Source organism: Diadema antillarum, unplaced genomic scaffold, assembly GCF_040938485.1.
Source record: "Diadema antillarum isolate AM-2024a unplaced genomic scaffold, OU_Dant_1.0 seq00000041_RagTag, whole genome shotgun sequence".
Lineage (NCBI taxonomy): Eukaryota > Metazoa > Echinodermata > Echinoidea > Diadematoida > Diadematidae > Diadema > Diadema antillarum.
Genome location: NW_027271153.1, coordinates 2443856 through 2504803, shown reverse-complemented (window position 1 = coordinate 2504803; position 60948 = coordinate 2443856). Strand labels below are relative to the sequence as shown.

General features: G+C 38.4%; 1 protein-coding gene across 1 annotated transcript; it reads left to right on the top strand.

Moving 5' to 3' along the window:
* Positions 1 to 525: 525 nt before the first annotated feature.
* On the top strand, positions 526 to 36909 carry LOC139725456 (uncharacterized). Its single transcript, XM_071636531.1, has 7 exons — positions 526 to 965; positions 9480 to 9729; positions 27451 to 27507; positions 28499 to 28690; positions 31036 to 31191; positions 34980 to 35016; positions 36068 to 36909. Exons 2-7 carry the CDS (start codon positions 9481 to 9483, stop codon positions 36907 to 36909), a joined length of 1533 nt encoding a protein of 510 aa, XP_071492632.1. The 5' UTR covers positions 526 to 965; position 9480.
* Positions 36910 to 60948: the final 24039 nt, after the last annotated feature.

Genomic DNA, 60948 nt, shown 5'->3' with positions numbered 1-60948 from the left:
GGCTTCTGATTTAATGGAAATGTAGGGGTCTTTTTTTTCATTTTTTTAAACTCAGGTTTGAATTCTGTTATAAACAACGTCATTGCCAAATAATGATCAATTGATCTAAACGAAAGAAAAACAGTGACGAAATTGTTGAAATTGCACCCAAATGTAGCTGGAAGGTAACTTTTTTTAAAGGACAATTGAAATCTTGGCATCTCCGGAATACCGTAAAAATGTTTACCACTGTTTCAGCTCCTATCAGAAAACTAGACAAGATTGCACACACCGATACTCCTTTCACATTTTTTTCTAGTATGCATTGATTCTGCAATAAATGATAACGTTCTGTGTCATAACTACCCCCGGGAATGACACATTGTTCATCGTGATATTGAAATACATTTTCTGTTACGGAGATGTCATCCTTGTCAAAAATGTAGGGCATATCATTTCCACAGGGAATTTCAAGCTTTATTTTTCATTAATATTGTTTGAAAGGTCGCTTTACCACTTGAGAAGGTTGCATTCGCAGAGTTAAGATTATTTGGCCTCAACCATCAACGAACACATCCATGGTCCTGCATTTCACTTCTTTGTTACCTTCAGATCTGGCGTTGAGTCTGACGCAAGCGTTTCGGCAAAATCAGTACAAATTGAGTACAAATTGCAGCACCGAAATAAAACAAAAACACAACTATAAACAAACAAAGGAAGATTTTACTCCAGAGAATTGATCTTATTGCTCGTCATTAAACTGTTTTGTTTGGTTCATCCTGACATGAATACCATTTTTTTATGTATGTAATTTTACTCACCACAGCACGACAATGCTTCCACTGGCGCCATAATTTTGAAAGGAAAAACGACAATCCAACAACTGCAAGATTGCCTCGCTCGATGATCATCTATATCAGAGATATTCCCTCTCATCTGCTGTTGACTATTCTCCTTGAATTCGTCGAGCAATCATCCTGATGCAGGTGGGGTTAACCTGTGCACACATTTATTTATTTATTTTTTTTTTGTGGTCGAAATCATGATTCATTTCGCGTATGTTTCCTGCCGAAGTACAAATTATCACTTATTGGAATTGCGCAGGCGACATGTATGAAACATTAGGCGTTCATACTACTACTACTACTGATAAAAAAAAGAACAAAAACAGCCACATGAAGTCTGAATACAGAGAAAGTTAATATCACGTTGCGAATTTCAGTGTGCTGTTCGATGTATTGAAAACATATTCTACCTGTGACCTGCTTGACATTCATTTATTTGCATTCGAGAGTGCGGAATCCATGCTTTGATTACACTTTATTAACTTTTAACAAATAATATATCTATCTATACACTTATGTATGTATATATCTGTATCTCGAACTGCATACAGAGAGTGTGTACGTGTGTCTGTCTGTGTGTGTGTGTGTGTGTGTGAGAGAGAGAGAGAGATCTGCATTTTTATATAAACTAATTTATCTTGCTATGTATCGACCTGCAAGAGGATGGTTTGAATGGTGACGGTAAGTAAGTCTCCCAGAAGTCTCCCTTCAGGGGGGTGTTTCATAAAGCTGCTCGTAAAGTTACGAGTGACTTACGAGCGACTGGTGATCAGTTCTTGTGCTGAATGATGGAAATTCTGATAGATAAGTATAGCACATCAGAACTGATCACCAGTCGCTCGTAAGTTGTTCGTAACTTTACGAACAGCTTTATGAAACAGGGCCCAGGTGTGATTGTGATTGAACCACTTGACAATATCATTATTATCCATAAAGAAAATAAAATACCCTGACATCATCTGTCATCATATTCTATCGATACGAAGTGAATACTCCGAGATCCTTTAAGAAAATTTTTCATCATTCCACTCGAATTGGCGTGGGCATATGAAGACATTTTGACACCGATGGTAATATGGAAGCGCGCAACCCTTTATGGAGACTTACGACGAGGGGTGCAAAATGTTGAGTGGTAATCAAGAACCAATATACTACGATGTTCATCACCACCTTTTCGTGATATTGAAGCTAGCTCAGGTCAACTTCACTTGATACGGAAAGGGGAGTCGCTCTTATTGACTTCGTAGTCTCGTGTTATACTTCGTCAGTGAGAGTGGTCTAATCTTGTATTGGATGCTATACTGCAAGAAAACACACTCCCAAACGCGCAAACAAACATGAGGATGTAAAATTTAAACAGTAGAATACATACATAATACATACGTACATGCATACACCTTCAAACAGACGCACATTATATTTATGTAGCCTCTGTGTGTATTTTGGTGTTGCCATGTGCTTACTTTAAGTACTGAAATTGGCAATCGAGAGGAAATTCTCGAATTCAACTATTACACTGTCCTCAGTTTAGGACAAACGCTTTTTGGAATGTCACAAACCTTTACTTTTTGTATCAGCATCCATCAAAATAGTCGAAAAGGAAAGCGGAGGATAATAGGAGAATTCCCAACAATACCTGCAAACATTGAAAAAAAAAAGAAACAATGACAACAAAAGGTTTACGACGTATTGGCTGGGAATGTTAACTATGACTTTATTTGACCTTGAACTTCGTCAGGCCATTATCGGAATTGGAGGATTTTTTTTTCATTCTGGCTGAATAGTGATAGAGCAAAGCGTGCCATAGAAACTGACTGCTGAAGATTGCCAGTGAGATGCGGAAAAGATTGGATGAACTACGTATACGCGCTTCTTTAATGAACCGCGGCGTCAAACGCAGCGACTGGTTTAGTGGACCTGATTTTGCGGTACCGATTAGTTCGTAGAATTCACGCCAACACCGAGTTATGTCAAGGGGGGGGGGGGGGGTGGTGGTGAAGAAGTAAACTCTGTCTAATCAGCGAAAATGCGTCTCCTCGAAGGAGATCGCGGACAAACAAGGATTCTGTACAGAAGTGGTGTTGGCTGTTTGGTGACTTTTGTATGTTTGCCCGCGAAAATGTGGAAGTGTGGACAGACGGAATGCTCTAGCTCCTGGCCGCTCTCTGCACAAGCATTCATTCATCAAACACGACATGGGATCCCGGAGGGCGATTTGTCATTGTCAGGGTCTCGAAGTGGCCGAATGTTTGCTAGTAATCTCCTGACAAGGTGCCGGGCATTTTAAGGTGGAAGAATAAAACAAAAACATGAAGGGGGGGGGGGGATCGTTGGGGAGAGAGAATCTATGAATATACAGGCACAAAAGAAAGGCTTGAAGAGATAAAACAATAGCAATAAGAATATTTTTGACTAATGGTAAGTATATATAGGAAGGAGAAGAAAAATGTAGAAGACGAGAAGAAAAGATAAACGATAAAGACAGTATCAGAAAAGAAGAACTGATAAAAGACAAGAGGACTGAGAAAAAGAGAAGTATAAACGAAGGAGAAGACAAAAAGCAATCAGAAGCAAAGTTTGTAAGAGATGGAGTAAGAGAAAGAGCTGAGAAAGAAGTAGGCGAAGGCAAAGCAGAGAAAGAAGAAAGGTCAGGAAATGAATAAGGAGAAAACGAGAAAACACGAGATTCAGTAAAGGAAGTAGGATGAGGATATTGATGAAGAAACACAAGTCGAAGAAGACGATGAAGAAGAAGAAGAGAAGAAGGATGACAAAAAAAAAGAAATGTAAGAAGGAAAATGGCAAGGCAACAGGGTCTCACTATCAATCAGGGGAAGATGAATCCGTTGTTGGACTACCTCTTCAGGACTCCTCGGCAATACATCTCAGGTTTCTGGCTCGCTGACATCGAGTGCTTTTTTGGGAGGTCTCTTGGTCAATATCGTCCCGTCGCAAAGATAAAGTGCATCGTGGTCAGCATGCCCTGACAGGGGCGATATTTGCAGCTCAAACATCTCCAGATCCCTCCTTTCTCTCTCTTTCTCTCTCTCTCTCCCTTTCTCTCTCAAACTCTCTCTTTCTTTATTTGTCACCTCTTTTCTTTCACGTTTTATCTTTTCCTTGTATTGAGGATATGGGTTCTGTGGCAGGGAAAAAGGCCAACGCGATAAGGGGAACTGATTGGAAAGGAGTATACTCGTATAAGTCCTGTGTTTTTGTACCGCGGAGTATGATTATACCCATGGCGCCATCACACAAAGAGAAATATATATAGTGGATTTAATCATCCCCTCTATTTTTTTTTTATTTCCCCCGATGCGCCCGGCAGTCTTTGATGGTAATTTGTTTTTCAAACTTGATCCATATAGAGCACGCACACTGTAGCATATGAATGTAACCACCACCCGTTTGGCACAAGATGATTTAGGTGAGCGTCGCGTACGAAACAGCGTTGTATGAAAGTAAGACGGATTCACACGCGATTGACTTTGTCAGGTATAGAGTAGCAAACAACATATCCAAATCAGGTACATGTATCTCTCTCTTCTCTCTCCCTCTCTCTCTCTCCTTCTCTCTCTCTTTATACATATATATATATATATATATATATATATATATATATATATATATATATATATATATGTATACACATTTTCAAATGACATTTCATTCCCTATTCGCTCATGTATACACCGGTACCTTTTACATCCCGCCGGAATAGCGGCGCTTTACGTATGAAGGCGGAACAGAGTTGAAATTTAACGAGTTTGTTCGGTGTCACTTTGAAGATGAGTCGCAAGAGACTGTGGACTCAATTTAGTTCGTTGGTCTTATACGCCTTCAACCGTGAAAGTGCTCGTGTACGTGACTTGTCAAGCAGAAAGTGGCCAATATGCTTTTGGATTTGTTTTTCCTGTCTGATGCAACGCCCCATGAGCATACTAGATTGCGTTTTGGGAGGACATATACATGTATCTTGTGATGTATTATAACATTTGTTATTCTAAGGTGTGCATAAAGTTGATTACGTGAACTGCAATGAATTTTTAACCTAGATCAGGTTATTAAATCATGCAAGGAGTTTTTAGAGGGATTATAGTGGTTGTCCAGCATAACCACATCAATTGGAATCAGGCTTACACTGTCACTGCGTTATTGTCCAGCTCCTTACATATCTGCGACACTCCCTGGGGTGCATGTCGTATTCACGAGCTCGACACGCACGAGTCATACAGACTACGAGTCATATTGCCCACGAGTCAAACAGCCCACGAGTCATACAAACCACGAATCATATTGCTCACGTGTTATACAGCCCACGAGTTACAAAGCTCACGAGTCACACAGCCCATTAGCTAGACATTAAGTGAACTAGGGCCACGAGGGCCATCAACTAAAATTGGCCAAGGAACTATACGGTGCACGGGCTTGACGCTGGGCAAAAAAGGCCCGTGTGTGCATTACTGTAAAGCATATCAGAAAAGTATACCAGAAGAACATTATGTAGGTAGGTTTTGCGCTTTATAGATTGATAAATTACATAATGAGATTGGTGTATAGGTCATCGGAAGTCCCGGGATTCAATGACATCATCACTTTCTCCAATTTGCATAGTTGTAGTATGTGGTGTAACTGACACTAATCTTTCCTGAAAACATATGAAACTTGTAAACTCCATAATGTTCTTATTTACATAATGCATGTATGATTTTGATAAAACCTTGATTATCAATTTCGTCAGTGTTTAATCTCTTTACAGAATCCAGTGCGAACAAATTTTACTTTGAGAGCAAATTCATGAAAAAAAAATCCCAACAACATACGAGTGAGGGAAATGAAGTGTTGGCATGGATTGAAGAATTTCATTAACGGAAATGATGAATAAGGAATGATGGTAACTTTATACCTGTTCTTCACTGGACCCAAAGAAAAGAAAACCGATATGATGTTGGAACTCAAATGAGGCGTGAAATATGGCGGAGATTCCTTTTTCTCTCTCCTTCACTGATGAGTAAGATTAATTTTCTGACCGAAAAATGTGAAGCACACAAGAACTGGGCCACGGCCCAATAAGTATGGGGGTCTTGGGTGCAGGATTAACCGGGTTTCTAGATCGGTGCGCAAGGAGTGGGCACAGTGATTTGTCAATACTCGTGGCGCGGAATATTAACGGACATCATCCCGTCCCGCAGCGTGCGCAAATAGCCCTGTCTGGACAGCAGATAGTGCGACGGCACCGCGAAACCGTTAGCGTGCTACATACAGCCAGACCATGAATAGCTGGATACTCGTCTGGGGACGTTGTTGGGGTGGGGGTGGGGGGGGGGGGGTGGGGTGGAGGGGTGGGGTGATAGAAAGAGTTGGAAAGAAGAGGAGGAACAGGAGTAGCAGGATGAAGATTGCTATACTAGTAGTAGGAGAAGGTATAGGAGAAGGAGAGGAAAAAGAAGAAGAGGCGATGGATGAGGGTAAGTGATTGATTCATAGAGTTTCACGTCACTGGGCCCGAAACTGTTTTTTTTCCCATACGTCTCAAGTTTTACATTTGATTGAACGTCATCTGAATCCTATTTATAATGTCTCTCCCTTTTTCCCGCTCCTTTTTTTCTCCGTCTTTTTGTTCTGCAGACATATTACTCTTTGATATACATTTTCATGTGACTCGATATTTATATGCAAACATATAACGCACACATATAGCGAGGGTGATAAATGATGCACATGAAAGGCAAAACAGAGATTAGAGGAGGAGATCAAATATTTTGGAGAGGAGACAGAGGATCAGGAAGAGCCTATGAGGACGCCTGCATGTATTTAACCAAGGAGCTTCATGATTTAACACAGAATCCGAATGTGTCTGATTCTCCGAACGTTTCGTAGTGCGATGCGAGTCCTGTACAAACAAACGCCGACTACGGCGTGCAAGGGGGGAAGCCGTGTTGATTACGGGACACTATTGCTACACGTCAAATCAGAAGTCGTGGGGCGTGTATTGTAGTAGAAAGGCTTTACTACGACTCGCCTGTAGACCATGTGATCAGTTTTAGCCATTAAAGGGAAAGTCGACTTTGTTTAACCCTTTGCCTCTGACATAATACTCAAACCCGTGCTCCTTTCAAAGCAGTCAAAATGTTGTTTGGTGTGACAAAAGTATCAGTCTGAGTGGTATTACATGTATAGGCACCCTACACCTTCATTACCTGTGATAGCAGCGTAAATGTAACCCTCATGCTGTGAAAATAGCACCAAAAGAGTAGAATTAGGATTGATCTCAGTAAAGTAGCACTGATAGTAGTGCAAATTTGTGATTTAACCATAAGTCTTGGTTTAAACTCAATTTGAATTTCATTGTGAAATATCTTCGCCTTCGAGCTGAAAAGGGGGGGGGGTGCTATCAAAACAGTTTAACTTTTTTTCTCGTGATACAGACCAAGTAGAATTAATACAAATCAAGTATGTTTTCAAAATTATGAAGAGGAGTAATCAGATTTCCAGTGGTTTACAATAAAGAAGTGGATGTCTTGCCGTTTGTTTAATTCACTTCAGTTTCGTAGAGTTAATGCTCATTTAGATCAACTAACTTGGAGAAACTTTGCTTTAAAAAAAGGAAATGCGAAGCTCAGGAAGCAATATAGGCCTACATAGTAAAACAATTTACTACCGACATTTTGTAACCTCTCTCTGCACACAAGAAAGGTGATTGAATTGATATTAATATTTAAAATTTTGTGTATGCTACTCCATTTTTTTAAACATATGGCATTCCATTGGAAAGTTATGACAATTAATATGATGGAAAATATACGTATACATACAGGCGATTTCTGACAGTAACGGTGAGTAAACGTCACTTAGTAAATGTTGTCCAACAAGGAAGATTTCAAACCAGTCTTAACGTTTGCTCGCAAGAAACCGTATACACTCATCTGATGGACTGATGATGTATTTGCTTGCGTAACAAGATCCTCGACGCCTTTCGACGTTTTAATACGTCAGTTGGTGCAGAACCCCAAGGGTGCAGATTAAGCAGGACATGAAAACATTAGGAAATGAATGCTGATTACGCAAACCTGCCCAAAGCAAAACATCTCATGCCCTGCCAGTTCGACTTTCTTACTCATGTTATTGTAACATTTCTCTTCTGCGTGTGTCCACTTGCCGATCACGATGACATTAATTCGATAGATTGCTGAACACTATCCCGACGTGCTGCTCGCCTCAAGATTTGTTCAGTCCCACATATGTCACTCGATGTGGTTGTCAACGCCTAATATCATGCCTCGTCGATCGAACAGTTGAGCACGCTCTAGTAGAAATGTAATTCGGTTAAGATGTCGTCTCCCCTCGAAAGCTCATTTATATGGTCTGCTTGTATGACATACAGTCCGCCACGTTTGTGTCAGCATTAGGGTTTACCGCACAGAAGAATGTGTTTGCACACGAGACAATAAAACAAATGTAAGGGATCGGATAACATATGAGCAATATCGGTCAAGCAAAAAAAAATGTTCTCACCACCTCGGCGATGTCACTGAACTTTCAGATTCCGAGCTGTTTGTGGTCAAGTGTTCTGTTCGAAACTTTCAACAAAAAAAAAAAGGGGGGGGGGTGTTCGGAAGGGCTTTCAATATTCATCCACTCTCCCGCGTCTACTTCTTTGATTTTGTCTCTGTTTTCAACATCATTTTGCTCTATAATTTCACATATCTGTCAGATGTGCCGACAAGGGCCAATCAGAACAGGTATGAGATCTATAGCATTCTGGCAAAGATGGCCGATTTGTGATGGTTTTCGAAACGTAATATAAGTTTTCTAGGGCATAATGTCCAGGGGCCAGTTATCGGTGGCTGATATTGTGGACTGACGGTAATCCGGATGGAATGACATATTTATATGCTTGTGGTCGGGAAATATGGTATATCTGAAGAAGAAATATTTCTAATGATCTTTTACCATAAAGTCCTGGGGCAGAAAGCATCATCTTGGCATTATGAAATTGGTTCCTCTGGTTTTCTGAGCACAAATTATGCATTAGAAAAGGATTAGATGGAAGTAGGTATACTCATGATATTTGCACAAGATCAGAAAAAAAAACCCAACAACAACAAAGAGACCCAAACCAACTTGCCAGTGTGAAAGAGAATGAGTTAACTTTAGTATTCTTTTAATGTGGTGCCTCTCTAGAATCACTGAGTTAAATGAAATAAGGAATTACGGGGCATTCAAAATATACTGCACCCAAACAGATTAAATGTGTAAACAGTTTCCGACATTTATTAAAATAACAAGGACCTGCAGCGTGTCATATTATCACTGTTGGAGAAAGGAACAAACGAACAGACAAAAACCAGTTGATTAATGAAACCAAACACGGCATTGATTAGAATTTGTATGTTTCTCCTCTAATTTAGCTCTTCTTTCAAGGATGACTACGTAACACATTAATCGTGACATGTCGAGTGTATATCATGTCAGTTAATTTCAGTGAGATGGGAGATCTGTCTACACTTAGAGTGTACACTATCATACTCTTATTTCACAATGATGAATAAACAACTCCTATCTACAAAGTAGATAACGGTCTATATATCTTTTGAACAAAACTGTCATCAGTTACATTGCTACTATCTATATTCACATTGTGCACCACCACAGAATGAGTTCGAAAAAAGCGTCTTCGACAACAACGACAACGACGACGGCTATGACGTCGCTGTCCGACGACCAGTACGACGACCTCGTCGAGAGGAAGGGTGTCTACCCACACTACTCATCCACGGCGGCCTACGTGCTAGGTACACTGCAGATCGTCGGTGCCATAGTGTCAATCATATTGGGAATAGTGTCCATCGCGCTGAAGACACTTTTCTACTTCTATCTGGAGCCACTCTGGGCCGGTGTTGCAGTGAGTGTTGCCATTTCAAATCATTATTAATCGAAATGTACAAGTCATTATGATGTGGGACCATGCAGAATGCTTGAGAGCGGCTGTCAAGAGAGATTCCATCTAGCCTTTTGTCAAGGCCCTCTCGCTGTTACGGGTGAGCGAAGCGAGCCCAGCCGAGCGCGACAGTGCTATACCCCACTCGGTTGGGCTCTCTTCACCATACAGCGAGAGGGCCTTGACAAAAAGCTTTTCTAGCTTCCATCCGGAGCCACTTTATACTGGTGCTTTTTTGAGTGTGTGTATGTGTGTGTGTGTGTGTGTGTGTGTGTTGTTTTTTATCTGCGCGCTTGTGTTCGTGTGTTTTGTAGGGGGTGATGTGTGTGTGAAAGGAATGGGCGTGTGTGATGGTGTACGTGTGTTTGTAGGTGTGTGTTGTGCGAATGTCTCTCTGTGTGTGTATGAGTATTTTAAATAGATTAATTGATATCTTAAGAAAACATGAATAAAAGAATGCGATGAGCTTAAAACACTAATTTTGTCTCGTGTCATCTCCAGATTAAATCTTTGATATAAAGCATTTAGGTAAATAGAGATACGCAGTCCCGGGCCAAAATGAGTTAATCAAGGGCAGAATCGATTCAGTTCTAGATGCAGATGACTGTTAAACAGAACATCTTCGTGCTGAGACTCTTGACCTGTTTTTGGCCCTTCTGATCAGAAATGGCTTTTTCAAACATTTTCTGTCACATTATGGGATACTTGTCGTTTTTATATTGACTTAGTTAGGACCGGCAGACATTAGGTCACGAGGCTTTGTACTTTTAATCAATCATCGTAAACAAACAAACAAAACGAAAACAACAATCTAACAACTGTATTAATGACCTGTTTACCATTTATCTGCAGAGGCATGCTTGCATCGGAAGGTTAACGCAACACGTTCATTTCGTGCATGGGCAGGTAGATGGAGCAAGCAAAAAGTGTCAGTTGCTCTCACCCAATATGCAACCGCCTACAGTCTTGTCCTTGTCCGAGTACTACATTATTTTGAGGGTATATTGACCAGAATGTATAATATTAGGGTCCCAACAGACAAGCTGCATGAAAGCGAGACGAGCGACTGGGCGATAGATGAGAATTTCTTTAAGGTCAGAGCTCCGGAAGCTATTGCCCTGATTTGGTAAGCCTAGATAATTTTTCACAGATCTTTTTTTTCCCCTCGCTTTAATTTGCGGCTGTCGGGATCGAGAGGGCAAGGGATAGATTCAAGTTTCTTTGCGTTCCATAAAAGAAGGTTGTTTATGATCTTCGGTTAGCTGTCTCTGGGCGTATTAGAATGAAAAAAAGCGCAGAAAGAGAAAGGGCAGGGGGTAAGAAAGAGGAGCAAAAGGTTCAATAATAGTTACGAATAATGGGACAATCAGTTGATGAAAAGAGGGAAAACTGATTAATTCTAAGGGTAAGCAGGGAAGGAGCAAGTACAATTTTTTCCCGTCGATCTAAATTCACTGTTATCTTCAAATTTGTAGACAGTTTGGAGAGTAAATGAAAAGAGTGATAATGAAATAAAATCTTAACTCACATCTTCTTTTGAACTACTTTCACTTCATCAACTCTACTTAATGCTCACAAACAAAAAAGTAACTATGACTGCACATTATTGTTACTACTACTTCTACTACTACTACTACTACTACTACTACTACTACTACTTCTACTCGCAGTACTGTTATCATTAGTATTTTGGCATAACTTCGAGTCTGTTCGGGAAGGTAGACCAAAGGTATGACTACACTCACCACTCCATAACTTCATATATAGGCCTACTGATAGGTGCATTAGCTATTAAACAGTCAAACCTGTCTATGGCGGCTACCAAAGGGAGACGGCAAAAATGGCCGTTAAAGACAGGTTCCTTAACGTTCCTTTTTCTTTCGAGGGAATTGCTTTGAATGGCCGTATACAGCAGGTTTGACTGTACTTCGCTCCTGGAGCTGTAGTACTACTTTTGTACCACAGACTACTATATAGTCACAGAGGTTGCTTTTTAGATTTGCCGCAGACAATTGTGTGGTCTAGTCAAGACTATGGACGAAGGGCCTTTTGGAACTGATAGACGAATTTTCTACGGTGACATTCACCATTCTCCCTCTCTCCCTCTCGATCTATCTCTCCCTCGCCTTCTCTCTTTCTCTTCTCTTTCAGTCTGTTCGTTTGTATGTCATGTCTATATCTGTCTTTCTCTTTCCCTCTTTTATACGAGTTGATAATACATATTGTCTAGACGAACTCTGTATGGTATCGTTAATCTCTCCGGATCTTTTTCCGTCTGGCTGTCTGCTGTAAAAGGGCGCTTCATTTTCACCCTCTAATGATGGCGAACATTGGGCTCCGTTCCGCCGTCTGATGAATTCTTACATTTGCTGGAAAATTTCGCGCGAAATGAAGGCTGGCTTACTGAGCGGATGTTCGTCCACAAACAAGCGCAGACACCCGAATGTTTATGTTTATCTAGGAAGATCAGTCTGGGCAAAACCTGAAGTTGTTAAAAGAAAGAAATACGCCATATCTCAAGACGAAGTTTTCTTAATGTTTCGTATTGATTCTGTCCAAACTTGTTGTCTGATACTTACCCAATATATCATGCTGTCCAAAACTGCACTTTGCTGCCGTCGTGCGTGTGTAATTTCACATGTGACAAGAGGCTTTGTATTGGACATTCTTTATGAAGAATGTAAACTCTATTACGAAAATAGCTCCCAAGGAGGCTGTTGACTCCACAGCGCTATTAAATGCTCGGCGTCTAAGTGCCTGCCTAGGCTTACATCCATGTCAAGCAAGGTATACGCGGTCAAACATACTAGAGAGCATCTTAAAAAAAAAGGCAGGCATTTTTTTTTTTGTAACAACGTGAACTCTATTACGAAAGTAGTTCCCGAGGAGGTTATTGACTCCACATCGCTCTAATGCTCGGCAAGTAAGTGCCTGCCTAGGCTACCATGTCAAGCAAGGTACGCGGTCAAACATGCAAGATGTTGCAAAAGCTGAGTCGGCCGGAAAGGGGGTTCAAGAAAACATGGCTACATGCACGACGGCACCTGCGAGGAATGCAAAAACCAACGACAACTAAAATAGGTATATCACCGGTTGAAGAACGAGTGAGGGTTGTCTAAAAAATGCGATTCCTACACCGCTGTGTCATTTAAGAGTGTGTTTCTTTACTAGAGTTCGATCTTCTCTTGACGTGATGAGATTTCAAATCAATATGCATTCGGGTCTTATACTGGACGTGGACTTTGGAAGCTTGATACTACCAAGCATGAAATGGGCGAGGCTTCTCGAATTTTTCTTTTCGAACTAATGGAACGAAATGAATGAAAACGAAATAATTCTACCAAGTCAATTGAAGCTGTTGCATAAAAGATAGATATAAAAATGTTAATAAAGGAAAAAACGGTTCGTATTCAAACACCTCTCACACGCACCCATCCTCAGCAACATTCACACGAATAAAAATAATACCCGCACTCAAATACACAGATAAGATTACGATACATTTCCGCGCGTGTTTGAGTGCCTTCATCTACTATACGTGGCATGCGTGTGTGTGCGTGTGCTTGTATTTGTCTCGTGTGAATAGACCGAGTGTTAAACACGAGTGTTTGAAATCAGCATGGGTATATTATGTAAAAGGAATGGGGTCACTTAACCCTCATTTTGTAGTGTAGTAGGTTATGCCTCAAATAGGAGATAAAGGATGCAAGACACAGTAAAATGATAATCTCACCTCGTAAATACAGGATGGAATCTTACTCTGAAAAGATGGACTCTTTGTTTTGATTCAAGAACTATCAAAGGGCAGATTAGATTGGAGAGAAGGGGAGACAGCACAGTGTCACAAAAACTTGATACAAATTACGAAAAGGAAGAAGCAGTATACTGTAAAAGTGGATATTTTCGCGTGACTAATTTTTCGCGCTTGGCCTGGTCGGAAGAGTTTCGCGTGTTTTTAATTCCGCGGAATCAAGACATCACGCACAGGCACATATGGCAAGCAAAAATATTCGCGTGCTTTTATTTTCGCGCTTGTTTCTGGTTGCGCGAAATGCGCGAAAATTTGAACACCGCGAAAATTTCCACTTTTACAGTACAACGTAAAGTGTATGCTATCCTGTCTCCGTCGACATCTGACAATTCGGTTTAGCTGCCAGCAAACCTCACAAAAGGGGCTTCTGCGTCTTCTTCAGCAGTCCCCAATTTTATTCATTTATTTTCCTTCGCGTACAAATCAGATGCGATCTATTTTCATCCTCGACAACAAGCAATTTGAAACACTTTTCAGCGAATTCTTGGGAAGATTGCTCGGTGTGGAGATTCATAATGCTCCCTCGGCAAGACATTTTAGTCAGAATAAACACAAATACACACACACACACACACACACACACAAGCATACACCATCTCACGCTCCCACACATACACACACACACACGCACGCACGCGCGCACACAAATCACACAGTTGATTTCCCACGTCTTCGAGAAACAATCAAACCAATTTATCAACATCATCTAAGAGAGAATGTGTGTATCACTCCAAGAAGGAAAGCGTGGGGCTAAAGTGGGCGGCGTGAGTGGGGGAAGGGGTGGGATGGAGGTATGTTTGGTGTGACGAAATCTGACAGACGGTTGTCCCATAAAGACAATAAGGCGACTAAAAAAATGCTGTGGCGTTGCACGTCATTGGTTCTATACACTGCTCACGCTCATGAATCAGGAGGGAAAAAAATCAAGCCTCCACGATGAAAAGTAATCGATGTGAAATTTTATTGAAAATGAACAGTTATGCGCATGCCTATATAAGCGGATAAAAAAAGACATAAATCATATAAAGTCAAACAACTAGCCAATTACGCAAGCAATTTTCACTTGGTCAATTACATGATGAATGATTTTTTTTTTGTCTTCTGTTTGTTTTGTTTGTTTGTTCATTTTCCATCTGAGAAGATGGCTGGATAGCCCATTCAGTTATGCTAAGCTTGTCTTCCATGTGATGGGGTCCAGTTGGATGTGAGGCGGGACCACTTCACCGGGTTAAACACCCTGCTCTTTGCGATGAATGAATGAAGCGGGATCTTTTACGTGCATGAGTTGTTACTCTCTCATACACGGGACCTCCATTTTATGTCCTATCCGAGGGACAGAGTGTTTTTCCTCTTGCTAAGAGGGGACGGTATGATTACACACAACATTGCTCAGTCCAGACTCGGGTTCGAACCCGGGCCGCTTTGGTCGGAGGCAGACGCGCTACCGACTGAGCCAGCTCACCGCCCACAATGATTAACCCCTATTGGCTCAGGTACTTATTCTAAACTCAACTTGTACAGTTTTTCTTTTTCAGTAGCATTCAGTAAGCCATATATGGACTAGACGTACTTGCAAAGTTAACAAACTTTACCATGTGGCACGCCTGAAGAAGGTCATGGTGACACAGTGACAGAGGATATTAAGTAATCTCTATTCAGTTAACAATTAGTTTCCACAAATAGTAATGCGCCAATTGCCCAGGAAAACACTACAGCGCAAGTCATGACCGATCACAGAAATCGCAACAAACGGACTTGAAAACGCCCTTATTAGAGTTAATGGTATTTGACGTAGACCTGGTACACGGTATGGCAAATCCACTCTGAATGATTAAAAAGTAATTTCGTTATTATATTAGAACAAAATACTGGTCAAATTGTAATAGGCAAGTACCACTGATCTGTGTTGTAGAAATCTGCGTCTTTTAGCTGTAAATTCAAACAACATAAACAATGAACAATGCAATTGCATTCAAAATATTATAAACCCTTCTTTTCGCATCGACGTCTGCGCCACCTCATACGCAGTGCCCCATCATTATTTTTTAAAGTGTGTGAACGACGTAAATTTGACACGTTTTCCCTTTTCTCTGCAAATTACTTTCTTTTCCCTTTCTGAGATTCAAATGAGTATCTGCAGTCTATTACATAGTAACTTTAGCGTCATTGATCCACACTGGAAACTGGACTTATAGGGATCAGCTCTACCCTCGCCCACAACTCCCCAGTTCCCATATACACAATATTGTGATTGTGATGATACTTTGCGATGACACCGGAATATTGATAACAGTCGGAGTTGCACTGGCATGTAATCTATCCAACCTCCTACAATGCTACAATGTAGGCGCCCCCTTCAAACATAACAAAAACAAAAACTGTCACATGCACGCACACACGCACACACACACACACACACATACACACACACACACACATAAACACTCATACACATGCATCTACAAACGCACACACACGCACTCACTGAACAAACTCCAAAACCACTTTGGACAGAGCTGATCAGGACTACTCACCGGAAACTCACGGCGTGGTGCCAACTCATGTCAAGACGTTCATTATAGCGTAACGTCCATTGACTGAGCCTTGGGGCTCCCTGAGCCAGATATGTCACTTCTTTTCGGTCGCGGAGATTCCCCCGGTGACAGCAATGGATAAAGATTGTTTGAATATCTATGGATTTCAAAACAACAACAACAACAACAACAACAACAACAACAACAACAACAACAACAACACAAGGAAAAAAAGAACATGTCTTCGACATTCTTCATCATCACGAGAGGTTGTTTTTTTTTCTTTCTTCACAATTTTGATAAACCGTTTCAGCGCTATCTTTACTCGTGGTGCGTTCAAAACGCTTGTCTTTAAATGAAATGTTATTCATAGGATATTTAGCAGACGACATCTTACGGGGTCTGCATATTCTAGACAGGGATATAAATGTGGTACGTCTATATACAAATGCGTGTGATACATGGATGTTTACCAGAATCAAGGCTCTGTGGTCATTGGTGGTCGTTTTCCTACAAGATCTATTATTATTCTATAACGACAACGATTGATGAGCCTCAGGAATATCTTGGAATCCAATTATCCTTTATATCGCATGATGAAATATTTCTTCAAGTGTTTTTTGATGGAAACTGATGCGTGGTGTTTGGAGATCGATAGGTGAAGGTTGGTGGTAAACATGATGACAGGTAGCCGGACCAAATTCATCAATTTAGCCGTAGACTACAAGGTTTGAAATACACGGCAATGAGTCTTTGATCGATAGTTTTGTTTGCTTCTCGTAAGGATCTTTTTTTTTTCTTTCGGATGACACACTAAATCATGTCCGTGAAAGCTTATATCCACTCAAGATGCATGCTGCCGGCTAAACCATGATAGAACTCAGTTCGTATCTATCAACAGGATTAAGCCATGTGGAGAATCGAGAGCAAAAATTCATAGATGTTTTTGTTTGCTTCATAATGATTATTATGGAAGCTTTGAGTTCTTGATACTGATGTGGCTCCCCGTTGGGATTGTTAAGTCCCTTCCCAGGATAAGACATGTGACCTTTTGGTATTTGATGAACTCTTACTTGGTATTTTGTGCCAGTATCTGGGACGAACTTGTTTCCTTTTCCGTCAGTTTTGTTCAAATATAGAATCCTCCGACATACTTCATGAAATCCACTGAGGGACGCTGATGACACATTCATATCAGCATAAGATAACTGCGTAGAAAAAGCCTAATCCCATTCCACCGATGCTTTGCTTCTGCTTGCAAGCGGACGCTTAGCCAAAACGAATCCTTTTCACTAATGAATGACTAAACATACAAATATGTACAGTGGCGGATGCTTTATGCTTAGTACGTTTTGCCTCTAACAGCAGCATTCATGAATCAATACATAACAGACAGCTATCGACATCAGAGTAGAGTGTAAAGCAAAGAGTTGTCAAGCTTATCTTTTCGTTTTAGACCCTTTTTTTTAGACGGCATTCTTATACTGAGCTTAACACTTTCTGTGACCAAGACGCTACTTGCAAAATAATGTCTGACCTTTCAGGATCCCTGCAAATACTACAAAGGGGGTCAATTATTTGAAAGACACTACCCTTCTTTTACAATCCTCCACAAATATAATAATTATCAAGATTGGTAAATCGAGGGGGATGTGCATCATAACTTTGATTTGAAGATGCTCCGGACCAACGTCGCATAGGTATCCACCATCGCACACACAAACACAAAAATACACATAGGCGTACGCACACGCACACACACACACACACACACATACACAGACACATACGCACACACACACACACACACACACACACATACACAGACACATACGCACACACACAGTGAGACACACTTCAGTCAATCAAAGAGCCGCTGTGGCTCAGTGGATAGACACAATCATGAGGTCACTGGTTCAAGTCCCTGGCTGAAATTGTTGCTCCACCATGCACGCCACTTAAAGGGGAAATTCAGTCCAAATATAAGTTAGTCTAGTTATGGGAAAACATATAGGTGGTGCAAGTGAATTCCGTGCCGACAGGGGGCATTCGAAAAGCCACAAATAGCGCCCGTCAGCCACGTGTCAACGAATATGAGCACCAAATCTCATCCGTAATAGTCTACTCCAGTCGAGATTCTTCGCCTGTATGTTTATTTACATAGAGATTAGTGATAAAGCCTTACACACTTCGTTACGGAGATTCTCGAATGTATCCAAACCGGGCCAGCCTTACCACTCCAATAGTGGTATCGCCATTTTACTGGGTCTTCAAATGAAATGAAAAGAAAGGGGGAGGAAACAGCTTGTCTCGTTGCAATCTTTGGTAGATGTAAAACTAGTCAACAGTATAATTTTGATTGAAATCGGATGAAAAAAATAAGGAAGTTATGACATTTTGAAATTTCGCTATTTGGGGGGGAAACAGTTCTTGAACAGTCAATAGGAATATGCAAATGGCAAAGTGAGCATGTCATCCCCTCACAACTTACCATGAAGTTTGTACATACAATTTTGTAAATTTCCAGTTTTTCATTCAAAGGCAGTTATGCCCGAGGCTAAAATCCTCGTATATCTAAGTGATCACTATTCTGAAGTTATTCAACCTGAAATAATATCATGCCTCAGACTTCAATGACAGAAACACTGAATTTTTATTTTACATTTTTTTTTTACACGATAAATGGAAAATTCTGACGGTATGACATGGTTAGCTCACTCATTTGCATATTCATATCCACTGTACAAGAATTGTTTTGCAGAAATTAGCAAAACTTCAAAATGTCATAACTTCCTTATTTTCCATCCAATTTATTCCTTTTTTTATCAGATTAACTTATATTTGGACTGGATTTCCCTTTTAAGCTCTCTGCGTACTTCAGTGGGGAGCTGTCGGTAACGTGGTTACCTGATGCCTACAAACTATTCCTTCCCTGGATGTTGTTCGTTATTCCAAAGGTTCGTTAATCCGAAAGTGAAATAAGATCGTATTCCGAAACGCACAGATTCCGTATAAGTGGATATTGTGTTTGTTTATCTAAAATAGTTTGAAATGGGCCAGTAGGTGTATAATCCCAACATTTGCGGCGGTATTTCGAAGGTTCATTAGTCCCGAAATAAGGTTCGGTATTCCGAATGTTCGTTAATCTGAAAATGAAATAAGATTCGTGTTTTCTAAGGTTTGTTTAAACGAAAATGAAAAAAAAACAAACAAACAAACAAATAAACAAACAGAAAGAAAAAAGTGCGTAGATAAAAAAATCAGAATCACCTGCCAGCGCAACCTTTTTAAACATACTAGCATACTGTCATATAAAGGAAACCAGTATGTGTTTTGTATACTGTGATCTTTTTTTTTCTCATTTGTTCGTTTGTTTTTTTATCAGGTGATTTATGGATATGTGGATTTTGTGGATTTGCTTGTCAGCAGACTCGGCGACAAAATTGGGAGCAAAAAATGTAAGGCCTTTTTTTTTTTTTGCTTGTCAGCCAATTTGGCGTGAGAATTATTCTTTCTTTCTTTCTTTCTTTCTTTTTGGTTGATGCGATGTAAAAACATAATTTCATGGCAATCTAGAATAATGTTGAGCCGCCTCAAGCACAATCCTATTTTTCACGCTGGCAACGCTGATTACGAACCTCATTTCGTTTTCGGATCAACAACCTTTGTATAAACGAACTTTTTTTTTTCGTTTTCGGATCAACGAACCTTTGCGTAAACGAACATTTCTTTTTTCTTCTTTCGATAAATGAACTAACCTCCTTTTCCAGCAGCCATGTAAAACTGATGATAAGTCGCAATGCCATATACCGTTGTGAGTGAAAATGAAAGGCATCGAACGTTAAGATTAGAAAGGGGTCACACTATTCTTTTCTACAACCTGCGAATCCTCATGAACACGTCTCTCACATCTACCAGTACATCACCTCAGTGAGTTAGTAAAAATCTGGAAAGTTTTGTGATTTAATAATGTTCCACATTAAAGAGAAACTTGACACCATGTCACCGCGACAACTCCTCAATACTTCACGGGCTCTCCAACGTTTATATCAGATTGACTCTTTCAATGGGGGAATTGTGTGGTGTTCGATATTAAAGGGAACTCGATATCCTTCCTCCTGGAGAAATAATAAAAAAAAATGACGTTGTCGCCATAATGCCGACGTCTGTCACCATGGTAACTGCACGACGATGCGTTTACAGCATCCTCATGTAATATAGAAAGACGTCTCCATGTACCGTCGAGGCATGTCTCCCTTCTTTTATTCCTGATATGTAAATCATTCAAGGATTCGTCAGGAAAGAAAAAAATACATATATCAAATTCGAATTTGAATTCTTTTTTTTCCCTGTCATGCATCAGATGACAATTTGAGTGGAAATCGTAAAAATAAAATGGCAAACTTGATCTCGCACGTTAAACCACTGGACAGTTGCTGGTATTTAATATTGTTGTTGTTGTTTTTTAGAAGAAATGGTTGAAAATGACTGAGCTGCAGACCATAATCAACATACGATACCTTTCTCTAGCGGACCCAGTTCATCCATTCATGGCCTAAAAACCCCAGCGGAGGTCAGAAATACCCCATTGAGGAATGCCGTGAGTTAGAGTTTCCCTGGGTGCCCCGGCATCAGACATTCAATTCGAAAGAACAAAGCCTAATCTTGGCTGAGCTTTGCTCTGATCTTCTCTCCTCCTTGACGCGAGGGTCTCGTGTGCTCGTGGCTCTCTGCAACCGGAGTTCGAGTCTTGATTAATTCTTCTTCGAGCGTCTATTCAAGAACTTCCTCATAACTGGGACTTCTTCATGTATCTCATTTTTCTTCCCCAAACGCAAGGAGCTTCATTTCGCTAATTTCATCATCGCCATCATTAAACATGCAGTTTGTACGATAATTCCGCTTTCGCAGCATAGATATACTTCACACATTATTTTGTAACAGCTACTTAAAGGGAACTGCCAGGCGACGATTTTTTTTTTCTTCTCATTTTTTTTTTTGCTTTATAAACGCATGATAATGAAGGTATCTATAACGGTTACAGCTCGTTGTTCCGAAGATTCGTTATTCCGAAGGTTCATTGTTCCGAATTTCATTTTCGGATTAACGAATCTTCGGAATTCCGAACCTTCGGAATAACGCCACAAATTTTCGGATTAACGAATCCTTTTTCATTTTCGGATTTACGAACCTCTAGGTATAGGGACTTGCGTGTTTCGGATCAACGAACCTTCGGAATAACGAACCTTCGGAATAGCGAACTTTCGGAATAACGAACAGCACCCTCTATAACATGGCTATGATTTCTGTGAAGAGAGAAACCAAGAAATAATTAACGGCGTTTACGAAATTTCGAGTTTATAAGTTCCCTGCCTTTCGTCTGTTTGTGCGTTTTAATCATGCGCATTTTTAATTATAGGTCTACTGTATCAGAATGCATACACGTATATAGAGTAGATGTAAACTAGCTGTATCATCACGCAGGCACGCGCGATGGTTGCGACTTGATGCATGCAGTGCCCTGATTACTTTGGGCGATGAATGTAGTAATAGCGTCAACCCGGCAAACTAGGCAAAAGAGTGCATAAGTGTATTGTCCTTATTCTTGAGTATAGGGAGATGTTTTTTCTTAAGGCGAAAGGAATTGTGATATATGTTTATGCATGTTGTATCTGTCGTTGACAGATACACCCCAACCACCATCACTTTAAAGGATGCCGCCGGTCAAAGACTTTGTTTTCGTCATCATAATGACAAAATATCAAAGTCCTTGCCTGGCAGGTTCCTTTTAAGTTCTTTCCGATGGATGTCCGTCCTTGAGGCAGGAAGACAATTTTTCAAGCCCTGTCAGTGTTCACGCAATTTCCACTTGAATAATGAAGGCTTTTCGTTCCCTGATTATGTCTTGCCACATTGCAGTTCAAACTAATTCGGACCATATTAGTGAAACTCAGATTCATTTTGAAAACAGCCTCGAGATAGATTTGTGGTTTCTTGTAAATCCTCCATGCTACGCTCAATTGATGAATTGTGACATTACTGATTAAATGGTATGAATATAAATTTGCTGCGTGATGTGTAGTCCTAAGTATAGGTTCCCACTAGCCTTAAAAATTATCTTTGAAAATCCGAAATAATAGCACAATCATTTATCCATCCATCCATTAATATATCTATCTATCTATTTATCTATCTGTCTATCTATCTATCTATCTATCTATCTATCTATCTATCTATCGCTATCTATCTACCTCTATCTACCTATCTATCTATATATTTATCTATCTATCTATCTATCGACCTATCTATCTATCTATCTATCTTTCTATCTATCTATCTATCTATCTTTCTATCTATCTACTAGTACCCATCTATCTATCTATCTATCTATCTATCTATCTATCTATCTATCTACCTCTGTCTATCTATCTATTTATCCTATCTATCTATCTATCTATCTATCTATCTATCTATTTATCTATATCTACCTACCTATCTATATTTATCTATCTATCTATCTATCTATCTATCTATCTATCTATCTATCGATCTATCTACCTATCTATCTATCTATCTATCTATCTACAAGTATATTGGAATGTTCACAATAAATGAAGTGGCTGTGTTTTAGGAAGCAAAGCGACAAGGGGGGGGGGGGTCTAGAAGGAGAATATTCCTCCTTTCCTGGATTGTTACAATACATTATGGGCATATTCATATCGCAGAATTCAGTTTTGTTGGCCCAGTTTCAGGTACAATTTTTAAGACAAGGAGTTGCGGTGTAAAATTATGCATTCAAAACTGTGTTCGTAACTCTACAAGCTCATTTTGAGCCTTACGCATGATAACTACATGGTTTCTCGTTGCATGGTTTGTGTTTGCCCAACAATGAATATCATCATAAATTGTACTTTCTGTCTACCCCCGCTTCTAGGAAGTATTCTGTCATCATTCATATTCATGATGACATAGGATGGAGCGTCGCGTCTTCTGATAACAGCTCCCATTTGTCCTTGCTCTGTCGTTCTTGGTAAGGCTACACAATCCCAATAACGTACCTGTATTCATTTCCTAACGAGCTCATCCTCATTTCACCGTAGACATGATAGATAAAGAAGCCTTTTCAAGAGAGAGAGAGCAGATGTAGAACCTTCAAACCATTGCTCTCTTTCTCTTCTAAAGTTCTGGCCATGCGATAGTTGATCGATATCCCGCATCTGGATGCCACGATTTCGCGTTTATGTCTTCCTCCTTTTTTTTTCCTCTTTTGTTTTTTGCCCGCAATGGCGCCCCCTTGGGTCTCATCATTGTAACGTATCCATGACGATGTTTGCCGCGAACACGAACGCCGTTTTCGATTTGCCGATGGAGTCAGGACGACACCCAACTCCTTGTGCCTGCAGCGAGCTCGATCTCAAGAGTGCAGCTTTGATTAAAATTCGTCAACCCACGACATTCGCTACTTTGCCTTCGTTTCCTCCTCCTCCTCTCTCTCCTTCTCTCCTTCTCCTTCTCTCTCTCTCTCTGTTTCTGTCTGTCTGTTTCTCATCCTCTCTCTTCATCCCGTCCTGTTTATGGGAGACATTTCATATCCACAAATACTTTTCGAAACGGGAAATACTTCGGAGCATAAGGAAGGGCGAAGCCGTGCCTCTTATAATATACTCATTGCCTGAAGTGTTTATCTTGCGCAGGCCAGGCGCAAATCTCTCTACGATAATAAGCGATGCGAAAAGTGAGAGTGGCTACTTCTTTTCTCTTTTTTTTTTTCCCTGAGGAAGGTTTATCAGCCACTTTGTTATTGTGATATTCATTGTATTACACCCCTCCACCTCCAACAAGGTGAACAGGAGAGAATGTGATCCGGCTTAACTCTTTGCATGCCAGGCATACTACTTCCCTTCAATTTCAATTCATTTGATATGTATTTAGTACAATAATTTGTTTCCGTTCGGTAAACAATGTTATGTTTCAGAGAGAGAGAGAGAGAGAGAGAGCACGCAATATATTTATGCGCATTAGTCACAGAAGAAAGAAAGAAAGAATGGAATAATAATACCGTCCATAATACTGCACCGTCGATTCAAAGTTAGAGAAAGATGCAATAAACATATAAACATCAGAAAACCACAACGTACTCGCTTGTACCAATCACATTCATTCTAAATGCAGTTGGGGCCTCGTCGCTGATAAAAAAAATAATAACCAGCAATTGAAGTTGTATAACTCTCTTTGAGTCAGTGGTTAAATCGACAGTGTTTAGATGTCTTCGCTGTGTATTCATAGTATTCAAACCACCAAGGCACAAGGACCAAGCAGGCTACTTTGCTATTCTCGTCCATGTTCGTGAGTGTATAGTACTTCCGCAGGAGTCCTTCACCAAACCACGGGTCAACTACGATGGACTGCTCCCCCACCGATCCGTATGTGGAATGAGGTATTTATGAGCTGACTAGACTGTTAGTCTTCAATCCCGTCAGGACTAACCTGCGTAACAGTATTTTGGTCGACAGGAAGTATAGTAGAGCTAAATTCGTCATACCTAATATTTTAATTTCAATAAACTAGTGAGCCGGCAGAAAGATCCCAACGAAACAATCGTCATTTCGTTGCGTTTGTATTGTTGCCGTATGTTAATGCGACATGCTCTTCAATCAGAGAACCTATCACGATGTTCTACCATACCAAAAATGTCCCACTATCATGTGTATTTAATCGATGACTGGTATTTGACTAACCCATATAATATTCAGCTATGACTCACCTGGTTTTCCTTAAGAAGTGCAAGTAAACAGGAGACGCGAAAGCTATGTTTTTCAAGAGGCAGACTCTTCAGACGATCCACATCGAATTTCGCCAGAAGACACTTCAGATATATCCCAGATGTATAGACAAAATGTTCGTCTCCATGGTGACTAAGTCACGGTGACAGACGGAACTACTATAGCCAGAGGCTTGATCGATCTCGGGCTCAACTTCGATTAATGCAGCGGTCTCTCGACGCTTCTTAACCCTGATGTCCATCCATTTTGCTCTTTCTTCCCCTAGCCCCCCCCCCTCTTTCTTTTAATAAGTCCATAATGTTCAACAACTGCGCTGAAAGCAAAATGGCTCTCAAGTGTCCTAGAAAGCAATGTAAAACGCACACGCACACACACGCGCACAAGCACACTCGAGTGCGCTCATGATACACGCACAATGATAAATTGACAAAAAGGGACGAAGTGACGCAAATGTTTTGACTTGTATTCTCTATGTTTTGTTGGTTGAATAATGAAATATTTTCCCTGTCCTATCCATCTCTTGCATTTCTGCACAATTTTGCTTTGATGTAATTCAACGATTTTTCACTTCACTCTTCTATCTGTTGAATGCCTTTGCTTTTTATTCTTCTCCCTCTTTTCCTTCTTATCTCTAAATTATCAGTGATAGTACTTGTACCAAAATGGACAATCCTTCGAAGAGACTTTAAAACTATTGAAATTATTATCGTTATTACAAATACCACTATCTAATACCGTGTCTACTTCTAAATTTTTATTTCCCCTGTGATATGCTGCTTCCACTGCTACTTAAACTAAGCATCACAACAACACTGTGACATTAGTGTACAATTGCTCCTACTATAGTGTTCTCCCTTTTCCTTCTTCTTTTAAGTCTGTTAGAACAAGAAGGAATCTACTACTGCTGCTGCCGATACTTCTACTTCTACTACTTATGCGTTCTTAATCAAGATATATTCTCACTTTCTAGAGTATAGATTTCTTGTTGTCTTTTGATTCCCATTTTGGTAAAATATCTGTTAAAGTCTCTCATATTTCCCAGGATATATATTTTGTGGGGGGGGGGGGGGAAGTTGAATGAACGGCGTAATGCCTTTGAAAAAAAAAAACTTTGTACGGAGACCGCTGCCAAGACAACGCGGGAAATCTCGCTAAGTAGGTCACGACCACTTGAAACAAACTCGCGCAGTACTCCAAGCTCTGTAGATTCCTACTTGCCGGACTGGGGTATGATGAAATTAGCTCCCCGGATATCCGCACAAGAAAAATGATGTCGCATGCAAGCAAGGGAGAGTAAACTGTGTGTACGTGTGTGCGTGCGTGTATATGCGTGCGTGCGTGTACTTGAGAGAGCCTTGTGGTATGATGGAGGCATTTCATGACCACACTTTCTGCTTTTCGTAGTTTATGGTGGATAAACATTATATAGTTGAGCACGGCAGTGTGTGTGCGTGTGTGCGTCTCACCGTGTCTGTCCCTTTTTTGATGAGAGAGAGAGAGAGAGAGAGAGAGAGAAAGACAGAGACAGACAGACAGACAAACAGACAGAAAGAGAGGTAGTATGCGGGAAGGAAAGATTAAAGGGGCTTTATAGACAGAACAGTCAAATAAGGAGAGACAGAGAAGGAGAGAAAGAGATAGAGAAGGAAAGATAAATCATATTGTCGAGTAATACGCTAAATTAATTTGCTTTGCATTGAATCTGTCCGTTTATACTACTTTCAAGACGGATAAGGACTTGAGAGATGGGAAAGAATATTGACAGAAGAAAATATTCATCGAGTAAAAGAAAAGCGAATCACATTATAATTTTTATCGATTCTGTCATATCTGTCCTATCATATTCTAACAACTAATTTAGTCAAAGTGTAAGAAATATAATCCGTCTCATGATATTTAATAGTGTGACTATCATAATTACTTTTATATATATATATCACATTTATCTCCTTTAGTGTTTGTATAAGCTCGTACGCCTGTCACCCTGTAATCAAAATGACTTATGTAAGGCATGACCACCGGTTGTCATTTCTAATCTTTGTTAAGATGACAACACTCTCTTGTTGAATTTTAATAGCAATTATTGTGCAAAAGAAGCCTTTTCTATGTCAGCTAAGGACTTTTGACAGGTGTACAATGCTACTGATTTTTCTGTGCCAACAGACACTGAAGGCAGACAAAGGGTTGAAATATGTCTTTCCCTAGTTTTTTATACATCTTTAGAAAATATTTCTAGAATTATGTCTTGCAAATTTTTTAAGAAAATGATTTTGTTGCAATGAAATTTTACTCTCATTTCAAAATCATCACTGTGTTTCTTTGCTTCTACTAAAATAAAAGATTGTTTGAGACAAGAAGAGGTACGACAAATTTCAAGCGAAACAAAAAACATAATTTCATAAGCAGTGGGTGTATTTCCCTTGATTGCATCAAAAAGCAGCCAAACGAGGGGAGATTTTTACCTTTCAGAAAGAAATAAGATATGAATATATGAAAATTTGTTTTGATACGTTTCATAATTCTCATTTCTATGTAAATTACCTCCATTTTATTTCAGCTATTTCTGGTTGCTGGGATCCTGGGAGTTAAGTCAGCTACACAGAGGAAAAAGATCGTAAGTGCATAGCATCGTGTAATTGGAGCGGTCATAAACCTTGATGATGGTGGATTTTGTATAACTGTATTGCTGTCGAATATTCAGCAGATAATATTGTATTAAGATATCATCTCTATCTACTTTCAATAATTATTTTTCTCAACTGTTTGTAAAAATCATACGTCTCTTTCTATAATTGTGTAATCTTTATGTGCATCTAAGCCATGTATATTTATACATTAATATTTATGTATACAATATAATTATGTTGAGTTACATTCAATCTACCCAACAGAATCACGAACTTAGTGACTTTAATAAATTCGTCTACCGAAGATATGAAATTAGTTTCGAATTATATGAAACTTGACACGAATAGTATCCATGTCAAAATGAATTTGTTGCCAGCACTCATCGAGAAACGTCATAACCGCCAGAATGAAACATGATACGAAGGATATAGATAAAGAGTTCTCTACACACATACGTATTATACATGTGACAACTGGGAGGGGACGCGGCTAGTAGCGAGAGAGAGAGAGGTAAGTCCTAATCAGGCGTATCAGAGAGGTCATCTGGATAAAGAGAACCCCTACAACATGCACCGGGAGGGGAGGGGAGGGGAGGGGGGAAGCACACCAACTGTCTGACATTTCCGATGCGCTATCACCGGATGTAACAACTAGGTGATTGCTAATCGGCGCCAAATCATCAGTTGCGGATAAGCCATGGTTTGAGAAAGATGACAGCCCGTCGTCGAATCTGTCACAGGTAAATACAACCATTGGATGTGTTCAGAGAACTTTTTATCTGAAATATTTACCATTCTTATGAAGTTATTTCGCAATGAAACAAAGGATGTTTGAAAAGAAAGTCATCATTTATGTAAATCACACAGAGGCAAATCTATTTGGTGCTACTGTGAGAACGTCATACGTAATCATACAGTTGAACGACAAAAGCACAGCCACATACAATAGTAGCTTCCGTCTTTCCATATCTACTTTAGATCATACCGTATATGGTAATGTGCATGCTCAGCGCGGTGGTGGCGGGCTTTGGGTTCATGTACCGTATGAGTTACGCCATCTGCCAGAGCTGGGCGTGTCACCATCCTCGCGTGTTCTCAGCGCGGCCGGTCGATGACCCCTTTCTCGTCACTATTATCAACGGCGACCCCTACGGATTCACCAGAAATTGCGTAAGTTGTTACTTTCACTATCTTCCTCTACTTCCTCCTTCCCCTACTCTTCCAAATCTTCTTATTCTTCCTCCCCTTCCTCTTCCATTTCCTCCCAAGCTTCCCCTACATCTCCCTTCTGCCTCAACCATCCTACTTTTCTCTACCTCCTCATCTTCCTCATCTCATCCTCCTCCTCCTCCTCCTAACTCTCCGTTTTTATCGTAATCCTCTTCCTCCCCTCCCCTCCCCCTGAACTGTGCTCCTCTTCCGCCTCAACGTAATTTTGAAGTAAATGTGACGCGCAGGCTTGGAATAACAGTTTTAAAAAAACTGGAACACATCCGGACGATAATAATTACTTTATGATAACCACTGAGCCATATTGTAGCCTAAGGGGATAACTTGTTTTCCCTTTTCCCCTCATACACTCCTTCTCTTCCACCACTTAATTGTAGGTAAACATGCATGCGTATAGCATTTGCTTCAAATTACGTTCAGTCAAGTCTGAAATGTGTCCAGACGGCAACATTTGGTTTTAATCAATAACGGTCAGGTCACGTGGTGTTTTCGCTGGGCGCGACGAATGCGGGAGGAATGTTGCTTTATCACCCCCAGTGAAAATAAACAGTGAAAAGAAGGGGGTTCGCTCGCTGACTTGCCTGTCCATTCCTCACGAGGAAACTAGGTTGATATTAATGAACCATGTTGAGGTAACGCATCCACGTATGTCTGTCGCGCTTACGATGCATTTTTATTCTTTCTATTCTTTGTTGTTTTATCTCTCTGTGAAATGTCAACCAATTCTCTTACTATTTCTATCCGTCCCTTACTCTACTTGTTCATCCTCCTCGGTGATGTCATAAAGGCAAATGCATTTATTGTCCATTGTTTTCCTTTTACTCGTTTTTTTTTCTCTCTGTCGCTATATACATTAAGGGGATTGTATAGTTTTGGTTGAGACCTAATTTCAGGTTTCTAACATTTTTTGGTGAGATGATGAGAAACCTCTTATGAAATAAGAAAGAGAATGTAATTCAATGAGGAATTAAACGTTTATTTGACGAAAATTGGTTTTGAAATGGCTGAGATATCCATAACAAAGCGATTCTAATAAGTGTGGGACCCACACTTTATTACCATTGCTTTGTTTTACTTTGTTTTTGGAATGTTTCAGTCATTCCAAACCCGATTTTAATTCAATAAACTTGGAAGTCCTCTTAAAGTGGTATGCTCTGTACTATTTCATAAGTGTTTTCTTGGTATCTCGCAAAAAGTAAAAAGCCCAATTCTCATCTCCACCAATACTGTACCATCCCTTTAAGCAAAGGTAGCCTTTCAAAATAAAAGACAATCCCAATAAGAATTAGGTTGTGTTGCTAGGTACATCTTGGACTTAATAAGTTCTTTCATCTCTCAATACTACTAGTTCAGAGGTGCCAGTCATTTTCAGTACCCTTCACTGTTGCTCATTTTACGTATCATTCTCCCGATACATTTTTACATTCTTACTGTGATGTTTGTCTGCTCCTGCTTCTATTCTTATATTGCCACATATATTGATATGATATGAATAAAATAAGTAAGCTATAATCAATTTTCTTAATTGAAAAAGAGAGTTTAGTTATCATTATCTGTGTTTTTGCATGGAATGAATCTCGAGTAATCTTAACGTTTTTTTTTTTAGCTCAAAGTATCTTCCCCATAATTGGACCCCTTACCAGTACCGCGCAAGTTTTCCGTACTTTTATAATTCAGATTCTTTTCTTTTATGTTTGCCTTTGTCTGCCGGATATGGATTGTGGCTTCGCCAAGTTTGGTAACATTGTACACAGTCATTGATTTAAATCGGTCTTTTTCTGCCTGGTTTACGAGATATCGCAGTCTGCCCTAAATCCATGCATAAAGTGCCGAGTTGACGAATTCGATTTATACGGGAGACTGGCTATTAAAGTACGAGAAAAGGCGAAAAGGGGGAGGAGGGGAAAAAGAGAGTTGGGGGGGGGGTGAATGGGAGGAAGACAGAGGAAAGGAAAGGATTCTACGAGTACGATACACTGCGAGGAAGAGAAAAATAGCAAGAAGAGAATGTTATTATATTGTGTTATATGCAAGCCTTCTGGCATTTTGATTTAGTGCCCTCGCTAATCACCGCCATGATGTCCTGTATATTTTGACTCTTTTATTGTTTTTAAATTGACTGTCATCATGACATAGTTTCAGGATTTCTGTTTTCCTCGCTAATCACATGATGTCCTGTATATTTTGATGCTTTTATTGTTTTTAAATTGACTGTCATCATGACATAGTTTCAGGATTTCTGTTTTTATTGTCGTTGTCGTTGCTGTTGTTGTTGTTGGTTTCAGACAACTTCTATCATCGTCAACGGCATAATTTCGACCGTGTTCTTTTGCCACTTTGTGGCAGCCATCACCGGGTCTGTTGTGGCGTGCTGCGGCGGCATCTGTTGCAACAAGCCGCAGGTCTTCGTGCCCAAATCCATTCTTCTCTCGGAGTCCGAGGTAAGAAGTTGCCCATGTCGTAAGTTATGAATATGCATGAGCAGGTGCGTTCTTACGCGCGTTTCATAGTCTATCGATCCCTGCCTTGTTCCCTTCTCATCGGGAGAGAAAACTCGTACATCATGAAAGAGGCTAAAAAAGGGGCAAGTTTCGTTGAATAGCCGTTTAAGTGTAAGCCATTCTACTCTAATGCTTGTTTCTAAAGTTTCAGTAGCTTTTCTCCCAATTTCCTATTATTGTCAAAAACAATTTGTCCTCTAGGACATTGTTTAAATTGATTGTAATATACTACGAAGAATACAGCTATATATATATTGCATGTATTATGTTTTCTTGTTGATGAAATCATATTATTTATGAAATCATGGAATCAATCAATCAAACAAACAAACAAACAAACAAACGAACGATACTTTAAATATCATAAAAGTAGACGAGCAATCAGCAACGACACAAAATTTTAAGGTACACCGACTAATCATGAGGTCTTGTTTGTTATGAAGAAAGAAAAATAAAATGTCTCCTTAAAATGTTCCGAAACTGCATATAATCGAAAACCACGCAGCATGCCAACTAATTATCTGGTTACACACTAATCGTTTAGTATTACATGACACTTACTTCACGTCAGTATTGATAAACCTCTTCATCTTAAAAAAGCGTCTGAAAGGAACATATTGCCCTTTTCGAATTTTAGACAAATGTAATAAGAAATGATTAATTATATTTGCAGGAATTATTCACATATGATAACAGGAAATCTTCCAACGTAAACCATTAGAGCAAGTGCTTCATGAGCGCAGTCGTTTGCCTTTATTCATTTCTGGAAAGACGCGAGCTCTCTGAGTTGCGCATAATCAAGTAACATTGAGCATGGTACCCAATGTCTCGATGTCAATAAAATCTTAATTAAATGATGTGCAATTTTGATAAACCAGGGCTGACACTGCCTCCCATCGCATACTTGATAACGATAACCGTTCTTCTTGTGAAGCATTTTCTCTTCTTTTTTTTTTTCGTTCAGTTAAAGCACTATAATAAAGCAGCATGTTTATGGCAGATTGTATAGAATGAAGTTTGATCAGGAATAAGTCAATCAAATTTTATTAGGAAAATAAAGCATTTCGTTATAAATTCAATAAAAGATTTTAAAAAACCCTGCAGTGGACCATTAGAAGTGCCATTCACGTAGATGCATATTAACTTGCATTTTCGACAAGACCTGTCCGTCTTTCCTTCTCTTACCTTCGAGCTATAAGTGAACATGTATGCACGGCACTTGCACTGTAATGGGTGAAGTGCAATCACCCTTAGGCAGCTTAGTTAGTTCCTTGATTTAAAAAAAAAAATCTTCATTAGTAATATGAAAACTTGATAGAGCTTTACATACACATGCCCTGTTGTCTAGCATAAAATTAACATCAACCACATTCATGTTTGACGTTGCTGAAGCCGGCTAGGACCATTCTTTACCTTAGTATCTATAGATTAGGACGTTTTAGTGCTACTACCTCTACCTCTACTGCTACTGCTGCTACTACTACTAATACCACTACTATTACCTTCACTACTGCTACTACTTTACTGTACTTCCTCTACTCATAGTGACTGCTGCTACATCACTGTTACTTCTACTAGTAGAACTTCTTATACTGCAAAAGCTACTTCTACTTTAACTACTTTTGCTTCTGGTAAGGTTGTATTTCATATTTCTCTATGACTCGCTCTGTGTACGTTTTGTCAAATTTTTGATTTCCTTTGAATTTCCTTTGAATTTTATTCATTCTTATCAAAAGTTAATTAGACCTACAGCAATTCCACCTCTCACTGTGACATTGCTGACAGTCATTGATCTAGATGCTGACAGTCTGAGAGACTAACCAAACCCATAGACATAACCGTAGGCATAACTATAACCATATTCATAACCATAACCATAATCATAACCATAACCATAACCATAACCATAACCATAACCATAACCACAACCATAATTATAGGCCCTGACGATAACCCATAATCGTAACCAACCATAACTATAACCTTGATGATAACCCTGACCATGAACATATCATAATCATAATCATCATAATCATAATCATAATTATAATTATAATCATAATCATAATCATAATCATAATCATAATCATAATCATAATCATCATTACCATTGAATGAAAGAAAGATAATGATTATGATACTGCTCTACTACATGTACCACTACCATCACAGCAAGTGCAATTATTAGTGCAATTTCTACAAGTACCTGCACTGCCCCCAACCCCACCCCCAACCCAACCCACTTCAGTTCAAGGGCAGAGTACTTCAAAAGGCGGTGACGTCCGAATCGTTGACGCTCGAACGCGTGCTATCAGGCAGGAAGCGACCTCTCGAATGGTCAGGACTGAAACACGACACGTGGCATTACATATCCTGGCCTCTCTTTCTCGGGTTGTCCGTTCCAGCAACCACTTCTTAACCCCGACGAAGAGACAGACAAGCAGGCAGACAGACAGACATACTGACAGACAGACAAAGACAAAGACAAAAACAAGCTCATATTCACACACAGACACAAACACACAAATCCCCAAGTGATTGTGCGTGGCTCTCCAGAAACATGTTTATCTCACGTCTGTACGCTACCTTATGTTCTTAATTTTTTTTTCGGTTTTCGAGTTTGTTTCGTTCTTGTTCATTCGATCTGTTTTTAATGCTATGAAATATATTTTACCCGTTTAATACAACCGTAACGGTATTTTGTGTATTGTGAAAAGAAAGACGGTAGCCATAGCAACAAATGCGTCACATAATTCATGACAATGATGTATAAAATTCCGTGACAATCATGTCAAAGGTTATAGCGTGCCTCCACCATCAACGTCACCACGCCAGAGCATTGTAGGAATCATATTAAAATCCAAATGGGGAAGCAAAACCTGAGGCCTGGAAAAAGGAAAACTGGGAGTTGGAGAAAGCAAGAAAGAGAGAGAGAGAGAAAAAAAAAGAGACAGTATGGAAGCAAGGAATGGCTCCACATGCGAAAGCACGGACGTGTGAACATGAATAAATATAAACAGAAATCATATACAGCGGTATATGTCCTTACATTAATGTGTGCTGGGAGATACGACGGTAAATAGATGGAATGAAAAAAAGACAGAAAGAAAGAGAAAGACAGAAAGATAAATAGATATATGGATGGATAGAAAAAGAGATAGATAGATATATAGAAATAGATAGATAGATAGATAGATAGATGGATAGAAAAAGAGATAGTGAGAGAGGGGGATTGTTGCTAAAACTACCAACTTTCGCGATAATGAATATAGATTATGGACCGAAAATGAATTGATATTATACTCTCTAATCAAGATAAAAGGTGGTGGTTTGTAATATGACTAAGGACCATCCAGTCGATGTTGGCTTTTTTTTTGTTCAAGCCATTCGAAGTTTTCAACGTCTGCTCACTGGACGTGACACAGTTGTGTCTTATAAGTTGTAGAATTTAAAAAAGAAGAAGTGAAGTCTGGATCTTAGTGTCGTCAAATATCAGCCGCAGGTTTAAGGATTTAGAAAGATACTTCCAACCTCTTTTTTTTCAAGCATTTTGTGTATTTTTCTTTCATTGGGGTTTACGGTATGAAAAACACAGCTATATCCTAAAAATATTTTTTAGTTACATGACATTTCCAACGATGGAACGGCATGTCAAATTCTCAATTAATTCCCTTCTCCATTTTTTTGTTTTCTTTTCCTTCCCTTCTCCAATTTGTGTTCATTTTCAGGCTGTACAGAATAGAGGGCGCTCTCCAGTTATCAGAGGTAAGAGGATTGGGAACCCCAACGCTGAGAATAAAGAATGTACCATCACATTTAGAGAACACGGTGTAGAAATTAACACTTTGTAAAAGTAATGCAGAGTTAGCAGAAATACTACTCCAGAAAAAAAAAGACGAAAAGATACGATATTTGACTAGACTTATTTGAAAGAATTTTATCATTTATTCTGAAATCTTAATTAACATATTCCTCTTCATGGTCACGTGAATTACGTAAATATTGCGCGAAAGCAGGAAAGTGTATTCAAAGAATAAAGATCCAATGTTCGCTTTCCTGAAATGTCGATTATATATTAGATAACAGATGAGATATTAAATAAGAGTTACCTCCTAAGCTGGAGATGGGGGGGGGGGGTGGGTATCATCTTCCGATTGCTGATTACTGTCTCTTGAAGGAGCTGGATATGATGTAATTTGATTCTTTTTTACTTTGTTATTTATTGGAATGGGAACTTTGTGGAGTGGGAGTGGAAGGTGATGTTTGCGTAATCTGACTCCTAAGCAATGCGCAAGGTGGAAGCAATATCCCTAGCGATGGAGCCACAAGTGGCAGGCTATATGGAAATCTTCAGGAGGAAGAGCCGAATGGCTGAGACGAGCCATCGATACTTCATTTTATTTAATTCTGTTATTTTTTTTAAGATGACATTACCAGGCGATTATTGATTATTTCAGTGTTACAATTTACTGCAAAGTGAGCAGCGAGGTCCGAACAAGACCGACAAATTGACAGACCGTCATTATCAATCACAAACGTACTTTATAATCTACAGTTAATGTCATACCCACTAATTTGTTGGTGATGACAAAGAGCGTTTCATTGTATGAAGCTCTCAAGATTTATAAAACTTCACAGAGTAGTTCTATATATATGATGCTGGGAACAGCGTCAAGAAGTTGCCTTTTTTAAAGAAGGAAAGGTCTACAGGAAGACCGAGGAAAAGTTGTTAATGTTTAGCAATACCATTAATATGCGCAAGTTATTTAAAGTTACCGAAATGGTTTTAATTTTTATATTTGATGTATACATTCAGGAAGAACCAGTGTCAGAGTTTTACCGCCACCAGCATACAAGGGACTCCCGAGCAAGAAGGTCAGCTTCAACTGCAAGAACGGTCCGCTCATACCATCCGAGCAAAGGGCAGCCGAGCGAACTCCAGTGGACCGGAGTCCGGTGGAAAGAAGAAGATCCGTGGAGCGAAGACCAGTGGAGCAGGATGAGCTGGAGAGGGGTGTGGCGGAGACGGGCGTGGTCGAGCGGAGACCAGCAGATCGGAATTCGAGGGAGCGCAGCCTCCTGGAGCGAAATCGGGATGTGCGGAGTACGATGGAAGGAAACCCGGTCGGCAGGAATCCATTTGCTCGTGTCGTGATGACACGGAGTCCGGTGAGACGAAATCTGGTGGCGGCGCGAAGTCAGTCGCAGCAATGCCCAGAGAAGCAGACGCCGGTGGAAACGAATGCAACAGAGGAGAACTCGGCCGAAAGAAATTTGTCGGAGCATAGTCCTGAAATCCCAGTGGAATTGACTCGAACTGAAACAAACCCATCGGGAGAAACTCAGGCAGGGATAGATTTTTCAGGACAAAGTCCAGTGCAGAAATCTCCATTGGAAGAGAATCCAAAAATGAACAACTCATCGGAGCTAAATCTCCCTGGACGCAGTTCGTCGGAGCATTGTCTCGTGGCGCAGAATCCGATGAAATTGAGTCTAGCAGAGACAAATCAAATGGATAAAAATGTAGACCAGCAAGGTCCGTCGAGTTCAAGTCCTAAGGAGTCAGATTCCATGGCTTTTTGTCAAGCAGAGTTAACACTAGTGGAAGCGAGAGCAATTGCAGAGGAAAGTGTAACGAATCAAAGATTGGTGGAATAATCTCAAGACGGGGCAACTATGTAGTGATAAGTCGAGGCGTTGTCAGTTGTTGGTCATCAGCATTGACTGGACTCAAAGATGACCGTGATCTTTGTTCAGATTTTTATTCGGATGAATTTCAAACTAACAGTCGCGACCATTATGACTGAATTGTGTTGGGGAGGCCATTGATCTTTTCATGATACGGATGATGAAAATAGGTGCAAATGTTTTATCACACTTGTTGTCATTATACGGGCCATAAAAAGACAAATTTGGAGTGCTTGATAACCCTCATTTCATAATCAAGAAAGCACGGTTTAAGTTATAAAAAAAAAACAATACCAAATAAATTTTCTCACATGCATTGAGAACAGACTTTTGAATAGTAGAAAGAACTAGTCCATTTGAAATGATCTAGTCAAGAGAACCCCTAGTATGGAAACCAGCTTTGCTGATGAGAGTGTAACTGTTTCCACTCCAGGATGTGGAAATAAATTTAATTCAAATTTAAGTCACGTTATATGTATTGTTTCTTGTACATTCTTTTGAAAAAAAGGTGAAAATAAAGTTTGAATTTGAAATTTGAAAAGAAGGGAAACCCCCCCCCCCGTAGCATTGACAACTTAGAAAGAAAGAAAATGAGATGTGAATAATCAGTTAATGTTGTTGACGGATAGGAAAATTTGATGATAAAAAGAGGGAAATTAAAAGCTTCACATTGACATTACAAAGGAAAAGCGGTAAAAAAAAACCAACGAAGATGAATGAATGGAGAAAGAGAGGAAAATAGGGATTATAAAATGTCCATAACTGAATTGTACGTTTTATATTATACAATTTCTCAACCTGAATAATTATAATCGTCATGGATGAATTTCTTGATCACCGTTTGATGGCTAGAAAATAACTTGAAAGGCTAAGTCTATATGCTTTTCATGCAAGTTAAATATCTTTTTTTGCTTCTTAATCAACATTTCAGAAACTTAGGAATGAACAACTTTTATAACTAACAGTGATACGGATGGCCGCTCAGAAAAATCCCAAGATCCAACTAATAGTAGAATTAAAACACGATCCAATTACAAGTTTCATGTATACTATTTTGAAACCCATTTCCTTATCTAGAAAGGAAGCATTGTAAATAAGAAGCTTAAGATCAGGTCTCCAGTTCTTTATATTTCCATTATCGATTTGAAGACAACGATTTACATCCTGCTCCGATTATGTACTTTTATTTGGAGTCTTTAGTAACATTAAAAGAGGGTTCAACATCGCCGCGACAACCTTAGCCAAATCCATGAAGCCGCAACGACTGAAAAATAGGAACGTATTTTGTCTATTTGAATGTTACTTTAACTGGACCTTTCTAGTCCAAGGTCAAGTCGCTGTGACCGCAAGACTAACTTGTACAAACAGTTGGACGTTGAATGTGTAGATTGAACACATATATGAATAAATTGTGTCATTTATACGTGCACTCCTTTCCGTGATATTAATTTGATGACGCCTGAGTGTTTGTGTCATATAGTGTGCTTGTTTATTGAATTTGATTGTGCCATGGTCTTTCCTGAAATGACCCCTTGTTATCAGAGACAACAACAACAACGCAACAGTATGATACCTGCTCTGCTGTAACTGGGATCGGTGGAGTTATAATACGTGGAAAGGCATCACACAAAGAGGAGGCAAATGTACACACCACACCACACACGCACACACACACACACACACACACACACACACACACACACACGCTCATATATTATATATATATTCGACCAGGAGCAGACGTATACCCTTGTGTGTATGTCTGCTTCAGAAACGAATTTTAATCTAACATCACATCGCATCCTGGTCGCTGATGAAGAATGCGATGACTAATCTGTTTGGTGTCTTGTTTCTAGATCATGCGCTTTCCTCGCCAGGATAAAGCGTTTTTAGATCTATTGCCATTTTGGGTTTTTGTCACATATATATATATATATATATATATAGTTGAAGCAATGTAGATGACAAAAGATGTCGCATCATCACGCTATATATATATACATATATGTATATATATATGTGTGTGTGTGTGTGTGTGTGTGTGTGACGAAGGAATGACTTGCAGACGTTGCAGTAATGCTTACTATGGCCTTTTATTCTCCCAAGCTTTCGACTGTGTTACTAGTCTTTTTCAAGGGCTTGATGAGACATAAACATAAAAGCAGAAAAGCAACCAATTTGCATGCATTTGAACAGAATAAGGTAAAATAAAAATAAAAAGCCAATCAAACAGAGTATGGACAGCAACATGGCATTCACACCAATTTGCATACATTTGAACAGAATAAGGCAAAAACAATGCAAAAGAAAATCAAACAAATCAAACAAAAAACGTGACATTCAATCCAACGGAAAGGTAGTATTATCACATACCCTTGCAGTGAAAATAATGGAACAGTAGTAGCAGTATAGTATAAAGAATAACAGCGGTAATGATTTCAATGAAATCATTGGAAATGCTTAGACCAACATAGGTTAAAACACACTGGTTACCTTTTTAGGCGTTGGGATATGTTTGCTGTGTGTGGTGTGGTGTCAGAGGGATGAGTGTGAGGGGTTCGCGAACATAATGTGGGGATAGTGAAGTGTGAGGGGTGATGTGGCTTGGAGTATTTGGGACATTGATGGCGCAAAGAACTTGAAACAGATTAATCATTATACTCAACTTCTTTCTTACATTTTGCCTATGTTCCTGCAGTGAATATGTGCGTGCAGTAAAATACACACAAACTTTATAAGCAATGTATATGGGAGGATGTGTACATACCTAAGTATGTACACACAAGTGCATACACTCTCGTTCACTTGCTTTTTATTCTTATTTTGCCTTATTCTGTTCAAATACATGCAAATTCGTTGCTTTTCTGCTTGTATGTTTATGTCTCATCAAGCCCATGAAAAAGACTAGTGACACAGTCGAAAGCTTGGAAGAATAAAAGGCCATAGTGAACATTACTGCAACGTCTGCGAGTCATTTCTCCGTCACACATAAATTTACCTACAGATAATGCAGCACCCACAACGTACGAGGCCAAGCTCGCTTCACCTTTGTAATATATATATATATATATATATATATATATATATATATATATATATATATATATATAGCAATAATAAAGTCACAACAGAGGAATGCAGGGAATGCATTGATAGCCAATCTTGATTTAATGAATAATCCGAATTTTCGAGGAACCTTCCTCTTCTTCAGGGATGACAGTGATTCGCACTGTCATCCCTGAAGAAGAGGAAGGTTCCTCGAAAATTCGGATTATTCATTAAATCAAGATTGGCTATCAATGCATTCCCTGCATTCCTCTGTTGTGACTTTATTATTGCTATTTCTAGTACTGCCAATACGCAGAACAACTACAATGTATATATATATATATATATATACATATATATATGTATATATATATATATATATTCTATATATCATCTCTCCCTCTGTCATTCTGTATCTTTCCCCCTCTCTCTCTTTCTCTCTCTCTATCTATATAGATACATATATTTATGTATATATATATATATATATATATATATATATATATATATACATGTATGTATCTATATAGATAGAGAGAGAGAGGGGGGGGGGAAGATAAAGAATGACAGAGGGAGATATGAGAGAATCAAAGGAGACAAAACTCACACAAACATAGGTGCGTAATAGTACTAGTACATGGAAAGAGTCGCACTCTCACACACTTTAATTACTGCATGGTGTCAAATGTGTTTGATTTTTCACTTGACCTCTTGAACAGTGAAGTTAATGAATAATATAGAGTTGGACAAAGTGCAGAAAAAGAGAAGAAAACAAGACAGCAACAAAATTACAAGGGGCTTGTAGGAAGACAAAATATAAAACAATATCAAAACTACTCACAGTGACCACAGGGGTAATTGAATACGGACTGGCGTCAACCGCTTGACCAGCAATATCGAGCCAATCACTTGGTTAGCACTTCTATGAAACAATTATACCGTACTGAAATGAAAAGAGTACTTCAGACTTATCGGAACAAAGAAACATCGTACCCGGGAATATTTTCAAGCATCGGTCAAACAGGCGTCTTAGCTTTATCCTTTCAGCCCATTTGTTCTTGATCGGAAAGATGATGCGTTGTAAATGTAAAGAAAATATATTGTCCTTTGGACAATGGCGCTGAAGTAGTTATTGATGAGGACATTGCCCCTTTTCGCCAACAAATCTCGTCAATACGTGTTCATAGCATGTCGTTCTCGGCGAGATTCTGAAACCGGTGTAGCTTTAACAAGGACGAGCCACGTTTCTGTGGACAAGTTAAAGGGATTTTATAGTGTTGGCGACGGTGAGGATTCAGCTTTTAACTTTTTGCGAGATACTTAGAAACTACTTTATGAAATGCTTAAGAACATACAATTCTAAGAGGAATTCAAAATTACTTGATGAAAATCGGTTTTGAAATGGCTGCAACATTCAAAACAAATTAAAAGAGAGCGATACTATAGGCCTACCACCTTTTATTAGGATCACTTTGCTTTGGATAGCTCAACCATATCAAAGCCAATCTTTACCTAATAAACTTTGAATTAGACTCAGAGTTATAAATGTTCTTTTAGTTTTCGTAAGAGGTTTCTTATTACTTAAAAAAATAATCATAAAAAATCGTTGGAAACCTGAAGACTCATTTCAACCGGAAGTGTACCATCCCTGTAGTACTATATAGTTGTTATGGAGGTACTGGTGCTTTAAAGTTGCATCACTTGTAATTCAAGTAATTAGGGCATTGTCGATATCCATTCTTATCCAGAGAAGTGTGATCTCTTTATAATCATATCAAACGCCTTCATTTGTAAGTAGAGGAAGAAAACAGGAGAGAAAACAGAAATAGAAAACAGACAACCGATCCCGGAATTTCACAAAATCAAGGCTTGTGACAAGGTTTTTATCCAGGTCAAGTTAAAATCATTTCTTATTTCAAATTATGATTATTTTCAACAGAACTGACCTGCTCATTCACTGTTTTCACTCCGGAAGAAAACAAAAATAAAAACAAAATGAAAAAACAAAACAAACAGAACTTCATGGCATAAAAAAGAAATCAACAGGAATAAAAATGAGAACAGATTACGTAACAGGTACCCTGATAAAATCTCTTGCAATCATTACCTCGGACCTTGTGGTTGTTCATTCGATACCTGCCTCTTACTATTTGGGTAGGTATTCGTTCAAATTTTCAAGTACCCTTGGTCTTGGTCTTTGGCTTTAAGAAGTCCCATACAAAAATGATAATAATAAAAAAACAAAAACTGGAACACACATCCACACACACACACACACACACAGGGACACACACACAAGAAGAAGAGGAAGAAATATATTAACTAAAAGAAAATATAGGGTGCACTTACAATACAAAAGCAGTTGGAATCACGCGATCGTCCACTTGGTCCTGCTGGCGGTCTTCGAGGTTTAATCTGCGCTGTTTCATCGGAAGTGAAAGGAGCGAATTGAGTTCTGCAATGATGTTTGCTATCAAAGTGCTCGTTTTTGGCCTTCTTTATGCAACGCCATTCGCAGGTGAGATTTTTTTTTCCCCTCTTCGTATTACAATTGTATTTCTAATCGTCCATTTTGATGACAATATGACAGTTAATTCATCCTCATTGATTATATTTGATCTCTCTCTCTCTCTCTCTCTCTCTGTCTTTCGTTTGTCGTTTTGTCTATCTATCCATCTCCCTTAGTCTAAAATCACTAAATCTGAATATCATCTGGCAAATTATTTTTGCACTCAGAGCGTGATCATTGCCTACCAATTTCATAGATATTTGAAATAGGACATACGTTTTCCGAAACGGAGTGGTTTGTCTTTACCGATGTTTAACGGAAATTTTTTCTTCTTTTTTAAGTATATAAGAAAAGGGTTTGATTTGAACTAGATCAAATTGGGAGCAATGAGCAAACGTACGGATATATCCATTAAAATCCAATTTCGCAAGGACTAAGCAGTTAAAAGGGATTGTGTAGTCTTGCTTGAGATGAGAATTGAGGTTTTTACCCTTTTTCACGATTATTAGAATCCACCAATATGAAATATTAAAGAGCGTACAATACCATGAGAAATCAAAGTTTATTAAATGAAAATCGGTTTTAAGATGGATGAAATAAAAAAAAAAGCTAAAGTAAAAGAAAGTGGTACTAATAGAATATAGGAACCACCTTTCTATTAGAATCAGTTTTTGGGTACCGATTTTCATTAAACAAATTGTTAATTCCTCTTAGAATTGTATGATCTTTTATGTTTCGTTTAAGTGATTTCTAACCATCTCCACAAAACAGTTAAAACCTCAACCCCCATCTTAACCAAAACTGTACAATCCTTTTAGCCTCCTGTTAATAGTCATATGTCCAAATGAAGTACAGTGAAGGAAGTGGTTACACAAACGTGAAAATGCACTGAACATGATTTCCTTTCATGCTGTCTCGCACTCTGTAGTTGCTGAATGCCCGCCTGGCGTACCGGTGGTGGGGTGTGCCTCTAACCCCTGTGACAGGACAATTTGCCCCGCCTTCCCAGACGCCCTGTGTCGTCCAAACTTCTGCGGTAGCTGTACGGCCGAGTTTTACCTCAACGACGCGCCTAACCTTCCACTAAAATGTGATGGTATGTTCCAAATATCTTCACTATTTTTTTTTTTTGATGTGGTAATTAATTGAATGCACTAGAGCATCGCTAATTAACTTAATGCTTTCAGAGTATGACAAAAAAGAGAGGGAGGATAATTACTCACTAATTTTGTGTGCACGGGGGTAGATGAACTAGAGAAATGGATTTATAAATAAACAGAGTGAGAGAGGAAAATATATGAACACGAGGGCTCTCTCTTGTTAAAAAAACCCCGAAAAACAAGAGGAAATAGCGTTGAAGCAATTACAAGAGCAAACTAAGGAAGACAGGCAGACATGAGCGAAGAAAAGGATTTGAACGGTCAATACCAATGCACGAAGACACACGTTACGGATGCTATATTTCACGGAAACTGTGAATTGAAACCATAAACGATTCTGATCAGATGAAAACAAAAGGACTTGAAAACAAAGCGTACAAAATATAACTCGTTCTGTATAATAGTGATGAATATAATAATTGGTGAAAAGATTCTTCAATTTTGATGTTAAAGTTTTTAAACTTAAAGGGATGGTATATAGTATTGGTTGGGGTGAGGATTCAGCTTTTAACTTTTTGGCGAGATACGTAGAAACCACTTTCTGAGATGTTAAAGGGCATAAAATGCTAAGAGGAATTCAAAAATTATCAATGAAAATCGGCTTTAAAGGGGCTGAGATATCCAAAAACAAAGTAAAACAAAGCAATCCTAATAAAAGGTGGGTCCTACCCTTTATTAGGATCGCTCCATTTTGAATATCTCGGCCATTTCACAACTAATTTTCATTAATCTAGCTTTGAATTTCTCTAAGAATTATACGCTCTTTCACAACTACTTAATTAGAGGTTTCTCATCATCTCAAAAAAAAAAATCATCTTAATGCATTGAAAACCTGAAGCCCTTTCTCAACAGAAACTGTATACCGTCCCTTTAAAATTTTGCATAACAGATGTATGACCATTGACAAAAGCAAATTATCTGCGGTTAGAGGTAACACCTTAAGCACTGTACGGGAAAATATTTTAAGCACTGTACGGAAAAATATTTTAAGCACTGTACAGGAAAATATTTCAACAAAACAAGTATAAAAGTATAATTATATTAAAGTGTATCGGGCAAACGGCACGTTGAATTGTGATCAATAATTAGTTATTCGACTGAAATCGATCTTCCCCTAAAAATACAACTGAAATATCTACCTACAATGATTCCAAGACTGCTGTAAATGACATGTCAGGCTTTGGGTGTCAAAATTCTTTACCATATTTTCGGAAACATCTTATTTTGAAACGTATTGAAACCTTGAAATGTCAACAGTCAGTTATAGACATGTAGAATATAAAACTTGTGATTATGAATAATCATTCATTCAATATAGCCTTGACATGCAACGGACGTTATTATGACAAGTGACCGTTCACATACCTTCACATATTCGTATGATAATATATTAACGCAAACGTTTTACATCTATTGTACACCAACACGTACAGGCCCGTAGCCAGGGGGGGGGGGGGGGGGTGCGTCGGGTGCGTACGCACCCCCCCCCCCCCAATTCTGAAAGGTCCACTTTTTCATAATAACGGTTTTTAGCAATTCTCAAGATAACAATCCAAATAAATATAAAGACACATTATATGCTACGTAAATGTGGAAGAGTACGTTTAACAATGTTAAAAATAATTGTACGAAACCCTTTTGTTGTATGAACCATCGGATCGTCCCCATGCACACAAACGCAAATGTTATGTATCAATTTGTGCGAGCTATTACATATTGAAAACTTTCGGTCATCTGCGAAGCCGCGCTTCCGCGCGAACGCTACAACACGTAAAACGGGTCAAAAATCGACGCATTTTTCCACAAAATCTGCCATAACTTTTAAACTGTTTAAGAAGCAAACTTGGGGCGCCCGGATTCTGAAAGTGGACACTTTAGGGATTATTTATGTGTATATATCTTTATTGTAACATTTGTAGCAGTGACGCAAATTAGATCAGAAAAGTACCTTATGAGTAGAATTGTCTATGGCGAACAGTCCAAATTTGACGAATTTGAGCATATTTTGCCGTCTTGCAATTCTTCCAGACGGGATATCTCGAGAACGGAAGATCGCACAAACTTGGGGCGCACGATTTCAGAAAGTAGAGGTTCTGCCCATTTTTGTGACATAAGAATCTTGTCCATTGGTTGAGCAGTCCTGACGCAAATTTGCAGTAAAGCTAGACTACCCATTCACAATTGCTGTCATAGGGAACGTGTATACAATCCATACAGAACTATCACGTGACGAGACTACCAACGAAAATTTGAGCCGTTGACCTTCACTGTCTGCCGTTGTCAGCAGTGTGACAGTTCTATTGGTTCTCATTTTAAAGTGAGCCAAAACCTAAGAACATTCTCACTTATAATTTCCAAAGAGTATTATGCAGGCACGCAAACTCATTTTAGTTGTATTTCATTTAAATGTAATGGGTAAGAGGGTATGAGAGAGAATGGAAAGTGCTGAGCTACTTGTATGAAGTAAAATGGTAAAGTAAAAAGTTTGTCAGATAGTATTACAAAAGCCTGAATATTGCAAGAGCTCCGGAGTAAAAACAGTCAGTGAAAAACCCTATGTATGATAGCATTGTGAGAGCGTTAGACTGCATTGTGACGCATCGTTAATTTACATTCTTTATTGATATATTTTCATAAATATCTCAGGTAATGAGTCGGATTGGATTACAATTCTCACTTACAGCTTTGTAAAAGTCTGAGTCAACAGTATCACACAGTACTTCAAGACGTATTATAGTACAAACGATTTCTTGAGCCTGCACCGTTTCAGGCTCTGTTCTGGATACGGCGGTAGAAACTCATTCTTTTTTGTTGTTTATTTTATCATTATTTACTCATCTCTTTTCTAACTTACAGGTAGCGGATTTCTTTGCAGGCCAAATTCGGAAATGTAGTGTTGATTATTACTTATACATTTTCTCATGTTATGACAGTTCTACTGGTTCTCATTTTAAAGTGAGCCAAAACCTAAGAACATTTTCACTTAAAGGGGAAGGCTAGTAACTGATCAGTGGGAATCAGTGGAAATGCTGGGAGATGATGGTTCCAATCCTTATGGGATTCATTCAAGAGTTCATTGTATATCTATTGTTGTGTGAAAATGATTTGCTTCAGAATGGTCTCATATTCAAGTAATGTGCAGTTTAATGCTCCCAGGTTAGCGTTCCTGGTCAGTGACGGGGCATTAATCTGCACATTACTCGAATATGAGACCGTTCTGAAGCAAATCATTTTCACACAACAATAGATATACAATGAACTCTTAACCGGGGGGCCAAAAGCTAAAAACAGAGGTCGAGTTGCACTCTCTCTACAAACTAAGTAGACCATGCTTATTTTCAAGTTGTTACTGTAACAAACAACATTCCACTGGTCTACCTCAAAAAATTTGTTGCGAAAGCCTCCAAATCCAAGATGGCGTCCAAGATGGCCGCCATATTTACTGAATTTGTTATTTAAATGATAGAATTTGATTGAAACATCAGATTTCAACAAATTTGACGTCATATGAAAGAGAATAAAATTTTCTACAAGTTGATACCATTTTTGTGGGTTATTGTGATAACTGGATTGAGATTTTAAGGAAAAAACACTCATTTTTTGATATTTTTCTGAAAAAGGGAAAATCATGAAAATGCTTGATTCAGCATAAATCAGAGAAAGACGGAAGGATTATCTTGAAACATTTCAAGAATTTTGTTTGACATATAATTAACATTTGGAGAAAATTAGGGGTCAGTACCATTTTTGGTTCAGGAGTTATAATGTCTCAAACTTGAAAACTCACTATATAAGAATGGCCACTTTAGTTGTGACCAAGACCTTGTTGGTCATAAAACAGCCTGCGCGCGCCAAGACTACTACACGCACCACTGGCACTGGCGCTGGTAGCAGCGCCAGTAGTGCGTGTAGTAGTCTTGGCAAACGCAGACTTTTTTTGACAAACAAGGGTTTGTGCCTGCAAACTAACTTTTCATATCAAGTGGTAGCTCAGGTGATACTGATCGCTATTATTTCAAAGTAGATTGTTCTGAAGCAGATGAGATGAAGCAAAAAAAAAAAAAATTCAAATAGAGGTAGTAGCTTGAAACTTGGCTCCAATCTTGTTATAGATAGTTTAAGACACAATTTAGATCAACCGCTCGAAAAAAAAAATCAAGATGACAGCCATCAAAGTTGACATAGTAGCCGGGTTCACACGTACACCAATTAGCGGGATACAAATCTCGAGATTTGCATCGCGATCGTCATCCCGCTAATTTGTACGTGTGAACCCGGCTAGTGTGTTGCGCCAAATTAAATGTATTATTTCGATTTTGATACAATTTTTTTCTGTTGTGATATCTTAAACCGTCTTAGGTTTTTATGGACACATTTTTAAAACCAGTGATATTCTACTCTCCGAAAAAGAAAAAACAAATCGAGTGGAAGTTTTTACTTTTGATGTGAGGAGTGAATAACAGAAAACGGTGAATTTAGAGTGAAATTGGAATGACTTTTGAGTGAAAATGTTCATTTTCACTCATTTTAGAGTGACCTTAGGCAGGGCTCCACACTAACTTTTATTTTTGGTGGCCCAAAGGCAAATATCCGACCTTTTTTGGTGGCCCGATCAGCGGGCCACCAAATTCTTCATTTCTGACATTTTGGTGGCCCAACGTGCGTTTTTGGTGGCCCCGGGCCACCGGACCAACGTTAGTGTCGAGCCCTGCCTTAGGGATCACTCGTCACTCTTCGAGTGATCCCCGAGGTCACTCTAAAATAAATGAAAATGAACATTTTCACTCTCGAGTGATCCTGATATCTAATATGGGAAAGCATCTACCAATGGCATAAGTTCAGATCAATTGTGACACTATAACCCACATGAAATCAGCCCAAAAACAATGTAAGAAAAATTTGATAACAGTAAATACAGTTTCAGCATGCTTATTTGTAAATGTGAATATACAGCACGAATAATCAATTTGGACAATTTTATTCGAACAATATACTGAAAAGTAATTTCGCACAACACATTTAAGAGCAAAGTTGAGAAATTGCCGCCATGTCGGATTTTTTTTTTTTTTTTGGGGGGGGGGGGGGTTCGGATCAGAAGGGCTTTCAAGGATATCTACGGATCAGACATTATTACACATATGCCATCATCAGTCACGTTTCTACAACAGCAGAGTAACATACAAGTAAAAAAGCATATAGTATCTTTGATACAGAAGCATTTCTTTTTTTATCAAAGATTGGGCCTTACCCAAACACTGGAATGAGCTCCATCCTCCCCCCCCCCCCCAAAAAAAAAGACCCTCAATATGGCTTACACTAGTACAATATCGTTCGGATGTATAGAAACATGTAATAGACAGAAAGATAAGAAGATTGAAAATATATATCAAATTATAAGTTATAAGTTGAGATTTAACTTTGACGCAACACACTAAAGGTATTGTTTGCCATTGGGAGAGACATCACATTCGATTTATATGTGCAGATTAGTTGTATTACAAAACATTCTACCATGTAAAAAAAAAATCATAATAAAGTCTAAAACATACGGAGATATCACCATTTCTTTTCAAGAAACCATAACCATGATAACTGTTCACAATTTAGTATTTGAATTTGAATTTGAATTTGAATTTGAATTATATAAAAAAACATTCTTATCAGATCTATTTAGTACATCTAACAATATTTAGCATTAAATATACTGATTTAAGTTTGTACATTAGTTGTTCTATCCCTAACTCACAGTTTAGAACTAGCTTGAGGAATTAAGTAAAGCTGGGTTTTTGTTTTACGTGCACTAATGGTAAATAATGCCTTGAACGACAATCTCGATTAATTACCGCCATCTTGAATTTTGTGTGGATACTATTTTTATCGCTAAATATTACACATTGGAAAATTTGTGCCAAATTCCAAGCTCCTATCTCTTTTTGGAAAATACTTTCTGTTCAATCTTATCTGCCTCAGAACAATCTACTATGATGAAATGCTACAGTAATAGCGACCAGCGTCACCTACCACTTGGCATGAAAAGTTAGTTTGCAGGTACTTGCAAGTCACTAGACCATTACAGTATTACATGTGACCATGTAAACACATTCTATGCAAAATTTATAATGCATGAATATAATTTTTTCAAGTTTTAGATGTTAACTTGTCAACAGTGTATGATATTGCCTGTAATTCCAGAAATATGAATTATGTCTCAATCTCAGTAAATCTCAATCTCAATCGCAGGTTTCAAAATAATTCTTCAGTTTTTCTTTGATAAATATTAAACCATGCATTTTTACATTTCTTCCCTTTTTCAAAAGAATATAAAAATATGGATTCCCCTCCCCCCCAAAAAAGAGAAGCAAACAACCCCCCCCCCCCAATTTATCACAATACACAGCTAAAGTGGTATCAACTTTTAGGAAGTTTTGCTCTCCTTCATATGACATCAAATTTGTTGCAATCCAATGTCTCTATCAAATGTTATGTTTGAAATGTTAAATTCAATGAAAATGGCGGCCCTATTGGACCGCATCTGTACTTTGGAGGTTTTTGCAACAAATCTACTGAGGTGTACTTACGGAACATTGCTTAGTATGCTCAATATTATGTATGGTTTTGTTTATAGAGAGAGTGGAACTCGAAAAGTAAGCACGATCTTGGATTTGACCCTCTGTGACGTCTTTGGGAACAGATGCGTGCAAATACATATCATGTAAAATGGGATTTCAAGTTTGAGACATTATAACTCCTGAACCAAATACAGTACTGACCTCCAAATATTGATTATATGGGAAAGATTTTAATTTCAGCATGGTTTTCTTAAACATTTTTAATTTTTTTAAGTTTTTAGAGAAATATTCATGGTGCATTCTGAAAAATGTCTCCATAAAAACCTAAGATGGTTTGAAATAGCATTAAAATGTTCAGAATATATAAAAACCATATAAATAAACACCAAAACAGACAAAATTGTATAAATAGCGAAATGATACATTTACTTTGGCGCAATACACTATGTCAGCTTTGATGGCCTGCAATCTTAAATTCTTTGAGTGATTGATCCAAATTTTGTTTTAAACTTTCTATAGCAAGGTTATTTCAAGCTCCTACCTCTATTTGAAAGATATTTTTTGCTTCATCTCATCTGCTTCAGAACAATCTACTTTGAAATAATAGCAATCAGCGTCACCTGAGCTACCACTTGGTATGAAAAGTTAGTTTGCAGGCACAAACCCTTGTTTGTCAAAGAAAAAGTCTGCGTTTGCCAAGACTACTACACGCACCACTGGCACTGCTACAAGCACCAGTGCCAGTGGTGCGTGTAGTAGTCTTAGCGCGCGCAGGCTTTTTTTACGACCAACAAAGTCTTGTCACAACTAAAGTGGCCATTTTTACATAGTGAGTTTTCAAGTTTGAGACATTATAACTCCTGAACCAAAAATGGTACTGACCCCTAATTTCCTACAAATATTAATTATATGTCAAACAAAATTCTTGAGATGTTTCAAGATAATCCTTCAGTCTTTCTTTGATTTATGATGAATCAAACATTTTCATGATTTTCCTTTTTTCAGAAAAAATATCAAAAAATGAGTGTTTTTTCCTTAAAATCTCAATCCAGTTATCACCATAACCCACAAAAATGGTATCAACTTGTAGAAAATTTTATTCTCTTTCATATGACATCAGATTTGTTGAAATCTGATGTTTCAATCAAATTCTATCATTTAAATAACAAATTCAGTAAATATGGCGGCCATCTTGGACGCCATCTTGGATTTGGAGGCTTTCGCAACAAATTTTTTGAGGTAGACCAGTGGAATGTTGTTTGTTACAATAAAAACTTGAAAATAAGCATGGTCTACTTAGTTTGTAGAGAGAGTGCAACTCACTCGTTAAGTAAGCGACTTTTGGGGGTTTGGCCCTCCGGTTATCTTGAATGAATCCCATAAGGATTGGAACAATCATCTCCCAGCATTTCCACTGATTCCCACTGATCAGTTACTAGCCTTCCCCTTTAAATTCCCAAAGAGTATTATGCAGGCACGCAAACTCATTTTAGTTGTATTTCATTTAAATGAAATGGGTAAGAGGGTATGAGAGAGAATGGAAAGTGCTGAGCTATGAAGTAGAATGGTAAAGTAAAAAGTTTGTCAGATGGTATTACAAAAGAAACTCATTCTTTTTTATTTGTTTATTTTATCATTATTTACTTATCTCTCTTCTAACTTAAAGGTAGTGGATCTCTTTGCAGCCCAAATTCGAAAATGCCTAGAGACAGCTAGTAACCAAATATGCTACTATAATTTAATAAATAAGAAATAACCATTCCAGTATGTATCTTAGTGTGCACAGTAAGACAGATCAAATCAAATAGGAAAACATCTGAGCACTAAGCCTGAGGTCTGAATTTGCACTCAACTTCTTCCAATGGCTAACGGATGTTTAATTTTTGAATTTCACTGACCTCCAAATTTCACAAAGAAAACCTTCTTAGCATGATGGTTGATATGACATTTGACTGATATTGGAGATGTTTGCGAATCGGATCTACTACCTTTAATATTATTAAATCTAAAATGATTATTTGAAAGTTCGGAGATGCTGGAAATATCCTACCACAAGGAGGCAAAATATAAATGGTTCACATATACAATTCATTTTGTTTTAAAAATTTTCTTATTTATTTTCGTTTTTGACAAACTCGCATACCAACGGCTGATATACTGTATAGTAAAGTGAATGTTTCATCTTCCAAACAGCATCCAATGGGATGGAAAACTCCAACTGAAAGGTGGACACCGTGACCGTACTCGCTAAAGAAAACGCGTAATAGGGGTCGTTTTTTCTCATGGATTAGATGGAAAGTGTGATGTACGAGCGTATATAATCAAAGGGTATCAAAAAGGCCGAAATTTGGGAAAATGGTATATTGTTCAATCATGATGAAGTACTTCTTTAGGGTGCGGGAAACATTTAAGGAATGCTTGTTTTTAAGGCCCGAAAAAATCATATGATCATTACTCGTTTAGGGGCCATTTTGAAAGTCCATGTATGAGCATGGTGTCCACCTTTTAATTGTCGCTACCCCTCCCGGGACAGTATCAAAGGACCGTTTTGTTAATTAACGCAATCCCCCCTTCCTTTAAAAATTCTGGCTTCAGGCCTGCTAACGCGGGTATACAATAGAAAAAATAAAAGTTAAAACAACACCAGGAAAATCACTATTCTCAATTTTGCGGCGCGCTACGCGCGCAGAGTCTCGAACACAATTAAACTTTGCAACTTCCTGGCAAAATGAGTTTTTACTATTTCCTAGATGAAATACCGTAACGCGATTGCATGCAACAGACAAAAATACAAATTTCCTCGAGACTTTAAAACGTCATTAAAACAGTCAAAATTCACAATTTGCGGCGCGCTTCGCGCGCAAATTCTTATACAACTTTTGTAGTTCGGTCGTCCAAAGAATATATATATATATATATATATATATATATATATATATATATAATTGTGTGTGTGTGTGTGTGTGTGTGTGTGTGTGTGTCGTCATTGGTATTGGTACCAAAGGTCCGTTTTTTTAGTGACCGCACCCCCCCTTGAAAAATCCTGGCTACGGGCCTGACGTATGTATCTGTATTCAGGTTTAGGCACAAAATATACTCTTTCTTTACACTTTTGATGAACGAGATAATCGTACTGACAATTATGTTTAAATATGTATAGATATATTCGTATATTCTTAATTGTTTCAAATAGATATTTGGCAATCTCTCTTTTCTTATCATTTTATTATCAGCCAACTTCCTATTTTTCTCCTTCATGAATTGCGAAATGGGAAGGGCGTGGAAGCCTATATAGTGGATTGTGACAGTCTACAATGTGAATGACATACATCTATCAGTCTTTCTGGAAAAAATCAAGTGGATACTATGCAAAAAAAAAACAAAAACGTGATATTTATCCCATTTCTTTTTTCCCAAATCAGTTCCTGATTGTCCACCGGGAGTACCTCTAGTGATGTGTTTTACTAACCCTTGTGACGGGGCAACTTGCCCCGCCTTCCCAAACGCGGTGTGTCGTCCAAACTTATGCGGCGACTGCACGGCTGAATTCTTCCTCAACAGTGTGTCTGATTCTCCACTCAACTGTGATGGTATGAAAAGTTTCGTTACATTTTCAAAGTACTAGTTTCAACTGAATTACCATTTCATGAAACCAGAGCATTTCAAGTTTAGTGTGGACTCGCATTTATTGGAGCATACTATAAGTGAGAGAATGTGATTAGAAGGTGTTGCTAACAAACAATATATCAATGAAATTTGAAAAGTGAAACTTTGATTAATTTCTTAATTTTGGTGGTGACATCTTGACAAAAGGGCGAGGTATTTTGCAAAACTTAAAAAAGAAAGACTGTATACAGGTAAAAAGAAATCATGTGAATTATTCTCGTTATATGTCCGCTCCTCATCGCAAGGGTCTTGGACTTTCTAAGGGTAAGATGGTGACAAGATACAAACACACTCACACACACACACACACACATACACACACATATATATGTATATATATATATTTATATATATTATATATATTTACACATACATATATATATATCTATTTATATACACGTTTTGACATCATTATTATCTATCAATGTGGAGAGTTTATTATGCATTTTATTATGTATATATCGGTATATTACATTACGTACACACAGTTTTTTAGTATGACTTAAATGTTCACTTTTTATAAAGAAAATGATGATAATAAATTGATGATGTGAATATACTTTTCTGTATTCTTCTTCTTTCGCATTTCTTCATTCTTTCATTATCCTTCTCTCCCTTGCCTTTTAAAAGCTATTTTGAAATGAGAATGAGAATTTACCTGGAAGGGTATGTGATTGTTAATAATCGTGACCCATAGTGACATATACTCATCATCCATTGATGCGAAGTCAAAAGGATATACAATGTAATTCTATTAGATTTTTTTGCGTAAAGATATTAATATCTTCCCCATTTTTCCTCTCCCAATTAGTTACTGGATGTCTCCCGGGTGAAGATTTGATGATGTGTGATGCTATAAACCCATGTGATTGGGAAGTATGCTTCGCCTTTACAGATGCTTCATGTCGTATCAACCCGTGCCGCGGCTGCGCGGCCGAGTTCTACTACGACGACGCGCCTGACGTAACATTGGACTGTGGTGGTATGTTCTATCAATCATTATGTTGTGTTCGGCTTTGCAAGTACTGTTAGAATCACATTCATTTCCCGTCCCTCATTATTTGTTACTTGGATTTATGACAGTGATCATTATCGCTAAATTTCTGAAATCAGAATGATTCTTTGAAGTTTCAGTTACTCTTTAAAGAAAAAAAAAATCAAAATTCAGTGAAACCGTTATGCTTCAAGTTTAATCTTTTTCTCGAGTTCCCATTCGATATGTTATTCAGTCTTCCTATAAATATACAGCTACAAAAATTGTCCATCTATATAAAAGTACTGCTTATAATACCATTAACTGTATATTTATATAATTTGTGATAACTGTGCATTCACGTGTGTACAAATACATTCAATATTTATCTGTACACCTACAAACATTGTGCTTCTGCATGATCTTCACAAAACTGTTTTTTTAACGTCTATTTAGAGTTGAGTGTTTGTTTTTTTAATCTGAGTACCGAGCAAGTACATGCCATTATGTATTGAAAAATGTATTAATTTGCATTCAAATACGAAAGTATCGGATTGGGAGGGTTGGCGTTAATTATCTGCAGCTGCTTTGACGAAAGTTTTTATTTTGCCCCCACACGCACACACGCACGTATACATTACTATACGTGCTAAGACTTTATCAGAATTAAAAAAAAAAAGATGCAGTGGTTAAACATGTAAGTAGCCATGTAGATATTTGCTCTTATACTGTACAATGCGTAGGCCTATACCTACAACGACATAGACCACGGCTAATGTGATGATAGTACATGGTGTACTGGCACAGATTTTTAAGGATCGTGTGGAGAAGTTATGATATCAGCAGTCTAAACTCTTTTCATGACTTTCTTTACACTTTTTTTTAATTAATCTTGATTATATCTGTTGTAGCAAACGGACAAGGGCCAACACATCTGATAAAAGCATTATGAATGAGTTTTGGTTTGAATCTACGGTACATACATTGTACACTACATATCCTCTTTCTATTTTCATCCCTCTCCCTTAAAGTGCATAGAGACACGATTATACGGTAGTGATATGCGCTATATAAGCACTGTATTATTATTATCTCATATCCATTACCATGAATTAAGCATGATGCAAAATGCATATCACTATTAGATGTACTGTGTACTCTAGATTTATTGTGAGAACTAGCATTATGACGGGAGCATACTAGTCTCCACAGCTACATTTTTAATTTGATATAGTATTGTAGTAATATTTGTATATTGATATTATTTTGAAATTCGAATATAAATTGTTGCATATTTTTTTGGGTAATTTGATTCAGGAAGATGGTACTAATAGTAATGTGAATTGTAAACTTTTGTAATGATAATTATGTCTATTATGTCCATCTACTTATGCTATACCTGTGCTCTCTATGTATATAATGTACCGATGCAATGTGTTTGCCTGCAAACAAAGCAAGATTCCATAAATGGACAATAAAATCGAATTGAAATTAATTGAATTGAATCAAAAAGACAAAGTCTACACATCACCATTTTAATTTGTCAATCCTCTCCACATCAGAACCAGATTGCCCACCGGGGTTGTCGATGGGTAAATGTTATCCTAACCCTTGCGACGGGGCGTACTGTTTCTCCTATCCAAGCGCTTCCTGTCGTCCAACCTACTGCGGCGGCTGCAAGCCGGAGTTTTACCTCAAAAACTTTGCTGTATCACATGTATTGGAATGCGGTGGTATGTTCGAAATGTTTTGATGTTGTTTTTTTTTTTCAACCTAATCTTGGCCAAAAAAAGGGAGAAAATTATAATGATAGATGCAATCTTCTTGTCCTATAAGCGAAAATACGTATGAAAATGAGGTGGTATGTTTGAAATGTCTTGAGTATTTTTTTTTTCAACCTGATCTTGACCAAAAAAAATAATGATAGATGCAATCTTTTTGCCTAATAAGTGAAAATACATATGCTGTTGTGTCTTTATAGATGGTGCTGTCACAAATAAACTTTTGAAATGACAATTGAATCTTGGCGGAAGATGTTTATGTGATCCGCTCACGGCACCTCTGCAGATTTTGATACATAATCAAACATGCACATTTGACTGAAGACACATTTACAATAACATCATAACTATCTGTCCCACTTTCTGCTTTTCCAAATTAGAACCGGATTGTCCGCCAGGAGTACCCGTGGTGATGTGCGAGTATAATCCCTGTGACAGAGGAATTTGCCCCGCCTTCCCAGACGCCCTGTGTCGTCCAAACTTCTGCGGTGGCTGCACGGCCGAGTTCTACTTCATGGACGCTCCTGATACAGTACTGAACTGCGTCGGTATGGGCGAAACATTTCGAGTATATTTACACAACCCAATCTTGGAAAAAGCAAGCAATAGATGTAATATTTTTGTATGTATAACTATATTCATATGCTTTTTATAAAATTATAATTGGGCTGTCAAAAAGAAACACTGATAATGGGGATTGAGATTTAGAAGACGTGTAATACGTGCATGGCATGCTCCTGTGCATCGTTTGAAACATGTACAGTATAATGGAATGGACATGCGTCAACTGTAAACCAATTTCCAGTAATATCTATCCAATTTCGCTTTCTTTCCAATTAGTTTCTGATTGTCTGCCGGGAGTAGCGGTGGTAACGTGCGAGTCTGATCCGTGTGACGGGGCAACTTGCCCCGCCTTCCCAGACGCATCGTGCCGTCCAAACTTCTGCGGTAGCTGCACGGCCGAGTTCTACTTCAACGACGCGCCTGACGTTGTCCTCGGCTGTCGCGGTAAGCCCAGAATACCTTGGACTTCTCTTGTTAAAAACAGCAGATTTATTTTACGCTCAAAATTCATCAATCATATATCTTCCTATTAAGGGTGGGAAAATATCTACCCTTCTACTCCCTGGCTTGTGTATGTCGACCGCGAGCTCAAAGTAAGTAGAAGAAATCGGGGAAGTTACATCACTAATTTCCAAAATATTAGTTCTTTTCATTATGAGGGTTGGAATAAGAGGCTTACGTTTTTGTTCTGCAACAATGATATCTCAGTATTCAGTGTAGCAGATCTGCTGCGATATGACAAGATGTAATATCGCCAAAACTTATTTCAGCGTTTTAGTCGTGATATGGCTGTGTGTGCATAACGGTTAATTCGTCGATTACCATTACAATGACTGAGTTTAAATAAAAGATCATAATTCGACCCCTTATCAAGCTACATTAATTGTACATTACTAAGCCCAGAACTGATTTAGCCAATTCATTCAGACCAGTATTACCACTATCTCAGCAACTGGACATCTCTATAGATACGAACAATTTACTAGTGTTACGCGACAGTCACCTGCAGTCCCTTTTCCTTTCTTCACTTCCGCAGGTGACGGCAACTTAGCAAAGTGACGTAACCGCTACGTCATGAACAATCGGCGTGCATTACTTCAAAGAGTTTACCGTCGTGTATATCCGGAGCGCTCGTCTGTATGGGCACGTTGGTCTTGTATTCTGATGATAGATGGTTGTTTATTTATAGTGGGGTTTTTTCTGGGCTACTAGTTCCTGTCTATATCAAAATTGTTTATTCAAAATATCATAAAATAAAATGGAGTAAGTGAACCACAATAATTATATCTAGCGACATATTTAAAACTCACTTTGAATCTTTCCACTCGCATGTAGTATCGGTCAGATCCTCATCATAGAGCTAATTGTCCGTTGTGTTTAAGAACACTTCTAGAAGCTTCTTTAAACAGAGTCGATAGATTCGATTTTTGAAAATTTATCTCACTGAGATGAATGCAGACATGCTTTCATTTAAAAAGTTTGTGACACTTGGTTTATTTATTTATTTATTAATCTATCTATCTATCTACTCATTTTTGCAGTTGGTCGTACACAAACTGTGTGATATCTAGAAATCGGCGCAGAAAGTAGTCTAATATCATGATATAGGGAAGTATAGACAGAGAAAACATCGGAACATAATCAAAACGTCATGGGAAGTAATTCAATCCTTCCGCTTCCCCTCCGCCAGACTAGGCCAGAGGGGGCGGTATTTCCGTTTCCTTCGCATTTTCCGATGGTGGCCAATGTAGAAGTTTCATCTTCTTTTTTTTTTTGACGAGTTTTCGCGTCTTATTCAAGCTCTGGTTGTTGTTTTTTTCATCCACGTCACTACACCAGTGTGGATTGGTAAACTGGTCTTTTTGCGAAAATCATCTGGATGAATCCACTTTGCGAGCTGCGCAACTGAAGAAAAAGTGATACAAATGACAATATGCAGTAACTGTGTGATCCATATAAGATAATAATATGGAAGATTATTCCCAGTCTCATTGGCAGTCATATACTACACACGGAACGGATTACGTAACTTAAACACACATTTGACAAACGTAGAGTCATGGCTTAATGCATGTTGCCTGTCATTAATTTGTACTTTCTGTTCTCTTGCGGAATAAATGGTGGTGTGGAATATAAAATAAAGTGCAGATGATCGAATCCCGTTTTTCTTTTTCGGTTTGTTTCTACACATATCAATGGACAAAGCAAAGATCGTGTGAACAGAGAACAATTTTTGGAGTAGTTCAATTGAAGATAAGGGGTGGTAAGAAGAGAACCTATAGGAGAAATGAAAAGAGAAAGAAAAAGAGACGGAGAGAGAGGGAGAGAGGGAGAGAGAGAGAGAGAGAGAGAGAGAAGGGGGGGGGGGGGGACTAGGAAGTTATGGAAGTATAGCGTGCACAGATATGTAATAGAAAATTACGATGACATCACCATCGCCTATACGGGTCCTGCTATACCAGCATGATATCAAATAGGTTAAGAGATCCCGATAAAAATGGTAAAAATAACAGTACCAGTCGCAGGGAAAAAGTACGTCAGAAAATCAATCTCTCTTCCTCTATTGGTTGCTTTGACAGACTGTCACTTCAACAACTTCTCTCATACACACACACACACACACACACACACACACACACACACACACACACATACACACACGCACACACACACGCATACGCACAAACATACACACACAGAGTAAATTACATTTTTATAAGAAGGTTTAAAATCACTCAGAGAACTCGACGAATTAGTTATTTCACTTACACGTGGTGTAGGAACTTGAGAGCGCATTTCCCTGAAGATGCAAATCAAATCTTTTCTAACCTTGAATACCAACAGTCATAATTATTTCGGCCTATGTAATCGTAAATCACGATTTCATCATCAACTTTACATGCTCAAGTGCAGAAACTTGAGGTGCTAAGAGACCAGTACAAATGTCTCTCTAAGAATTGGGATAGCTATACTTTGCTACTGATTTTTCCATTTCAGTTCAGGTATATAGGGCCTACATTTTTATTTCCATCCAGCAAAAGGTATTACGTATACAAAGTACGCCACTTTGTGAGAAGTACAGGTCATAAAATGGGATACAAAATATATATGAAATGAATTTCCGCTGATTTCAGCTACTCTCCTTTTTACAGCTAATCAAAAGGATACACTGCTACACAAAATATATATATATATACATATATATATATATATAAATATATATATATATATATATATATATATATATAAGTAACAAAGCTTTTTATCTTGCCAACACGTGGACTACCTTATCAACACACATATATGTATATATATATATATATATATATATATATGTATATATATATGTGTGTGTGTGTGTGAGTGCGTGTGTATGTATGTGTGTTTTACGACAGATTACAAAGAAGACAAGAAGACACTGACAAGAATTAAGATTTGTTCATTATTAGCTTACTCGTACGTCACTCTAAACAAGATGGAAAGATGGAAACATGGAAACATTTGCTATTTGTTCTTGAGTCGTAATGGATGACAAATTGGTTTTTAAGATTAGTGGAGCTATGAAGAGTAACAAAAGTGCTGGTAGCTGTGGTGATAATAGAACGTTGTGACGCAGTAGCAAGAATTGTTAAGTGGAGCAATAATAGTACTGACAGTTTTGTATACAAAAATAGGGTATATCAAATGAAACATTATCTGAAGGAGTCGTTGATGACGGTGTGTATGACAGTGATAAGAA

Excerpts from the sequence above, each read along its gene's own strand:
- LOC139725456 (XM_071636531.1), top strand. The coding sequence starts at position 9,481 with ATGAGTTCGAAAAAAGCGTCTTCGACAACAACGACAACGACGACGGCT. Across the intron at positions 31,192-34,979 it reads TTCTTCTCTCGGAGTCCGAG|GCTGTACAGAATAGAGGGCG; the intron begins GTAAGAAGTTGC and ends GTTCATTTTCAG. Across the intron at positions 35,017-36,067 it reads GCGCTCTCCAGTTATCAGAG|GAAGAACCAGTGTCAGAGTT; the intron begins GTAAGAGGATTG and ends GTATACATTCAG.